The sequence below is a fragment of the Balaenoptera musculus genome, chromosome 3 (genome assembly GCF_009873245.2).
Source record: "Balaenoptera musculus isolate JJ_BM4_2016_0621 chromosome 3, mBalMus1.pri.v3, whole genome shotgun sequence".
Lineage (NCBI taxonomy): Eukaryota > Metazoa > Chordata > Mammalia > Artiodactyla > Balaenopteridae > Balaenoptera > Balaenoptera musculus.
This window is the reverse complement of record NC_045787.1, coordinates 22,071,874-22,143,962: the sequence shown is the minus strand read 5'-3', so window position 1 is coordinate 22,143,962 and position 72,089 is coordinate 22,071,874. Positions and strand designations below refer to the sequence as shown.

General features: G+C 35.5%; 2 pseudogenes; both read left to right on the top strand.

Moving 5' to 3' along the window:
- Positions 1 to 21,998: 21,998 nt before the first annotated feature.
- Positions 21,999 to 40,422, top strand: LOC118892028 (annotated as a pseudogene).
- Positions 40,423 to 44,137: 3,715 nt separating this feature from the next.
- Positions 44,138 to 52,598, top strand: LOC118892027 (annotated as a pseudogene).
- Positions 52,599 to 72,089: the final 19,491 nt, after the last annotated feature.

The window sequence follows — 72,089 nt, the reverse complement described above, 5'->3', positions numbered from 1 at the left end:
AGGGGAAGGGTCTGGATGCATATACTCGGCCCACCCACAGGGCTGTGTTCCCCTCTCCAGTCTGCATCACTATAAGCACTTCTAGTTGATCTTTCAGACCTTTGCTGTGAGAGGCCAATGGGGTTCAAGAAGAAAGAGTCCTCCAGGGCATGCAGACTCCCCCAGTTTCTTCAGTGCAGGGTTGTTTCACATGGCATTCCCAGCCTGCAATTAACCTTCTTCAAGTGTCTGTCCTTCTAGCTAAATTCTTCTTACCAGCGTCCTGCTGTGTCTACCAATTTTGTTTACTTTTGTGTTGTTTTAAGAACGTGTTTTATCTGTATGTAACAGTACTATTGTAACAGGGAAGAGCTAAATTGGACTCCAGGTTAGATCTGTTTCTTTGAGTTTAACCTTTGCTTTTCATTGCTTTTGTTGTTATCTCATACATAATGGCCTGCCTCAAAGAACACTGCCCCTCTGCCTGAATGTTAAGCTAAACTGCCTTTGTTCAGCTCCCTGGGAGCCGATCTGACACTGCCCACTTGTGAATGGCTGCAGATAAGAAATTAACACATCTCCTCCTATTTTGCAGGATAAATGGCCTTTATACTTTACTTCTTCACCTCCTCTCCTTCTCTGTTCTATAAAAGAAACTGGCGTCCAGACCCCGATAAGATGGTTTTTGGGGGACCCTAGTCCGCCATCTTCTCGGTCTGCCGGCTTTCTGAATAAAATCGCTCGTCCTTGCCTCACCACTTCCTGTCCCGATTTATTGGCCTGTCGCGCGGCGAGCAGAGCGAGCTTGGACTCGGTAACACTATCGCATTATTTGGAACATTAGTCATCTCTTAGATGTCATTTTCTAAGAAAGACAACTTCACATCTGACTCTGACAAATTGTAAATTCTTAAGTATGTCTTCACTGCTAGGATTTTCTATTTTCTATTTCTTATTCCACTTTTTAGAATATTTCCCTCATTCACACGTGTGTTACATTGTCCAAGTTTTACACACTTGTGATGTTTCTCTGTTCTTGTTTATCATAATTTTTACTGATATAAAGCAAACCCCTTGATTTTAAAATCATTTTTACCATAAATTCTATTTTGACTGAAATTTATATTGAAAATCTTGTTTTAATCTTGCTTAAAATTTCCAGGTCTATAAATGGAGATACTTTTAAATGTCTTAAATTTTGTTTTTGATTTGTCTACTATAAATAATATAGTGATAGAATTTTAAGTAGTCAGTCTAGGAAAACTTGTCTTTTAATGCAAGTTTTATATCAATTCACAATTATTATGATCCATAATATACTTCATCTTATATCTGGTTTTCATTTAAATTCTTCTGCTTTTTTCGTTGTTTCTGCATTTTCTTGTATTCCAATTTAAAAACTTTTCTAGAAATAGTTTGTGTTTTATATTTATGGTTCTTATTTTTCTCTAATACTTAAAAATGTCTATCCTCTCTTTATAAATGGTACATGTGAAACCGAGCAGGGCCCTTTTGAGGCTCCCGGGCACGGAGGTCTCCTTTTTGTCCCCTATTTCTTGTCTGCAAGACTCCAGCCTCCATGACCTTCCCTGAGTTCCAAAGGGCAGATTAGAACAGTTGCTAATCAAGGGAGGAGCAGCCAGGAAACCACCTGAGGCAAGATTAAAGGGACCACGGAAGCGCCTCAAGATTAGGAGACCAACCACCGAGACCCTGCACACACCCTAATCTTGTCAGCAACCCCACCCTTGGGAAGTATTGCTATACAACTCCTTATCAGGGAGTTTCCCTGGTGGCGCAGTGGTTGAGAATCCGCCTGCCAATGCAGGGAACACGGGTCCGAGCCCTGGTCTGGGGGTTCGAGCCCTGGTCTGGGAAGATCCCACATGCCGCGGAGCAACTAGGTCCGTGAGCCAAAATTACTGAGCCTGTGCGTCTGGAGCCTGTGAGTCTGGAGCCTGTGCTCCACAAGAAGAGAGGCCACGATAGTGAGAGGCCCGCGCAGGGGGGACCAGGACCCTGACCCCCAAGGCTGCACTATTGTTTCTTGACTGCTCCTCCCTTGTCTCTGCACCACCCCCCCCACCTCCTGATTAGCAACTGTTTGAACCTGGCCTTTGGAACTCAGAGAAGGGGAAATAGAAAGGCTTTTGTGCCCAGGAGCCCCATAGGGTCCTGCTGGGTTTCAGTATCTTTTTAAATTCATGAGGAAAGATGTAATAAGTTATATATAAAAAAAAAAACCTCATTGCTTGAAGGAGCTAGAAAATGTTTTACTTCTGTGATTGCATTGAACTTGTATTATTTTGCAATACAAATATTTAGTACTTAAATTGCACTACATTCCAAAGCAGTGTTGTCAAAAAGTATTTATGTTTTAGTCAGTTTTCTCCAGAAAAACAGAGCCTGTAGCAGATATAAAGATATACAGAGAGAATTTTTTTATGAAGGTGACATGTGATTATGGAGGCTGAGAAGTTCCACGATCTGCAGTTGGCTTGCTGAAGGCCCAGAACACTGGTGACGTAGTTCCTCTTCAAACCCAAAGGCTAAGTGGAGGGGAGCCAATGGCGTAGGTCCCAGTCTGAGTCTGAAGGCCTGAGAACCGAAAGCATTGATACCTAAGGGCAGAAGAGGGACCTCCTGGCCCCAACAGAGAGTAAATTCACCCTTCCTCTGCCTTCTTGTTCTATTCAGGCCCTCAGTGGATTGCGTGACGCCCCCCTGCATTGGTGAGGGCCATCTTCTTGACTCAGTCTACTGATTCAGATGCTAATCTCTTTCAGAAACACCCTCACAGACATACCCAGAAATAATGTTTCACCAGATATCTGGGCATCCCTCAGCCCAGTCAGGCAAGTTGACACATAAAATTATCTATCACAATTTAGCATGAGCTGTGTTTTGCTATTTACATATATATGTACATACATATATAGTTTTTTATATATAAATTTATTCAGTTTTACTGAGCTTATCTATGTGATTAATTTTCTTTTTCTGAAAAAAATATGTATGTAGTTTATTTTTTAATTTTTATATTTCTTCAATATATTTTGGTTTTTTATACTTGCATAATTAGTTACAGAGTTGTTTTTACAGTATCTTTTTTTGACCACACTTTCACAAACCGCTATATTGTTTTGGAGAATGGGGTCATCTCTCAATACATGTTTTATTACCTCATCAGATAATAAAGAAAATGTGACTGTTTTAAAGTGTAAATATTCCTTTTCTCTAGAAGTTTGTAGGAATTTATTATTATTTTGTTTGTTCATTAATTTTGTCTGAATGTTTCAGTTGAAAGCACCATCAATCTTAACAGGTTTTTTGGGGGTTTTTTGAATTCAGTGAAATGTTCTACTATTTATTTATCTAAATACCTTTTTCTCTTATATTCTCTCTATCCCTTAGTAGGATATATGTTACTGAGGTTGCATGTGCATTTATTTTAAATTCCCAAGCTCCCTTAAAGAAAAGTTTCATATTCATATTTTGCAGGAATGCTATCTTCTCAAACATTCCTAAACATATTTATTAAGTTATTTGTGTTTATTTTTCCATTAATTTCTTTCCTTAGTAGATAGTTCTTTCATTAGCTCCAGCCAGTGTTCCTCTTCTATGTTCCCCTCAGATATTTGGTCATTATGGATTTTTCTGTGTAAATTTATAACAGTAGTTAGCATTGATCAATATTAGTAGTTTAAGTGGCTTCTTTTTATTCACTCAGCACAACACTAAATATTTTTCTTTTCCAAACAGCAGATGCACTTTTACTTTATGTGATTTCTAGCTGTGGTTGTAATTATGAACTTGAGTCTGGTCTGGTTTTTCTGTTGAACAGGAAGAAATAGACTTTTCTATGGTGATGACCAGAAGTTTTCCTCAGCACACCTCTCAGCTTCTCTTTCCAGCTTTAACACTCTGGGAACCTGCCATACTTGATGTCTTTGGAGAGGTATTCTGGGACAAATCCTCTAGATACAGAAAATGATAAGAGGTAACTGGCACAGAATTAACAGCTTTCATACTTGGCTACAAGACAGTCTTCTCTAGTTTCCCAGATATTTCTTGACCTGATGCATTTAAGGACGTTTGAAATCACACTATTTTGAAGTGTCTTAATTTTGCTTATATTGGGTTGTGGAAGTTTCAGATTAGGTTTATCCTCTCAAGGCAATCTGATCTTATTGGCTCTGTATCCTTCAGAAATAACTGAATAATTTATTCTTACTAGGGACTTCTGTTGGTTTTTCAGGACCTCCAAGTCTTTAACTGTTTATTTACTATATTTTGTGACTATTCTATAATCTCAATGGGATTTTTGAAGGAAGAAGAGATTAAAACATGCCCTTAGTCAGCCATTTTGAACCCCCAAGTCTCGCTTTTTTTTAGGTAATATTATCACAGTGAGGGAACAGAAAAAACAGTTAATAACAATCAGAGTTTAATACAGAGTACGGTTCTCTGAGTTATACATGGAATTATATAAACAGCAGTTGAAATCTAACCCCTATTAGAAGGAAATGCACATTCTTAAATGTGATTATTTTAACTTCATTATGATTAATTTTAATAAAATTACATATAGTTTTCTGGAATCCAGTTTATCATTAATTAAAATGAAAGGTATGATTAATACATCCACATTAAGAGTGTTTTTAAAAATTAAGCAAGAAAAAAATACACTAATAAAGTAAATGTGAATTTTATTAGTAAATAAGGAAAGTTAATTGGTTTGAAATAATTAGAAATAGACATATCCTAGATTTAAATTGGGTGTAGAATAGAAATCCCACAGAGAATGTAACTTTAATTCAAAAGGTAATACGGTGAGTTTTACAAATCATAACTTGAGTGTGAGTGGAAATCACTTCGGTTTCTTTTTAAAATGTGCATTCCTGGTCCTCATTTCCAAATATCCTAATGAGAATCACAAGAAACTAAATTCCTAACAAGAATCCCCAGGTAATTCTAACGAGAGACACTGTTCCAAGAGAGTAGGTACTCATTTTACCACTCAATAAAAGAGCTCAACAGATATAGCTAATCAGATTTGATAATGCTGCAGCAATGCTAACTGTAAGAGTAATAGTAATAATAACAATTACAAGAGCGAACAAATTAATAGCTTTATAGTTGTCAGTCTGCTATGAACTTTCTTTTAATGGTTTCTACTAATGCTTATAAAAATCTGAGTTCCTACAAATTAAGTTCATACTTCTGGTAAAGAATTTAGTCTAAGAAAAGAGAAGCTATTTGTCTGATGTCCCGTAAGTAGCAAGCATCAGCACTCTCTGACAGCGGAGACTTCTCCCATAATCCTCCCTGCTAGACACTTCTATTTAAAATCATAATTTTAATAGTGCAAGTTGAAAACAACATATATTTATATAATTACTATGTACCATGTTAGTGTACCACATGACTAATAGAAAGACACCTTTCTGATATTGATTCTTCCCATACAAGAACAAGTTATTTACTTCCATTAGTCATATCTTTTTTTAAGACTCTCCATAATGCTTCACTGTTTTATCTATTGAATTTCTAAAATTTATTGAATGAGTTATTTCTAAATATGTAAATTTTTGTTCTATTGCAACAGAGTTTTTTTTTTTTTTCCTTTCCATGATGTTTCTTATCAGTTTTTATTAGGAGAAGTAATTTTGGTATATAATTAGATCACCAATTTAACACATTGCTTATTTTAATTTTTTGTTACATTACTAAAATTTTCTAGGTAATGTATCTGTAAATTGCTAAAATTTTACACCACTTATGCCTCTCATATAATCATATGATATTTGAAAAAATGCATATTAATCAAGAACTGTGTCAAGCACTGCGTTGAGTGTTGGAGTGAAAAAAACAAAAAGCAAAACCTTGCCTCATTAAACTTACAATTTACTGGTAATCTCAGGCATTTGCCAAATAACTATACAGAAATATAATTCCAAATTGGATAGGTTCCATTAAGAAAATACAGAAAGGTTTTTTTTCAATAAATTTATTATTTTATTTATTTATTTTTGGCTGCATTGGGTCTTTGTTGCTGCACGCAGGCTTTCTCTAGTTGTGGCGAGTGGGGGCTACTCTTTGTTGCGGTGCGGGGACTTCTCACTGCAGTGGCTTCTCTTGTTGTGGAGCACAGGCTCTAGGCACATGGGCTTCAGTAGTTGTGGCTCGCGGGCTCTAGAACGCAGGCTCAGTAGTTGTGGTCCACAGGTTTATTTGCTCTGCATGTGGGATCTTCCCGAACCAGGGCTTGAACCCGTGTCCCCTGCATTAGCAGGCAGATTCTTAACCACTGCACCACCAGGGAAGCCCAAGAAAATACAGAAAGCTTTTAATGTATGCCACGGGGCATGTGATAAGCAGTTCAGATTTTAGGGAAATGCTGCAGTTAACTAGAAGTGTTATGGAATATTATTTTACATGGGTGGCACTATTTGAAAGCTCCAGACATGAGGGAAAACAGGGCACAATGGAGAGCCTAGGGCCTGGTGACTGGGGCAGAGACTATAAAGGGGGATGAGATAGGAGAGTGTATTATCTACTGCTGTGTAAGAAATTACCCCCTAATTTAATGGCTTCTAACAATAAAAATGTATTTTCTAACAGTTTTTGGGAGTCAGGGATCAGAGTGTGACTTCGTTAAGTGCCTCTGTCTAACATCAATACTGAAATTATAGTCTGTAGGCCACCTGGGGCTCTGGTCACACCTACAGACTCAAAGTGAGGGGGGATAAATCCAGTTACAAGTCCATTCATGTGGTTGTTGACAAGTCTCTGTCCCTCGACACATGAGCCTCCTACAGGGCTGCTCGACAAAGTGGCCTAACGTGGTGATCAAATCCAAGAAAGCATGAGAGAAAGCAGCCAAGATGGAAGCCAGTCTTTTTACAGCTTAATCTTGGAAATGACAACTCACCCCTTCTGCTATTCTATGTTACGGAGGACTCCATAAGTCCAGCCTCCGCCACTCACAGCCCCTCCCTCCCCGGCCCACACCACCACGCACACACATGCACACTCCACCCTTCCGCTCTTCTCCATCTCACTGTCTATTGTTTCTGTTCCCAGGGTGACCATAAACTGTGACTGAACCATAAAAATCGTCACGTATGCACAACCTGACAGTGCTTTGCAAAATGCCCCTGCTGTGCTCCTCCGACTCCGTCTGACGACTTCTTTGTTTGAGCCGTTACAGGACCTCATTTGGCACGTTCCTTTGCACAACCTGAAAGTATGTGGGAGTTAATGTAATGTCCCAAGGGATAAACTTTGAACAGTAGGATTCAGTAATTTGTGGGTAAATTCATTCCTATTTATCCCTTCCAATAGAAGGACCCAAAATGAAGCCAGTGTGGATTTTTGAGAGTAATCATGGTATTCTGCAATCTGTCTTACTTAGTGGTAGGCAGTTCAATAATCTATACTTGTATTGTCTCTCCCTTCCTCCTTGCCACTTTGTCTTTCACTTCTGCTCCCTAGAAATGAACATAACTCCTCTGCCTCAGGCTCAGCTTTCTGGAAAGACTAAGCTACCAGCTTGTACTTAGAATGCTAATCTTCAAGGTGGAATTTCGGAACTGAATTTTACCCTCAACTGAAAGCAATAAGAACACCACGTAGCAGCACAATCACTAAAGATTTTATCTGTCATTTGGATGAGATATAGGTGGAAGGTGAAGAGTTCAGATTTATAATGGCTAAGGCACTTGAGCAGTACGACAGCCAAAAATAATTATAAGGATTGTGAAGTGGGTTGGCTTTTTATAAACTGCTAACCATAAGAATGTACTGTAAACCGTTGTTATTTTTAACCCAAATTTTAGTATAAAAATATGTGACCTTCAAAAATTAGAAGTTTGCATTCCTATATCCCTTACCAAGAGTTTCCAGGTTTCATTATTTGCTATGTATCCTTTATCTCTCACCCTCGGTCTACCTAAACATACACTCACAACAATACACATTTTGGTTACATATTTATCAATTATTTAAAACTAAGTTTCTGATACTTCACACAAATATTTTAGCTTCTATTTCATTTTTTAAAAAAGATATTTTATCTAATTGTAATGTAATTATCACACCCAGAAAATTTAAGCCTGATATACAAAACAGTTCTTTAATATGTATGTTATGTGTTCAATATAACAATTTTCCCCAAATATGCCACCGAATATTTTTCTAGTTGTTTTTATTTCTTAGTTCTGATCCAAGATCTAATAAAGGATCACAGATTGAATTTTTTGGTCATCTAGAATAACCCATATTCCTTTTATTTTTATAACATGGACGTTTTCACAGTTGTGACTGTGAGAATTTTCTTCACTTACTTCCAAATACCAGGAATGATCTTGACTAAGGCTCCAAATCCACCACTCTGAAATCCAACTCTGTGATAATACTGAGGTCACAGGCTGTCCCTAAGGCAGATTCATGGAATAAACGGGACTCCTCTTGGAGCTGATGTTGCCAGTAGCAATGCCTCTTTATTTTCCATTCTTGATATTGAAATTTTTCATTCTTATGGGATGCTCTTCTCCCTTTTTTCTTGGTCACTGTAACTAGAGGTTTGTCAATTTTATTGAACTTTTCAAAGAATATACTTTTATTTGCATTGATTATTTTATTTTTCTATTTTCAATTTCATTAATTTCTTCTCCATTCTTTATTACTTCTTCTTTCTACTTGCTTTGGGTTTAATTTGCTCTATTTTTCTTTAAAAATTTCTTAAGATGAAAAATTAGATTAGTGCTCTGAGTCATTTCTTCTTTCCTAATATAAGTATTCAATACTAAAAATGACCCTGAAAGAACTGCTATAGCTGTATCCCTCATATTTTGATGTGCTAAATTTTTATCTGTATTTCATACAGACTATTTTTTCATTGGTTTTAGACTTCCCCTTTAACCCTGGGTTATTTAGAAATGGGACATTTAATATCTAAATATTTGAGAATTTTTAGATTTATTTCTGTTTGACTTATAGCTAAATTCTATTATTAAAATGTAGCTATGATTTCTACTCTTTTAAATTGTTTGAATTTTTTTTTTTTAAATTTATTGATGGATTGATTGATTTTGGGGTGTGTTGGGTCTTCGTTTCTGTGCAAGGGCTTTCTCTAGTTGCGGCGAGCGGGGGCCACTCTTCATCGCGGTGCACGGGCCTCTCACTGTCGTGGCCTCTCTTGTTGCGGAGCACAGGCTCCAGACACGCAGGCTCAGTAGCTGTGGCTCACGGGCCCAGTTGCTCCACAGCATGTGGGATCCTCCCAGACTAGGGCTCGAACCCGTGTGCCCTGCACTGGCAGGCAGACTCTCAACCACTGTGCCACCAAGGAAGCCCTGTTTGAGATATTTTTAATGGCTTATTATATGGTCTATCTTGTTGAATATTCATATGTCTGAAAATAATGTGTATTCTACTGTTGTTGGGTGAATTGTTCTATAAATGTCAATTAGGACTATTTGGTTGATAGTGTTCAAATCTTCTATACTCTTACTGTCTTTCTGCCTACTTTTTCTATCAATTACTGGGAAAGGATTGTTTGTCTCCCAATTATAATTTTAGAACTCCCTACTTGTTTTACTAACGTCCATTTTTGTCTCATTTATTTTGATGCTCTGTTATCAGTAATATATATATTGATGGTCATTATGTCTTATTGGAGAATTGACCCTTAATGATGATATACTGTCCCATTTTATTCCGGATAGTATTCCTTTTTCTGAAGCTGGTTTTTTCTGATATTAACATAGCTATTCAAGGTTTTGTGGGATATTTTCATGGTATATCTTTCTCCATCTTTTTACTTTTAACTTATCTTTATCAGTATATATTAACTGCATTTCTAATAGACACAGTAGAATTGGATCTTGCTGTTTGATCCAATCTGACAATTGCAGTCTTAAGAAAGTTATATTTAAGCCATTCATAAGTAACGTGATTATGGATGTCATTGGATAAAAACTTTACTAAATTGCTAGCTGTTTTGTATTCATTTAATTTATTATATATTCTTGCTCTGCCTTCTTTGGCATTAAATAAACATTATATAGTATATCATTTTACCTCCACTATTGACTTATTACTTATACATCTCATAAAGTTTATAGTGATTTCCTGCTAATTTAGGATATACATTGTTATATTTTTAATGAATATACCTTTAATTAATCAGGTTTTACCTTCAAATGATTGTTTCACCTGCCATATAAGGTCCTTAAAACTGGCCTTAATATACCCTAAGGCCAGTAGTGTCACTGTTCTTTCTGATTAAAGCTTTTGTCTTGTGGTGGAAATAAAGAGGAAGCATCAGGATGCATATACTTGTCCCAACCACATGTGTTCCCCTCTCCAGTCTGTATCGCCATAGGCACTTCCTAGTTGATTTTTCAGACCGTTTGCTGTGAGAGGCCAATGGGGTTCATGAAGAAAGAGTCCTTCAGGGCATGCAGACTCCTCCGGTTTCTTCAGTGCAGTGCTTCACATGGCATTGCCAGCCTGCAATCATCCTTCTTCAACTATCTGCTCTTCTAGCATCCTACCAATTTTGTTTTGTTTTGTGTTGTTTTAAGAACATGTGTTTTTCTGTATATAGCAGTACTATTGTATTATTTGGAACATGAGTCTTCTCTTAGATGTCACTTTCTAAGAAAGACAACTTCACATATGTCTCTGACAAATTGTAAATTCTTAAGTATGTATTACCTGCTTGAATTATCACATAATAGTAAATGTTACACTGAAAATATTTTATGATGAAAGACCTTTGGAATAAAATACCCTTGGAATATTGTAAACAAAGTTTTAACATATTAAACAGGGAACTTTTTAAACAGAAGTACTTAGTAAGTTTCTCACAACTTGACATAACCTCAAATACATACCTCACTTAGAATGATTGCTTCTATCATAGAATAGTCCTATGCTGAGATCTATTCCATTATTGAAATAGCTGAAAATCAATGTGTTATTGGGAGATATATAGCCAGGTGTATATTCACATTGTCAGTATGCTTTATAATAAATGCTCAAGGACTTAAAATTATTATAGCTAAGTGATTTGCCCTTGAAATTCAGGGATTACTGTTATGTATTTTGATTCTTGCATTTTATATAATAGTAAGTTCATTTGGTTCAGAGCCCTAAATGTTTCCAAATGACTACAATTTTTTCAATGCCAGCAGTTTGGAAAATAATTGCTTTGAATCTCATTTTTGTTTTTTTTTTATTACCCATCATCTACACTATGCCATCCAGACAAGAGAACAGTGAAGTAAAAAAAACATTGTTGATTTTTTGGTTACATTAGAAAGTCTTCCCATTAACGTTTATTGATATGGAGTTTTTTTAAGTGCAAGGACTAAGATCACTGAAAGTATAAAATAACATGCCTTAAATTTTGTTGTTGCTGGTAGATAGGCTCTACTATAGAAACGCTGTTTTAAAGGATAGTCACAAAAAGTCACAAAATCAGATATGTAGATTTTACATGGATTAGAATATATTAGCTCAAATTTAACTTAATCCTAATTTTAGAAAAGCTACAGAACATAACAGAAAGTCAAGTTAAAAGCTTATTATAATTTGTGATAAGACAAAAGATCATATATTCATACCATTCCACACTTCACTATATATAGGGCATGGAATTTCTAACACTCTTGATATCTTTGGTTTAATCCCATAAAGTTAACATTAAAAACTTCAATAATTTTGAGAAAGATTAACAATTTAAACGAATATTACATATGGTTTAGGATTTACTAAATGAAAATTGAAATTCCTTTCTGAAATTTTGTGATTACTGATTTCTTCAATCCACATAAAATTAATTTCAGGGCACCAAGGCACAGTTCAGTCAGATGAGCACAAATTTCCTTATTTTCTCTGTTCAATGGTAGACAAGAAATATTCAAATATAAACCATGCTATCTTCTGTCTAATGATAGTGTGTCAGATACAGTGGTGTTCATCAAACCAATCTATTCAGCCCCACTGTTTTCCTAGTCTTCTTTCATCTAGGGAAAGCAATGTAGCATGGTTCCAACAATGAGATGGAAACAAGTCACTGAGTTGAGTTTTTGGGAATGTTTTGAAGACTGGTGAGGCTCCACAGGCAGGCAGTTATGCTTTTGCCCTTTAGGCACTTTATGTTTTTTCCACCCTTTCTTCTTCTTTATGCTTGGAATAATGGCAGGTTGTTAGAAGATTATCAATCATTCTATGAACGGGAGAATGGAATCCACATGCTAAAAATGACAAAGCAGGAAGACAGAATGTACCTGGGCCTTCAATGGCATTGGTCAGAAGCTGCATGTTTAAGAAAAACTTATAACAGCAACAAAACAACTAAGAGAGAAGAGGAGGAGGAGAGAGGATGAGAGAGAATGAGAGAGAGAGAGAGACTTAGAATGAAGAATGTTCTTTTATGTTTTTCTCCCTTGTTTGTACTCTTTCTTTGAAAAAGAAAACCATCATAGGATAAAGTGCTAAAAAATGTGCACTATTTAGTTAGTTAACTTATTCAATATGCTTTCCAGAAGAAAAAAAAAAATCATTACATGATGTGGTTGACAGAATTGTAAAAATATCTCCCCAAGATGTTTTGTTCCCTAGCTGTTCAGTAAAGCACTGATACAGGTACTGCTGAGAAGAGTCTTTCACTTGGAATTAAGGTTACTAATCAATTGCTTTATATTAGGAAGGTTATCCTGGATTACCTGAGTGGACCTAATGTAATCATATGAGCCCTTAAAAGCTAAAGAGGAAGACAGAATCATCAGTCAAAGAGATGAAGCTTGAGAGATTTGAGGCATGAAAGGGACTTGACCCATTCTTGTTGGTTTGAAGATGGAGGAATGGGGCCAGGAGCCAAGGAAGGCTAGCAGCCTCTAGAAGCCGAGAAAAATCCCTGATGTGTAGCCCACAGGCAATACCAGCAAGAAAACAGGGACCTTAGCCCTACAACCACAAGGAAGTGAATCTTACCAACCACTCACACAAGCCTGGACATGGATTCTCCCTTAAAACATCAAGAAAGGAACACAGCCATGTAGACACCTTGATTTTAGCCTTCTGAGACCCAAGGAAGCTAGACTTCAGACTGTGAAGGCACTGTGAGATAATGCCTGTGTTAAGTTTCTAAATTTGTGTCAATTTGTTATGGCAACATTATGTAACTAATAATCATAGTAATGCAAGAAAACCTGTTTAGGACATTTGCAAAAAATGTCCTGACATATTAACCTTTCAAAAATTACTTTCATCAAATTATAAGGCACAGATCAGAGATCAGAACCCTGAAAAATTACTACTAAGAACTCAGTGTTTCAGTGGAGGCAGGGAAGTAAGGATCATGAGATGCAATCAGGGTAGATAGTGTGTGGCACTGTGGATGGTCCTTTGTGAGTGGGTTTCCCATTGGAAGTTTGAAAAATAAATACCAAAAAACTACACTACTTCATAGTTTTCACTAGTGTCAATTTCTAAAAAAATCTTACATGAATTACTATAATTTCAACAAAACATTGATTTTACTAACATTTTATATTGTTGTAACTCTAAGATTTGAACTATAATGATATGGTTTACTGTAAAATATAGGAAATTTATAATTATGTGTTTTTAAATTTTTTGCATGTAAAAAGTAGGTTGATTGAGACTATGCAATCCCATCTATTCACTCTTTTTGTGATTATACTGAAGTGCCATTCTCTTCAAAAAAGAAAAAAATATAGAGAGCTCAACTGAAACGAAAGGATTATAGTAGTATGAATTACTCATTCATATTAGTGATATATTCAATCAATCCAAAAGTATTAATTGAATAACCATTATATCCAATGATTTTTATACATAAATTTACCTATATTGCCACAACACAATGCATATTTTGAATGCATTTAAATTATTTTAAACATACACAAAATAAGACTGATGAGGATTAAATTTCACCTCGAAGTATCTTATAGGTGATTAAATAGTAGGTGGCACAGAGTACAGTGAATAGTACCAGCTATTATTTCATCACTCACTTATAATAAGAAAACATTGAATAAAGAGTCAGTGTTGTATTTATCTGAGTTTCCCAAGCAAACAACAAAGTACCTAATACATAGGAATATAAAAATGCTGTTGGAGTGAACTGTATGTTAATACTTACACGATTTAAGCAAGAACATGACCAAGGATAAATGTATAACTGAATAGTTATGTTCTGTCGTTTTGATAAAAAATTTCAAAATAACACTAAAAAATCAAAATTAAGTTTTATTCTTAATTATTTGCTATCTTTCATTCTCTAAACAAATATTACATGAGTACTTGCCCTGTAGCAAATATTGTTCAAGACATTTAGGGAATGGAAACAAACAAAGAAAGTCTCTGGCTTTAAGAATTTCCTGGACATGTTAGAATGTTTGCCACATGCAATACCTGAAGATGTTTATTAGAGCTTTATTCAGCATGCAGCAAAGGTCAGAGGAGGAAGTGTTTAACTCAAGGTAAGTTGTTTATCTGCTGGGGGAAAATCAGTGAAATCAGCTGAGAAAAACTGTCATGTGATATTATGGTTTAGTTATTTTGAAACGGGAAATAAAAGAACATTTTATATAGAAATATTAAATTATTTCATGGTGTGCAAATTCAATGTTTTTTGCATTGAGGTTTTTTAAAATGACATGTTAATCATGAACTTAAGAAAAAATATAGGTGAAAAAAGAGAAATGAGTTATATTTTTCAGGATTGAGCTGAGGGGAATATATTCCAGGCAGTGGCAATGGAAGATGCAATTTGCAGGGCCATGAAAACTCATGGAACCTTTGAATGATGACAAGGAGTTCAGAGCTGGAGCAGAGAGGTCTTATAGGCAGACAGGGATGAGTCTGAGAAGCAAGCAGGAGCAAGATGACAAAAGTTCTCAAATATATTGCCAACAAGTACTTTACTTCAAGCTAGGCTCTGGGAACTCAATGACAGATGTGAATTGCAGAGGAATGACCATATTTCCATTTCGGAATAATCACACTGGCAACGATGTGGAGGAGAGTCAGAAGGGATGCCAGAATGTGAGCCCTCAAATGAAGAAATAACGAGCATGAGCCCAATGCCAGCAGAAACAGGGTGGAGGAGAGGGCTTCCAGAAAGATTTAGGACATAGAGTCTGTAAGACTTTCTGATTGATTTGAAATGAAGGGGAGGAACAGCCAAAGGAAGATTCAAGAACCACCCCAATTTACTGGTTATCAAAACTTATCACATATACTTGTGATAACTATAAACTGAGATTTTAAAAAATCTTATTTATACTTGAATTTCAGAGTTAACCTAAACATCTCCTAATAAAACTTGCCTATAAATTATGATTCCTTCTATTTTCTTCCTAATACTCAAAAGTAGTAATTTTACATTTCATGTAATCATGGTATAAGTAGCATGAGAAATACTAATTGCAGAATATTTACTTCAATATGGCTTTTTCTCATATGTTTGAATATTTCAAAACATAGCTTGTGACATTAAAGAAGAAATAAAAAAGATATAGTTAATTCTAAAAGGCACTATGAAATGCAAAAGTGCAACCAATACAATCTAACTATACTTAAAAAAACATTAAAACATTGAGTATTTGTCCACATACATTGCCCACTGATTTGCAGCAGCAGTAATTCATGTAAAAGCTATCATGTAATATACATGAGATTGCTTTTCTACAATCTTGCAGAAAGGATACTTGGAAGTATCCTTTTGCACCAAAACTGGAATCATTTTTCTGATGATAGGGTAAAGTAAGGTGAAGCTTTGCATTTCATGAGTAGTCAGTAAATGTAGGTGGGTGAAATCATTTATTCCTTTCAAAAAGATCACAAAATGTGTTATTCTTGATGATTTCCAACAATATTATAAGTCCTTGAAGTGGCACATATATTTGCAGAAAAAAAATAATATACACATAAGCAAAGCAGGGTGAAAGAAGCAAAAATTAACCCATGATCCCAATAGTGATTATATATATATTTGAAAGAGAGAGAGAGAGAGAATGCTAGCTAGCTGATTAGGTAATGAGACTTCCTGAGCAAAGTCTACCGTTACAGGGATTCTAGGAATCTAGGGGTGGGCAGGAATATACTGATTCTAGTACGTCAAAGTGCTTAGTCACTGGGGAAGCAGTCTGGCATGAACACATTGGCCAATCTTGGGGCAGCTGGAGGCTGTCAACCAGCTATCCTTCCTGCAGAAGTTTTCCTTGAATAGAGATGTAAGCAAGACACCTCCCATCCATCCCTTGCTTCATACAGATTCTCTTCTCTGTGCATGAGGTTTGGAAAACAGCTCCTCCGTTGTTCTTTTTGTTTTTTTTTTTTAAAGCTTTGTATATGCATTTTATCTTTTGAACCAGAATCTTTTTTTTTTAATTAATTTTTTTTTTATTTTTGGCCGTGTCCAGTCTTTGTTGCTGTGCGCGGGCTTTCTCTAGTTGCGGCGAGCAGGGGCTGCTCTTCATTGTGATGTGCGGCCTTCTCATTGCAGTGGCTTCTCTTGTTGTGGAGCACAGTCTCTAGGCACGCAGGCTTCAGTAGTTGTGGCACGCAGGCTCAGTAGCTGTGGCTCACGGGCTCTAGACTGCAGGCTCAGTAGTTGTGGCGCACAGGCTTAGTTGCTCCGTGGTATGTGGGATTCTTCCCGGACTAGGGCTCAAACCCGTGTCCCCTGCATTGGATGGCAGATTCTTAACCGCTGCGCCACCAAGGAAGTCCCTCCTCCATAGTTCTTGTCCGTGTTTCTGAGGGGAAACTTATGGGAGGTTAGTGGGAAGAGGTACAGACACCATTGCTGCAGGTAGGTTCAGGGTACCATTAATACTCATCCTCTCCCTCCTCAAACACCTATACTAATTTCCTCCTACCCTTAACTATTACCACAGGATTTCGTAGCTTACCTGGCTTTATGACCCAGAATTAGCTACATAATTTGCTGTGTTCAGTGCAAAATGAAATGTAGGACTCCTTGTTCAAAAATTACTAAGAATTTCAAAACAGTGACAGCAGAGCAATAAACCAAGCATGAGGTTCTTTTAAGTATGCGGCCCTTCATTTGACCTGTGGGACTGCCCAGGTCAAATGCCCATGAATCTGGCCCTGTTGTGGCCCAAACTTAAATTTCTAAAGGGACCGAGACCTTGGTAATCACCCCTCTGTCTGGCTGGGGTTGCTGCATTCACCCACTCACAGGTACAACTGGGTAAGTTCCAAATTTTTTTTTTTTTTTTTAAAGAAATTCATGTTCTTTTATTTATTTATTTATTTATTTATGACTGTGTTGAGTCTTCGTTTCCGTGCGAGGGCTTTCTCTAGTTGCGGCAAGTGGGGACCACTCTTCATGGCGGTGCGCGGGCCTCCCACCATCGCGGCCTCTCTTGTTGCGGAGCACAGGCTCCAGACGCGCAGGCTCAGTAATTGTGGCTCACGGGCCCAGCTGCTCCGTGGCATGTGGGATCTTCCCAGACCAGGGCTCGAACCCGTATCCCCTGCATTGGCAGGCAGATTCTCAACCACTGCGCCACCAGGGAAGCCCAGTTCCAAATTTTATAATGAGAATGCATAATCATTACTGAGCTGAGCATGAGGAATTGGATGAATATCAAGATTTTAGGTGTGGAAATGTTAAATAGGAGCTTAGAATTCACTAAATTATAAAACTGAAGAATTCTATCTTAAAAAATGTTTCAGTGTTTATGCCAGTTGAATGGTATTCTTTTAACAATGTTACTTTGTTTTCATATGTGATGGGAACCTCCTAATTCCTGAAAAGACCTGTGATTTCTGAAAAAAATAAACAATATCTTGAAGTTTTGTGATTTCACACCTACTTTATAAACTAATTGAGCTGAAGATTGGTGTTTAAAATTCTGTGTTCTCGAGTGGACAGCTTGTGAAAAAAATTGAGGAAAAAATAATACTTACTGGAAAATAAGAAATTTATTTGGTAAAGCATAAAAATATTATATTGGAGAAGTGAATATGGCCTGTGCATTACTTATTAATAATAATAAATATTTACAAAGCACCTTCTAGGCACTAGGAAAAATTCTAATTGCTTTACATGTTTTTTTATTATATGATAAATGCCCCCATTTTATGGATAAGGAAACAGAATGAGTAAATCTAGGTAAAAATTTAAGAGTTATAGTCTTAATCAGTTTTTAAAATTAATTACAAATTAATAAAATTCATGTTCTGGTATAAATTAAATTGTGTTTTGAATCATTTACTCTTAAAAATTTTGTTTTAATTGTACTCAAAGAGAAAAAATATACTCCTGAGTTTGATTAGAGAGAAAAGTGGTCACGTTTCAGGAACTAGGTAATATATGATCTTTATATACAATGCCAGCACCCAGGAAGAGACTGCCTATCATAAGTTGTTTTTCTCAAAATAACAGCTTTATGGAAATATAGTTTTCTTACCATACATTTACCACTTTAAAGTGTGCAATGTTTAGCATTAGTGGTTAAGTGTCCATTGTTTGTATATTCACAGAGTTCTGCAAGCATCACCACTATCTCATTTTGAAATATTTGCATCACCCCAAGAAGAAATCCTTTAGCAGTCTCTCCCCTGTCCTTCCTCTTCTTAACTCCTATTAAACTCATAAGTTTTTCAAAATTGAAAAAAGTCACATTGAATCCTAACCTGAGGGCCCATTTTTTGTTTGTTTGTTGTTTTTAAGCTGTGAAAGACTTATTTGTTTGAAGTTTATGATAATTTTGTTTTTAAGAGATTTACAATGCCAAATTACTGAGGGTTTGATAGTAATGTTAATTTAAATGTGTTACACTAGATATAACAAAATTCAGATTTTTCCTTATGTAGTATGTTTAAGATGGGTTGCTTATATATCTTAACCCCTTAACATGACTCTGCATTGAATATCTATGGTAGCTGCATTTCCGCAAAAACATAAAAACATTCAGAGGCTGTGCCCTCTCTCTCCTTTTCCTGTTGCCTTTCAGATCAGGAGAACATGTCTCTCCAGAAGTCACTGGAATGCCCTACATACATTTATTATTATTGCTATTTCCAGCCCCCAAATTAATATCAAAACTACCATGATAGATTTGTAAAGAAACCATTTAGGACTACTCATGAGAAAGAAAATTATCTTGGATGATGATAGAAAAGAAAAAAAAAATACAGTTAGAATATAGGAAGTCAAATTCAAAGCAACCTTGTAAAATAAATATTCATGTTAGTTTAGCACCCTCTTCTCAATATATTTTAAGATGAGTATTGATTTAGGGCACACTCTATTTCTGTATATTGCTATTTTTGGAAAATAATGATATATTTCATCCTGTATTGTGGAGTGACTGAAATTAAAGGTAACTGTGGGACCAATTCCTCAATTTTATAATGAGTAAGGTTTGCATCTTGATCACTTACTTTATCCATTTCATTGAACAACTAAGAATATTGCATTATTGGGTAAGCAGATTCAAACCTTTCTTGAAGAATAGCAAATCTGTTAAGTCACAATTAGAACCAAATAACTGTGGAGACAGTAACTGAAAATTCCTGACTATTGGTGACTAGAAAGGGGGGCAATTAAGTATATGGAAAGTACATAAATCTTCAAGTTGCTGCTAAAGAAATATATGTTTATTTTCCTCTCCAACTGCTACTATTAGGCTCATTTCAAGCTAGTATTCTTTATATCAAAGTGTTCCTTTGTCACATAAAATTATTTGTTATTTAGAACCTTCTCACAGTTGTTTAATCAAATCCACTGAACATTAACTGAGTTCTAAGTGACCAGCAAAGTGCTGGGTTAGGAATAAAACAAGGATTAAGAAATCTTCTGTATCTTCAAGGAAATTAGAGATAAGTGATGGACATTTACACATGAGCCAATGGGTCTGTGTAATAAAAGATAAATGCTAACAGACAAATAAAAAGCTGTGTTTGGGGAGTTTAAAATGAGTGGATTTATCTCCCCTTTGAGTTTCAAGGAGTGTATGCCTAAACTGTATAGTGAATGTGAACAAAAATTAAGAAACTTAAATATATAAAAGTCAAACTATGAAATATTAGCCCACATGCATATAAGGAAAGTTTTATACAGCAGTGATTCTATAGAAATATATGAGGAAAAGAATAATGAGGTAAGACATGAGGCTAAAGGCTGGGGATAAATCTATCCATTCTCAAAGGGGCTGGAGGAGGGGTGCAAGACTAGGTGCAGACTCCGGAATTAACCTGCTTCCTTGGAAACCTGACTTCATTTAATTACCTGGATGCTTTTGACCAAATTGCTTACTTTTCTCTACCTAAATATCTTAATCTGTAAAATGTGCCTGAGAGGTGATAAAGGCTTAAATGAGATGAGATATGTAAGCACAAGCCCTCTCTAGACCAAAAAGTATAATCTATTATTTCATCAAACCAATTATTCAAAGATAACTTTTATTATTCAATTAATGTTTACTTGTTCATGTGCTTCAATTAATATTTAAAACAAGTGCCTTTTGGCTGGGACTCAAGTGACCATTTTTGCCCTTTGTTATTATCAGTGTTTACCTCTCTATAACATGATAAATTAGACATCCTCTTATGAGTTTCCAACTGAGAATATTTGTATTTAATGAATTTTGTTTCAACACTTACAGACTTGCTACATTATAATATTTCCAATTTATAATTTCTTAGTCACTTGAGGTTTGGTGTTACTCAAATATTCCAAGTGGGGCAGGTAGACCGTTTCTAATCTAAAGAGCTACTTGGAGCAGAAAAGACATTGCGTGGAGATAGAGGCATGAAGAGAATACTGAAAATCCCCACTTTCTCTGTGGTTGATTAACAAGATTTGCTATACCCGTGGTTATCCTTACCATTCAGTCATGCAAGGATGAGTGAGGGGGAGTGCAAATGTAAGTGGCTGCAGTGAACAGAGAGCAGGGAAGGTTCACTGAGGAACTAGAAGGAACTCTCTCACAAAGGCAAGAGTCTTGGGAGCCCAGTGTATCCACAATACAGGAAATTTAAAACACATGCAAAAAATTAATTCACTCACAATACTAGTAAAATAATTAACAGTATCACAAAAGATGGAATGCCCAGCTTTTCCAAGTAAGCTTCAGAATGAATCAGAAACAGAATAAAGGATAGGTCTCAGCTAAGATAGAAAAGGAGGGTCAAGGAAAACTAATGATAATATGCTAGCAAATGGAACCTGTGAACATGTAATAGGAAAGAACAAATCTGACTCCATGTTGGATCTATTTCTTTTACTTTAACCTTTGTGTTCTATTGCTTTTGCTACAAGTAAATACCTAAAAGAATGTTGCTTAGAGCCTGAAATATACATGATAGCCCATTCTCAAGGCTCTGATCTGTAAAGGTATAACACTTTTCCATTCATGTAGAGTTTAAAAAGTTGCAGAGCAGAGAATAATATTTGTCGTATTGGAAGTTTACAGGAACACTGTGACCAGAACTGGGTGGACAGCTGCAAGAACAAAGGATTCAGGCACCAAGAAGTTTGCACAACCACCACACACCCTCCCCTTCTTGAATTATAACTCGAGTAAGATGATTTTTTGGGACACTAGCCCACCATCTTCTCAGTCTGCTGGCTTTTGGAATAAAGTTGCTATTCCTTGCCCCAACACTTGGTCTCTTGATTTATTCACCTGTCCTGCAGCAAATAGTAGGATCTTAGACTCCTACTAAGTAACAAACAGAGCTTTCCACAAGTATGGCCAAGGAGAAGAGAAATTGCCTGATAACTACAGAAAAATATTCATTCAATTTTTTTAAGAAAACCTAGCATGAAAAAGACAGAAAAGAGCCAGATATTAGAGAAAACCTAATTCAAGGTACAGAAGAAATATTTCCGTAGAGACTTAATGATAAAATAAACCCAATAAACAGGGGCTCAAAATTGAAAAGGAAGCCCATGGAGAAAAAAGCAAATCTCACACAAAACTAATAAATGATTAGACATGGCAAGTAAGAGAATAGATGCAGCTGAAATGGAATCGCTGACAAAAAGAAAGGTAAAAACTTACAAAATGATATAATTTGAAGAAATTAGGAAGAGGTAACAGATAATGAGGACAGAAAAAATCATCCAATTGAAAGACAATTGTTATTTCTAGACACCTTAACAGTGAGAAGAAAATGTTTTAAAATAACATTTTTTTTCTGAAAGGAAATTCATAAAAGAAGGAAATAACTGAATTTGAAGCCTACAAGAGCACACTGGGAAATGATACAGATAACTGACACCAAGACATACCCATTTTAAGTTGTAGAAGTTCAAGAATAAAAAATAATTTAAGCAACCAGGCAGAAAAAAGCGATATGATTTCATGAGGTGAAATTCAAACTGGGCACAGATCTCTTGTGAGTGCCATTCAGAGCCAGAAGATAAAGGAGCCATTATCATTTTCTTCAGGTAAATAAAATATGACCCTATATTATACCTAGTTAAGGTGTTGTTCAACTATGAAACCAGAACATATACATTGTCAAACCTGAAAAGCTAAAAAATAAAACCTAACACCCACTGGTCTTTCTTGAAGACAAAATCCAACCAGACAAAAAACTCATAGAGAAGCAAGCAAAGGACTAATGTGATATTTCTTCACAGAAGACAGAAGGATTATGTCTGAAAAGTTCTGAGAGAAAGTGTGAAATAAAAATTTTCTACCCAGCCTTTTTTTTTTTTAAACTGGATAAAAGCAACACTCAAGCACTCACAAACATGCAGAAACTCAGACACCTGCAAATGGCTTTCACAAATATTAAAAACAAAGAGGGAAAAAAACTAGACAATTAAATCCAATGAACTAAGACATAAATGTGAAAAAGTAACTCATGACTGGAGAAGCTTTGACAAAGAAACTGGTGGTCCTGCTGAATTATGATAAGGACCCAACATGTTCACTACAAAGGAAAACTAAGAAATGTAAGACTTCAGTACATTTGAATTGATATTGATATAATAACAGGAAATATCAGAAACATTCTGGCATTTTTTATGTTTATTATAATTGTTAGAATATTTCTAAAACAGCTGTGGATGAAGTGATGTAGATCCTAAAGCAATCTCTATTTGACCTTATATGGTGAAAGGATTTTAGTCTATTTTAAAATATAATTTATATAAAACAACTGTGGAATTTAAGGCTAGAGCAGAAAAATTTAAGTAACAGAAATGATGAAAGTTGGAAGAGAATGGGTGGAAATGTGAGAGGAAAGGTAGGTGATCTAATTCTCTGATCTTTCAAGAAGGATTCAATCCCAATTCAAATTATGCATCTTTTTATATATATATAAAAAGATAATGTTCTGAACTCTTAAATTTTTTTTCATAGTCTACTTTCTTTTAACTTCAAAGTAACATTTAGAAGAAACTTATATCTGAAAAACGTACATTCGTATCTAAAATTCACCATGCCTTTCACTATCATTTCAGCTTCCTTTAGTACTTCAAATCCAAGTATAACTGTATTTTATTAATACAGCATGCATCTTATAGCAACTCGCTAAGAAAGAACAGTTTAAAAAAAGGTATATGTGAATACATTATTGGGGAGGTGATCTCAGGGAACAATGGTGAAAAATAGCAGAAGGAAACAGAACTGAAGGGAGGGCCGAAAGAAAGATATTCCAAATATTTCCATCACTAGGGTCTGCTACTTCCATGATTCCAAGGGACTGAGAAGCAGTGTGAAGTGTATTTCAGGACCAAGGAGCAAAAAGAAAAATCATTGATCCATCAGTTCCCATTGCAAGTTTTTCAAAGATTTACTGCATAATATGTTGCCTATGTGAGGCAGCCAGGTTGTATTTAGAATGATTAAATATCCTGGTATTCCTGGGACTGAGGAGGTCCTGAGAGCCTTTTGGTGCTAAAAATGGGAAAGACTAGGAAATACTGAAATGAGTTGGTCTAGTCACCTTTGGTTATATCTTACCTCATGCCTTAGAGTCAACAGAGAAACCACGTGGTGAGGGGCAAAAGTCAACTGTTGTGATTTGAGGCAAGACTCTTGTATGCTGAAGAACAGTTCCCTTCAGTGGTGGCTGGAATGAAAGTGAGTAAAACAGAGCTCCTACAGTGGTATATAGAAACAGTCCACCATTTGTAACACTAAGATATCTTATTCCTCCAGTAGTTCTAGCTCTCATGTCACAAAATGGGTCCTGCGTTGTTGGGAGAAAAATTTGCCATCACTTCTTCTCTAAGAGAGGGGAAGTACGAGTACCATCCATCATGGAGACCATTTAAAATTAGTATCCATCCACAATCTTTGAATGGACTCAAGGCAAGAGGGTTAGTGAAAAAGCAACAGTCCACACTGTTGTAGGTGGCTCAGGAATCTAGGTGACTTATACATGCAGCTGGTTGGATCCTTTCATAACTGTTTGGCCTAATTCTGAATGTATCATTTTCATTATATAGTCAACTTCTGCTGTGCCCACTTGACTTTATGGCTTAATGATATGATTATGCCCAGTTGATGATGAGTAGCTCTGGTCATAAGATCACCTGAAATCCTAGTCATGTTTAAATAGAACATAGTGGTATGTGAGAAGCTCTTACTCAAACTAAGAGTAATTTACTGCCACAGAAACCAAGACTTTGTCCCCCAACTTCAATTAGGCTCTCTAATTAGGATATGATGTTTTATCATAATATTTCATTCCTCTCAGATTTCCTATCTTTGGTTGTAGGACCAGATGGTTTCACTGGTGAATTCTACCAAATATTATAAGAAGTCATACAATTCCTTCTCAAACTTCTCCAAAACATAGATGAGGAAAGAACACTTTCAAATTCATCTTACAAGGCCATCATTACCTGATACCAAAGCCAGACAAGGATATACAAAAAAATTAAATTACAGGTCAATATCCGTGATGAACATAAATGCAAAATTACCCAATAAAATATTAGTCAATCAAATTCAACAGTACATTAAAAGGATCATACACCATGATCAAGTGGGCTTTGCTTCTGGGATGCAAGGATGGGTCAACACTTGCAAATTAATCAATGTGATTCACCACATTACAAAATAAAGGATAAAATCCTGTGATTATCTTAATAGATGCAGAAAAAGCATTTGACAAATTCAACATCTTTTCATAATAAAAAACTCTTAACAAAGTGGATATAGAAGAAATTTATCTCAACATAATAAAGGCCTTATATAACAAGCCCATAGCTAACATCATAATCAGTGATGAAAAGCTGAAAGCTATTGCTCTAAGATCAGGAACATGACAAGAATGCCTGTTCTCGCTATTATTTAACACAGTACTGGCAGTCCTAGCCAGAGCAATTAGTCAAGAAAAAGAAATAAAAAACATTCAAATCAGAAAATAATAAGTTAAATTGTCTCTGCTTGCAGATGATATGATATAATATTTATAATAGACTTCACCAAAAGACTGTTATAACTAATAAACAGTTTCAGTAAAGTTGCAAGATACAAAATCAATATACAAAGGTCAGTTGTGTTTCTATACACTAATAATACCTATCAGGAAGAGAAATTAAGAAAACAATCTCATTTACAATTGCATCAAAAAGAATAAAATTCTTGGTAATAAGTTTGATCAAGGAGGTGAAGGATTTGTACACTCAAGAATTGTTCCAGATTGAATGTTGAGCGTCTTTTCATGTACCTGTTGGCCATTTGGGTGTCTTCTTAGGAAAATGTCTACTTAGTTCTTCTACCCATTTTTTAGTTGGATTATTTTGTATTGAGTTGTATGAGTTCCTTATATATTTTGGACATTAACCCTTTACTCCATATATGGTTTGCAAAAATTTTCTCCCATTCTGTAGGTAGCCTTTTCATTTTGTTGATTGTTTCTTTAGCTGTGCAGAAGCTTTTTAGTTTGATCTAGTCCCACTTGTTGATTTTTGCTTTTGTTGCTTGTGTTTTTGGTGTCAAATCCAAAAAATCATTGCCAAGATCAATGTTAAGGAGCTTTCCCTATATGTTTTCTTCCAGACGTTTTATAGTATCAGGTCATATCTTTAAGTGTTTAGCCCATTTTGAGTTAATTTTTATGAGGAGTATAAGATAGAGGTACAATTTCATTTTTCTCCATGTGGTTATCCAGTTTTCCAGACACCATTTGTTGAAGAGAGTATTCTTTTCCCATCAAAATAAGGTTATCAAAGAGGTATCAGCACTTCTGTCATTATTGCAACTTTATTCAGAATAACCAAGATATGAAAAAACTGAAGTGTCCATCAATGGATGAATAAATAAGATGTAAAATATATATGTATGTATATGTATAATTATATTATATTATATTATAATTAACATTATAATTATAATATATATATATATATATATATAATTCAGCCATGAGATAAAATGAAATTCTGCCATTTACAACAACATGGATGGGCCCTGTTTTATTATACTAAATGAACTAAGTCAGACAGGGAAAGATTAAATGCTGTATGATATTACTTATTTGTGGATTCTAACAAAGATAAACTTGTAAAAACAGAGAGTAGAATAGTGATTACCAGGGGCTGAAGGTTGGGGGATTGGGGAGATGTTATTTAAGGATACAAACTTACAACTAGTAGATAAATAAGTCCTGGAGTTCTAATGTAGAGCATAGTAATTATAGTCACCAATACTGTACTATGAACTTCAAAGTTACCAAGAGACTAGATCTTAATTGTTCTCATCACAAAAAAAGAAGTGATAATTATATGACACATTAAAGGTGTTAGGTAACACTATGGTGGTAATCATATTGCAATATATAAATGCATCAAATCAACACATTGTACACCTTAAAATTACACAGTGTTATATGTCAATTGTATCTCAATTAAAAAAAGAAAAAAAAGTAATTGGTTGAATAATTTAGTTATCAGAATTGATGTATGTGTAACTTTACCACCTCAACGTGAAACCCTGATTTCTTTCTAGTCTAAGCTTCAGAATTCAGTTTTACAGTTGTAAATTAGAAATGAGGATTTTGAAAAGTCCTACACATAAATCCATGTAGATACATATAGCACATGCACGCACACACACATCATACTTTGTATATTTATTTTGAATAGAAAATGGAATAAGCAGGTGAGTAGTTTCAAAGTTGAAGATTTATTCATTTTTGGAAATTTTTAGGTAATTTTAGTCAGTTTGATATAAATATCAATATACTGTATGTTGGCTGCCATTGGTCTAAAAATCTACCAGATCTTCCAGCTCCATGCTACTAATAATATCTAGTACTGTTGTGAGCTGAATTGTGTCCCCCCAAAAGATATATTGAAGTCCTGAACCCAGGCACCTGTGAATGTGACCTTATTTGGAAACGGGGTCTCTGCGATTTAACCAAGTTAAGGTAAGGTCGCATTGGATTGAGGTGGGCCCTGAGTCCAATGACTAGTGTCCTTATAAGGAGAAAGAGACACAGAGAGGTAGACACGCAGGGTAAAGGGCCATGTGATGGTGGAGACAGAGGTTGGAGGGATGAAACTGTGAGTCAAGGCACGCCAAGTGTTCGCCAGTGATCATCAGAAGTTAGGGAGAGGCAATGAAGGATTCTTCCCGAGAGTCTCCAGAGGGAGCCTGGCACTGCTGACACATCAATTTCAGACTTCTAGCCACCAGAACTGTGAGAAACTAAATTTCTGTTGCTTTAAGTCATATACTTGTAGTATTTTGCTATAGCAGCCCTAGGATATTAATACACATACTATATACATTAGTAGATAGTAGATTGGCCAGTGATATTCCAACTGGGTAAACATTTCTTTGACATGTTCTTACACAGATGGGCATTCACCATACCTTAATGACTTGCAATTTATAATTTTGCTTCTGTGACAGACCCATGATATGAACTTTGGAACAACAACAACAACAACAAAAATTACTGGGTGAAGGAACAGTATTGTTTCTCCTGAGAGACAATTAGAAACTGGTTTCAGACAGGCTGAAAGTGGAGAATGCAAATTTTCTGTTAAAAATCAGTGGAATAAAAGCATTTTATTTCAATCTCATCTTTTCAACCCCTGGCAAATGCCCAAAAGAACAAAAGAATAGTAGAAAATTCAAGCTTTAATATAACAGAAAAAAAAAATTTCAAGATACAAATAGAATTATACTAGCCAAAAAATATGAAATATTAACCTAAACAAGAATGTATGATATTTATTTTCACAAACTTCCTCAGTCTCCAAGATACTTCTACATTTCCAAAAAATTAAGTATCTTATTCTGCATAATCTCTACAAAATGACAGTTAAGACATCAAGAGTTATAGGAAGGCTCTGGGTACTGTGGAATACATCCTGTTGGGACCCAGATATTTGCGACAGAAAAGCAGATACCTGGCAAATAAAAAATAAATAAATAATAAAAATAAATAAAACCATCTGTACACTTTCTTTCCTAGCCTGAAAGTCGCTTCACTGAAAGCTGAATAGAGGAGAGAAGGAAAAGCATTGCCATAGACTAAATGTTAGTGCCCCCATTCATATGTTAAAACTTAATTTACAGTGGGATGTCATTTGGAGGTGGGGCCTTTGGTTGGTGATCAGATCATAAGGGCAGATCCCTCATGAATGAATGACACCAAACCTGCTGGCACCTGATCTTGAATTTCCCAGCCTCCAGAAGTGTGAGAAATAAGTTTCTGTTGTTTATAAGTCACCCAGTCTACGGTAATTTGTTATAGCAGCCTGAATGGGCTAAGACAGGAATAGAGGAGGCAATCCATGATTTTATAAGTTGAGGGGTGCTCTGGACACTCTCGCTTTCAATACGATGGGCAGTCAATATTACACTTTCCTTTCTGCACTTTCTTCTGTACTTCTGAGGGATAAACCTGCAAGCCACATATTTCAGACACCCTAGCTTTCTGAATTTCTCTTGGTTTCTGCCAATTGGAGGCACTAGATAAAATTTAGAAGGAAGAAAGAAGAAACAGAATATTACTTTGCTATTTCAGTTTCTTTCAGCACCTAGGGGCTGTGACAGTAGCAGTACCATAACGACAAAAGAAGGCATCTTGCTCATGTTCTTCTTGGCATGGAACCTCCATTCTAGGAGAAGAGTATGCAGGGGTGGAGGCAAAGAAAGGCAGACCAGCTCTGCAATGTACAAAAATTTATTGAATTAAATGCTCACGAAATGGGTGAATTTTATAATATTTAACCTATATTTTATAAAGCTGTTTTTTTAAAGGTGATTTTAGGCAGCAGTGAATGTCAGCAATTTTGAGAGTAATTTAGCAGCAATGGGAGAGTAGGCTCCTGGTTTTTGCTTAACAGCAAAATACATTTCTAACAGTAGCAGACACAGACAGAGAGCTTACCCCTCATGCTGTCAGCAGCTCTGGAGTGAAAACAGTCACATGAGTTGTAGCCTAAGGCAGTGACAGTTTCTTGATCTATGAAGAACAACCCTCCTCTTCCCTTAACACCTTTAGCCATTCCATCACTGTAGTCACCCGTGATCAGCTATAAATTTCCCCATCCTTAAATACCGAATGGTTTTCACATCCACCAAATGTATGCTGAATACCAAAGAAGATTTTTCTGTCACCCAAGCAATTTGTTCAGGAAAAGTTTGGAGTCAACACCTCTGAATCCACGCCCCAGATAGTCCCAGTTACCACAGTTGCCAACATCTCTGGCAAGCAGCAAAAATAATTCAAAGATGGATCATACTTGGGAAGAAAATGATATGTGCTCTATGCGCAAAACATTTTTCTTTAAATCAGTAAATGGCCATTTCCGATGAAAAGATGGTTACAGTAAAACAAAGGAATGAAAGAAGTGCTTCTCATTATTCTCACAGCATTTATAGATAATATCATCTTTATAAGTAATAAGCGAAATTTGAATAATGAGAAAAAAGTATTCCAAAGAGACTTTATAGGATGTTCAAAGAATATGGAATTGAGTTGCAAAATGTCACAATATGACAAAAAATGAAAAGCCAGTGTAGAGAAAAAATGCCCGATATAGGTGGAAAAAGTTAGATGTTTATAAGTAGTTATGAGGGTGACTCAGAGAGAAAGAAAGAGAGGGAGGGAGGGAGGTGGAGTGAGGAGAGAGAAGGGGAATGTAAACATGATCACGGAAGGAACACTAGACTTTGAAAAGGTATATCTAACATGCATTATTGATATTTTTAAGAAGAACTAAGCAAATGAAAATATAGAAAGAGTCTAAAGTATAATTTTTTCAACATTTTTCTGAAATAAAGACAAGTTGATGTGTTGACTGAAGGGGCTCATAGATTTCCAAGAAATAATGAAACCTAACATTCATACCTACCATTCCAAATCAAAGCATATTCTGGTAAGGATGTTAAAATTCAGGTACAAAGAAAGAATCCTAGGAGTAGGAGGGGAAAAACTCATGCCCCCTGCTAGTGTGAAATATCAAGATGGATTCGACATCTTCACAGTAATATTCATGCAAGGAGACAGTTTGATCAGTATCTAAAACATACTGAGAGGAAGAATATGTGATGCAAGAATTTTATAATCAGCCAAGTAATCCTTTGATTTTAAAGAAAACTTTTGAGTAAAAAGGAAAAGCGTGCACGAAGTTATGCCATTTATGAATAACAAGGTCTGAAACTCCTAGGGGACAAGGCTAGGCAGTGATAAAGAAAGAAAAGGGGGGAAATGGAGCTGAAATCAACAGATTAGGTGATGAGAACTAAAGGATATTTTTTAAATTGACAGAGTAGACACCCACCCCGACTCCTGCCCAAATATGTTAAGATTAATTTTTATTTAATGAAAGTGACAGAAACGTGAGGTGGTCACATGATCAGAGCAAAGGTAGCGGGAATATTCAGCCAGCCTCCTTTGGGTTGCAGAGTCTGTTAATTTTGACTCTGTTCCCATGTGAGGACTCTTGTCAATACGCAAAGCTCATTTTTTCTAAGCTCAAAGCTTTTTCATAATCAAGTCACCTAACACCATTCAGAAAGAACTTTAAGCAGCATCTATGTCCTTCCTGTGAAATATTTATGAGCAACTTGGATTCTGACTTTCCTGTCAAACCCACCAAAACCTAGTCTACATTCTCTTTTAAGGACATGATGGATGTTGGAAATGGAAATCCTGTTTATCCCCAGCTCACATCCATCTTTCTATTTTTTTCTATTTCTATAGATAATAGATAGAGAATAGAGATATAGTTAATTTCTCACCGAGCTTATTAAAAAATCTATTTTCTTACAAGATGTTACTTATATTATTTCATTTGATTTACCCAATACTGTTAATAGTTGGCATCATAATTCCCATTTTACAGCATAGAAATTTCAATTCCATTAGGTTAAATCAATTTGTTCTAAATTACACAGAAATTCAGTTTTGTGTCTGGTATTAGAAGAATCTCTTTGTACTTCCCCACCACCCCTTACTGTAGTTGTAAAATGCACCTATTGGCAATCACATATGATAAATTATCATATCATTCCAGAGAATAAATTACAAGTGTTAAACTTAAAAATAATGGCTTGTTAGTTCCCTATCCCCACATCTTTAATGACAGAAATCACAGATCTTGTTCATGAGGATCACAGTTTTTGAAGTAAAATACAAGATTTTTATTTCTATTGCTATGACGGTATTATTATAGTAATACCAAAACAAGAAAAAGACAATACACAAAAAGAAAACTACAGACCAATTTCCATCATAAAATAAATGTAGAAATCCTTAGCAAAATATTAATAAATAGAATTAGCAATATATAAAAATAATTATACACCAATACCAATTGATATTCATTCTCAGCATGTAAAGCCAGTTCAATATTCAAGAATTATCAATGTAATTTACCCAATCCTAAAGAAAAAAAAATTTCATGGTCATATAATTCAATGCAGAAAAAGGGTTTGACAAATTTCACAACCATTCATGTTGTAAAAACAACAAACAAAAAGCTCTCAGAAAAATAGGAATAGAGAGTAACTTCTTCCACTTGATAAACAGCATCTATGGAAATCAAAAACAAAAGAAAACCAAAACCCAAAATCCCAAAGTTAACGTTATACTTAATGATGAAAGACTGAATTATTTCCCTCCTCAAGATCAGGAACAAGGCAAGGATGTTAACTCTCACTTCACTCATTTAACATAGTATGAGATGTTCTAGCAAGTTCAGTAAGGCAAGAAAAATAATTAAAAGACAGATATGTAGGTAAGAAAGAAGTAAAATTGTCTCTATTTGCAGATGATATGATTATATACAAACTGAAGTCTAGGAATACACATATACTCAAAAAAATACCCTTCTAGAATTAATAAGTTAAACAAAGATACAGGATATAAAACAAACATAAAATATTAATTGTAAACCTATTTGCTAGGAATTAACATATGGGCAGTGAGATTTTTATAATCACTCAAAAAATGAAATATAGAAATATATCCAAATAATCAAATATTTACAAGACTTGTCATCAAAAAACTATAAAATACTAATGAAGAAAATCAAAGAGGTTCTAAATAAATGGAAGACATTCAGTGTTTATAGATTGGAAGCTTCAGCTTGGTAACTGTTAGTTTTGCAAGGGCTATCATAACAAAATATCAAAGACTGGGTAGGATAAATAAAATAAAGATATTTTCTCACAATCCTGGAAGCTTAAAGTCCATGAGCAAGATGTCAGCAGGGTTTTATTTTGCCTAAGGCTTCTCTTCTTTGCTCCTAAATGGCCATCTCTTCTCTGTACCTTCACACAGTCTTCCTCTATGTGTGTCTGTGTCCTAATTGCAAATCAGGCTGGATTAGAGCCCTTCCTAATTACCTCATTTTAATTTAAATACCTCTTTAAAGACCATATCTCCAAATATAGTCACATTCTCATATTGTTAAGTCTGGGGGGTTAAGACTTCTACACATAAATTTTGGGGACAGTCAATTTAGGTCATAATAGTAAGGATTTCAATTATGCCAAAATTGATATTTAATTTTAAAACAATTCTCATCAAGACATCAGCAAGAATTTTTGTATAGACCAGATTATTTAAAAATATATATGGAAAAGAGCAAAGGAACTAAAAGAACTAAAAGAATTTGGAAAATGAAGAATATAGCAGAAGGAGCCAGTCTACCCAATTTTAAGCCTTATCTTTTTTTCTTTATCTTTTTTTTTATTACTGCTTTATCTTATTTTTTTTAATTTTTGGGGTATAGTCGCTTTACAATGTTTTGTTAGTTTCTACTGTACAGCAAAGTGAATCAGCTATACGTATACATATATCCTCTCTTTTTTGGATTTCTTTCCCATTTAGGTCACCACAGAGCACTGAGTAGAGTTCCCTGTGCTACACAGTAGGTTCTCATTAGTTATCTATTTTATACGTAGTATCAGTAGTATATATATGTCAATTCCAATCTCCCAATTCATCTTTATACTATCTTTAGTAATCAAGACTGTGTGGTGTGAGTGGAGGAATAGATACATAGGCCAATAGAAGAGAACAGAAAATTCAGAAATAAACTCACAGATATGCCCAAATGATTTTTGACAAAAGTGAAAGGAAAAATTCAATGGAGAAAAGATAGCCTTCTAAACCAATGGTACTAGAGCAATCTGATACGTTAAAAAAAATTGAGCCTTGACTTAAGTCACACATCTTACATAAAAATTAATATTCTGGTTGTGATATTGTACTATAATCTAAGATGTCGCCATTGAGAGAAACTAGGAAATGAGTACATGAGATCCCTCTGCATTATTTCTTATTACTGCTAATGAACCTACAATTACATCAAAATGAAACTTTTTTTAAAATTTAAATACAACATTTAAATCCTAAATAAGATCAATAGTCTGAATGTTGATTCATAGTAAAGTCTTTGTCAGTTTGGTGCTTGTGCTACCAAGAGTGAGGCAGACTGCTATGATCAGGTGAAAAAAAGAGATTACTGTGTGTAGCCTCTCATCCTATAATACCCCACTTGAGTACAGACCTAACTAGAAGACAGTCCTATTTACCAATCAGGTGGGGGAACACGTATATATATGTATATATTTCCTTCTTAGGAGATTAAAGAAACTCCTAAGCTATAAAATCAACACTATAGTGCTTAAGACTCAGAAATGTTACTTGCTAATTTCATAGTTTATGAAGATCTTTCATTATGAGCTTAAGGGAAGAAAAGGAACTAATATGTAAATTAAGCAAAACAAAGTTATAATAAAAGAAAGACAAAGAGAAAACCCAACAGAGAAGGTAATAAAATTCCAGTGGAGATCATTACAGGTACTTTTAAGAAATAAAGGTAGTAGAACATAATGATAAGCATGATTTAGAACTGAAAAATGTTGAGAATAAAAGCAGTACATGCAATTTTTAAATGGCCAATATAACCTCCAAAATTGACAGAAACTGAGGATGGAAATTATTTTCCAAATATAATTTTAAATGATTTTTTACCAACTGAGGAAAATTTTTCAGCCTAACATTCTCCCGCAAGGGGCATTTGGATTTGAACTCCTAAAGATGGGAAGATAATTGGTATTTTATTGCTCAATATGTTTGCAACCATAATGATGAAAATATTGTTTATTGACTTTCAATTTTGAGTCAATCTTCAGGCCATGGAAAGAAGATGCTATGTTTAAGGATGGAATGAAAATCCAAGAGCTATGATAAAAGTGTAACTTACACAAAGTAGATTGTGAAGAAAATTGGATAGAGAAGCAAGAGCATTAAAATTGTCATATAAAGTATGAAAACTGAATTAAAGGACTATAGGAAAATGATTGAGTTTAATTACATTGTTTATACTAAAGATAATTGACAGAAAAACCAAAACAATAACATAATTGACTAAAACAGTTGGAGAAGAGGACCTGAGTGAGTTAAATATTTATATTTGATACTGGGGGAATAATAAATGTTATCTGATATTAATAAATTCAGAAAGTATCTTATATATTGTTTGAGAAGGGAAATAACCAAAATATAAACAATTTTGAAGAACTTATCTGGAGGGTAGACTTAGAAGTAAAGAAGTGGTCTGACTCTGTTGATATTTAATATAAAACATTCTTTAACATGTGATTTTTTTTAATGAGCATATATTACTTGATAAAAACAAATATTTTAAAACTACAACCCTACTTACTTATAAGTGATAGTGATTTATATGATAGGAAGGTACTTATTGTTGAATTGATATGAAAAAAATTTAGAGTAGAAACAATTATCAAACTGGAATCATGCATATAAACATTTTTTCTAGCATTTTTTATGTGTTAAAATATGTTATTTTTCTTTGCTTTATACTGTTGAATTTGAAATATCACCCACCCAAGGCTCTTTGTTTCTCCCTAGTTACTTGGCTAGCGGCTGCTTCTATTTGCAAGCACATATCATGTGAATTACAAGGAAGTAAAATAATTGGCCTTCAACTAGACTAAATTTTCACCAAGTGGATTATTGTGCCCTGATAATGCCCACAGTCTAAATGACCACACTCAAAACTCAAATGTGTTCTTAATTTAATTAATTATAATTTCCAAGTTAGGAAAATTGTGTTTTGTATAAAATATTATTTCATTAAATTAGCCACAGTAAAAAAATAAGAATCACCTTTCATTGGGAATATACAAGAGTAAGTTTCAAATAATTTTATCATGGAAAGTATTATAATAATCATTTCTAATATTCACAGTTAAGAATCTTAAAATCCTTCTGGCTTTACTTTCAAGAAAAGTCATCAGCAACATTTAAAAATGTATGCTTATGAAATAAATCATCCAATTACTCTATTTCTATGTTTAAATTCCCCAGTTCTTCTGGCAATAGAATATAAGTCACTGAAGTTTTGTTTCCAGTGGAAAGTGGCTGGTACCTCCAATCCTACCCCAGAAACCCACAATTATATAATCTGCAATAATTATCCAAGTATTTTTAGATCACCTCCATGGCTTTAATATTTACTTGCCATGTTACTTATTTTCACAGCTAGGCATCACATCACCCATCTTTACAAATAAATTTATTACAAATTAAAGGATATAATCTTTCTTCTCTGACTAGTTTTCTACAATTTCTTTTTCCCAGTAACAAGTATAATTAAAAATAATAATTGATCATTTGTTTTAACTTGTCAGTAGAACTTACCATTTCCTGGTAAGGACATCTTTCTTAAAATTGGATGATTTTTTAAATGTGTCAAAATGATCAAGATAATAAAGGTCTTGAAATATTTGCCTTTTTGAATTTAGAAATGTAAGCTATGACAGAATACAATTTCTTTCTGTAAAACACATACAAAAAGAATAGCACCTTTCAAATAGTTAACTGTTATTTCACAAGGATCATAAAAATTAAATAATTAGATGAGGAACTCTATTCCATTATTCAACAGGACAATTAGTTCTATCAACATTTACAAGTTTTAAATATAGATTTATAATGCAAATATATTTATAATGTACTTTTATTTTTTATAGTGTATTTCTTAAATCTTCAATTAAAATCAGTAATCAAAAGAATTTAACATTAATGATAATAAAGCACTTATTATAATGTTTCTTTTATTCTTCAGTTATACTATTTCAATACTTTAAATACATGTTCAATTTTATTGCCATATTTATGAATTAAAAATCTTAGTTTTGCTTAATTTCCTCCATTAGCAAGAAAAAAAAATTGAATGATACATTTCCATTTATTTATAACTTGAATTCCTTATAAATAATTTTATTTATCAAATATGAATATCTACAATTATAAATATAAGGTTTCAAAAAATGAGAAAAGTGAAGATACAGTTCATGAATTTGTGCTAATGACAGTTAATTATGCTTAAAATTTATTGTCAATTTGAACAAAAAACTGTCACAAAAACAAAGTAGGATATTATATAATAATAAAAGGTCAAATCACCAGGAAGATATAACAATTACAAATATATATGCATGCAACTTCAGAGCACCTAAATATATAAAACAAACACTGACAGAATTGACTAGAAAAATAGACAGAAGTGCAATAATAGTAGACGATTTCAACATCCCACTTTTAAGAATGGAGAGACAGTTACTTTATAGGGAACGATTTTTGAGTTTTTCTTCTCTCCTTCCCTTATTTATTTTTGCAAATATAAAAAAAAAGCACAAACTGTGAAATAATAAAGAAAGAAAAGAAACAGAGATGAAAGAGAGAGAAAGGGGTGGAAGGAAGGATGGAAAGAAGGAAGGAAGGAAGGGAGGGTTTCTTACACAAAAGGTGACATACTATACACAGTTTTCTGCAACTTCCTTTTATCACTTAACAATTTATACTCCAAAATATACAATATATAATCCCTTTAATCCATTTTGTAGAGATCTTCCCAACTGCTTTGCACAAGTACATAGTAATCCACTGTGTAGATATATTGCAGTTTATACAACTGTTGGATTTTGATGTTAGAAGTTTGGATTTTGGGGGTGATTTCAATTTTGTTACTAGTACCGATAATGTTACATTGAAGAACATTTGACACATGTCATTTCAAACTAATGTCAGTGTACTTTTTGGGTCTTTGGAACAGATTCCTGGAAGAGGGATTGATAGGTCAAAGGCCAAATACAGCTATGATTTTGTTAGATATTGATAAAATCCTCTCCATAGATGTTGTCCCATTTTACATTTTGAAAAACAAAATATTAGACTGCTTCTTTCCTCCTTAGCCTCACCAACAGAGTGTTATCAAACTTTTCACATATTTCAAATCTTAGAGGTGACTAATGGTTTTGGTTTTAATTAGCATTTTTCTCATTATAAAGATTATAATACAATATGAAATATATTTTCTAACAAACATTGTTCCATTGAAAATATGAAATCTACATTTGGATCTGAGTAGCCCAGGGAAGTATGCTGGGTTAATGACATAAGTGGCTATTTAGTTGTAATTAAGTAGTTTAATCTGAAACCATCCGTTTTACTCAGGACTGCAGTTTAAAGAGATAGGAGAAAGAAAGGCAGAACAGAAGAAAGGGAAGGAAGAAAGGAAGGAAGGAAGGAAGGGAGGGAGGAAAGGAAGGAGGGAGGGAGGGAGGGAGGGGTGAATTAAGCTAGGTCTGAATTAAGACCAAAAAATATATGAATAAATGGGAAAGAACTGCTTAAATCAATGTAATTACCCTTGTTTGCTTGAAATCTGTGTTATAGTTTGAAGTCTGTGCCATACTTACCTTGTTAAAAAAAAACACTAAATTTACCTATTTTGCTCATATTCATGTTTCTTATAAACTCTGACCAGAAATTACAAATTTTAAAGTTTTACCGCATTTCAGCAGTAAACTACGTGCATAACCTCAGAAATGGATTGATGTCTCTTGTTAATACATACTTTGTTCATCATATGCTGGATAGGAGCTACATATTAGTATATATCCTCAAAATTTTTATTGCATTTAACACACCAGAAGGGATATTATACAACTAATAAGAAGTGAAGTCCATGTTAAGTTATTTGATCAAATATGTTTCATGCAACTGCCTAAGAACATCAAAACAATTAGTCAGACCCAAAATTCAATCTGAGCTAGCATTCATATTCAAAGATTTGAATTCAAAGGTAAGTTCAGGGACCAAATATCATATTTTGATTTGTTTTGAAGTGGCCATCTGCCCATATCAAAAAGCTACTGCAACAGTTTGGCAGGCAGTTTAAAGAACCAAAATAACTACTCTGTGCAGGTCAGATTCACAGGCATTCGGTTGTTGACTTGGAAAGCACAAAAAGTAATAATCACAGCATGTGGTACTTTACCGAGTAGCCAGCCAAAAGTGTCTGTCTAAATAGTCAAAAATTTCAGCTGTCATAAGAATCCTTTGAGGAAACGTTATAAATACCTATCAAATTTCAAATATCAGTGGCCAACATTTTTAAAAACGGCATACAGATCTAATAAAATGTTATAGAAAAGTTATAATAATCCTGAGGTACCCATAATTTATATCCTGACACACTTAAAATGTTCCTTTTGTTTAAAAATGGGCTTCAAAGATATCAATAGTTTTATTTGTATATTTTATAAATATTTGTGTGCTAGTCAATAGTCTGATTTTTAATGGTTTAAAGCAAATCCAATGCCACAAAGACCTACTTTAGTCATGCCTTGCAGGAGTTCAAGGGGAATATCCTCTATCTTCACCCCTCTGCCCCTCCCCTACCTTCAAGTCTCCTTCTCACAGGTCTCTGCCTGGGAACTGCGGACCTTTGCTGCTCCTTTTCTTGGAAGAGTGGCTGTTGAAAGGAGTTAAATATGGCTCTTGGGTAAGTAAGTCTGGGTTGGAGGGCCATGAAGTGTCAGCAAGACGGCAAGCTCCCTTGGTGTCCAGAACTTGTAGAATAGCCTGCAATAGAGTGGACCACCAGCTGAGCTCCTTGGAGTGAGAGCTACAGGCTGGCCGGGAGAAGGGTGACCCCAGTGTCAACCAAGAAAAGTTAGACGTGGCTGCACTTCAGAGAGCTCACCAACCAGGTGGTGGTCACCAATAACAGCAGGAGGATGTTCCCAGTGCTGAAGTTGAGTACGTCTGGCCTGGACCTGAACACCATGTGTTGTTTCATCTTGGACTTTGTGATGGAGAGCAACCACTTCTGGAAGTGTGTGAACAGAGAGTGGGTGCCTGCGGGGTCAGCCCAAGCCATATGTGCATATTGAACTCCTTACATAAATAAAAACTCTAAATTCATGTAGTACGAGTTGAGGGTCTACAGGGGATGACTACCAGCCACGGCATTCTCAAGACCCAATGTATATCTGTCAAGGTTTACCAGAAAGAGATTACAGCTCTTAAAACTAAATACAACTGATTTGCAAGGACTTGCTGCGATGCAAAAAGAAGCAGGGATCACAAAGATAAGATGGAAGAGTCCAGAGACAAACAGCAACCTGGGTATTACTAATGGAAGTAGCTTATCCCTGGAATCAGTTCCTTCTATCTGCTGTCAACCCCCATCCTCAGTTTGGAGGTCCTGTCTCACTTTTCTCTACCCATGGCTGTGAAAAATGCTCTATGCTGAGGAACCACAGTTCACCCTTCCCTGTCCCTGTCCCTGTCCTCAAAGCTGTGCCTAGGCCCCCTTCCCACTTGGACAAGCTCATACTTAGCCCATACACTCATTGGAAAAATTCTCCAACCTATTCTGACAATTCATTTTCAAGTTGTCCATGATCTGATCCCATGAACTTAGCCCAGCCTCAGCATGTGTGTACATACTATCATGTTACTCTTGAGCACAACAGGGCTGCATCAGTACCCCAACCTGTGGTCAGCTAGCAGGGCACCTTCACACCAGGGTCTCAGACAGAATAGCTGCCTAACGGGATGGGAGTCCAGTTCTTCCCAGTGAACATTATCTTACCCAAATAATCTCAGGTCCCTTCTCCTCAGGATTCTCACTCTATAAGAACCATGTCATGGCCACAGATATTCCTGACAGCCAATATCACACCTTGGCCTCATAACCTCATGGATATCCCTGTCACCACCTTCCATGTAAACCAAAGCCTTTCCTTAAAATATACACTATTTTTTTTTATGTCTACCAGTGTTGATTTGATCTAGGTACAAAATGACAGTCTCATAGGTCAAGAAAGAAAAAAAATCTTATTAACTTCACTTTAAAATATGAAAAAGAATATATGTTCTGCTGTTCATCAAAAAAATAAACCCACCCATCATCTGCAACACAAGTGTAGTCCTGTGTTGTGTTTATATGCTACAGATGAATTTAAGTATGGAAACAAAACTCAGTTGGACTATTAAATCACCATTACTTGATCATAATAAAATTTTCTTTGCTAAGATCCAGAAACTTATATTTTTGTGTCTCATACAGCATATAGAGGATTTGACACACTAGAATTAATAAACTCAACTCGTCTTATTTAGTGAAATAAAAAGCATACTTTCAATTGCATTCCTTGTTGCTTCAGAGTAGTTTTCAGGTCCCTTTTGTGACAGCTATCATACTTATAGTTGAGCTGTTAAGGACAAAATAATAAATTCATAGTTGAGGACAACAGACTTTAACTGAAATGGAAATTTCACTGTTCTGCCCAGTAGAATGTGTTTATTTTGAGCATATGTAATTGCCTCTTGTATTGTTAAACCTACAACGGCAATATTTTTCTTCTGAAAAAAATAGCCAAAGACAATCAGCAAAACATTTTCTGCAAAATAAAGGCAATATGCGAAAAAAAAAAGAAACAACAACAATGAAAAACTAAATACAGTTCTAAAAAGATTTAGTGAGAGGATTCAGTACTTGAAATTAGTAACTTAAACATAATCCACTACAATTTTCAAAAGTTACATAGCTCAGCCCTCACTCCAGGAAAAAATAAATTTTAGGATGGAGAACTCTTATTACATATGTATATTTTTTAAAAACCTAATAAATGATTTAAATGACTTTTCTTTATTAAGTATCTCCTCAAGTCTGCCTCTTAAAGACAGATTAAAATGCAGTAATTTTTTTCTTAATTTTTTTAAATTAATAGACTATTTTTAGAGACTATTTTTAGGCTAATGAAAAAAGTAAATGTAAAATACAGATTTACCAATTGCGCCCTTGATTGTGTTTAGCATTTTTTGTCTGGACTATAAAAGTCTCTGACTTAGTAAACTTCCCTTTTTAATCCACCCACTTTTAAGACTGTAAAAGTAACCTTTTTAAAATGAAAATCTTATCTCCTGTCATATCTGTGTGGTAAACTAGAGTTGAAATATTGAAAAATATACCAATCCATTAGTGAACATCCCTGACTCTACCACTTAGGTAAAGACTTCACTGTGGTTACTGTTCTCACATGCAATGGGAATCACCTGAGAGCCTGTTCAACCCTGGGTTGCTGATTCAGGTTTTGAAACAACGGGTCTGGGTAGGTCTGGAGAATCTGCATTGCTAACAAGTTCCCAATTGATGCTGATACTCCTGGTCCCAGAGCCAAAGTGTGAGAACTACTGCCTTATAATTTTCCTATTTCTGATAAGTCTGCTCTTCTTCCCTCTGTGTTTTGTTTTTTTAATTGCTGCATTAAAAAAATTCTGATATTTAATGACAATAAAATTACAGTTTATTTAGCTCCCAAATCTGAATTCCTTTATGTCTCTTCTAAAAGGAAACTTTTTCTTCTCTACTTCCTCAGCCAGTATATTTCTATCAACTTTGTGTCTATAATATCTTTTATTATCTTGTCCACTGTTCTTCCACTCCTGTTCTCTTTCTATTGTAAGTTTGTATCATTTTAGTACTGAATATCATTGTATTGGGATGTCTGAAAAAAAAGATAAAACAAACGTGTTAGGATCATCACTTTGGGTAAACATATCTTTATGATTTTATCATATCTAAATCTATAAATATAACTGTAGCATAAAAAAAGAGAAAAACATGAGGATGGATAACAAAAAATCTTCATATTTATATTTAGGAACTGGTTATAAGAGAAAAGTGACCAACAGGAACAATCAGATAGAGAAAATTTGGAGTTTGTATTGGCATTAAAATCAAGAGAAGAGAGAAAGGAGTAATAACAAAAGAAGAATAGAAAAGTGATGAGCTGGTGAGTATCTTCATGTATTATTTTGTCAAGAAGCTATAATTTTAAAACAAAATTTTGTTAGGCTACATGTCAGGTCCCTTAGGAAATATTTTCCTCTCTTCATGTAATACAAGGAGTAGAATTATCTGGAGAAACTCAAGGAGCTCACTCTTGGAGAAAGGGGCAGTGAGTCCACTGGGACGAGGGCCTCCCATTCCCTTGCTCAGCTCTTCCTGTGGGAAGTGTGGCTTTATTTCGTGACAAGAATATCTATAAAAATCCTTTGGACCCCAAAATATCTCTGGATGCTGGGAAACTCATTTGTCCAAATAACTCTTGTAAGTGGTTGGCACCTAGACTTCTTGACACCAAGCAGTCTGTTTATCCCAAAGTGACAAACTTTCAAGTTTGAACTATAAAAAGAAAGAGTAACTAGGGGTGGGTCTTTCCAATTAAAATCAGACTGACCATATGGCCCACCAGCTTTACCATACATCTCTCCCTGTGGTAGTGGGGGAAGGAAGACCTGTGCATCGTTTTTTTTTTTTTTTTAATTGTGATAAAATATATATAACACCAGAACTTTTCCATCTTCCCCAATTGAAACTCCGTAACATTAGATATAACTCACCAGTCCCCCTCCCTGTTTCCTCTGACAAGCTCCATTTCACTTTCTGCCTCTATGAATTTGACTACTGTAGATACTTCATATAAGTGGGATAATACAATAATTATCTTTTTGTAACTGGCTTATTTCACTGAGCATAACGTTTTCAAGGTGCATCCATGTTGTGACATGAGTCAGAATTTCATTCTTTTTTTAAGATTGAATAATATTTCATTGTATATATGCCTTGTTTATTCATTTATCTGTTGATGGACACATAGGTTGATTCCACCATTTGGCTATTGTGAATGATGCTGCTATGAATATAGGTGTACTGATATCTTTTTGAATGCCAGCTTTCAAATCTTTGGGGTATATGCTCAAATGTGAAATTGCTGTAACATATAATAATTCTATGTTTACAATTTTGAGGAACAGTTATACAGTTTTCCACAGCAGCTGCACCATTTTATGTTCTCACCAGCAACACACAAGGGTTAAAATTTCTACACATCCTCACCAACTCTTGTTATCTTCTGTTTTTGTTTCTGTGTTTTTGTGTTTTGCTTGTTTTGTTTTGTTTTTTATTATAGCCATCCTAAATGGTACAGAATGGTATCTCACAGTGGTATTGATTTAGCCTCCTTTACCTTGGCAGTTGTTTCTTTATGTAAGTTTTCATTTCTTCAGTAAAGCTTATTTCTTAACCCATGTTATCTAACGTTGAGAAATTTATCCCAAAGCTGGTGCATGACAGGTAGCAACAAAAGTGAGTGCTGCTTTTTATTACAGGTGGAGACCTAGAAAGACCCACTTTCCACACAATAGCTGTGACAAAGGGACCTACCTATAGGTCACATCAGAACTATCTAGTAAGAAAATGAAAGACTTTTTGACTTTTAAGAACCAACTTTTAGAGGGGACCCTCAAGATGGTGGAGGAGTAAGATGTGGAGATCACCTTCCTTTCCACAAATACATCAGAAATACATCTACATGTGGAACAACTCTTACAGAACACCTACTGAATGCTGGCAGAAGATCTCAGACTTTCCAAAAGGCAAGAAACACTCCACGTACCTGGGTAGGACAAAAGAAAAAAGAAAAAAATGGAGACAAAAGAATAGGGATGGGACTTGCACCTCTGGGAGGGAACTGTGAAGGAGGAAAATTTTACAGACTCTAGGGAGTCCCTTCACTGGTGGAGACGGGGCGGGGTGGGCAGGAAGGAAGCTTAGGAGCCATGGAGGAGAGCGCAGCAACAGAGGTGCAGAGGGCAAATCAGAGAGATTTCCACACAGAGGATTGGTGCCAACCAGCACTCACCAGCCTGAGATGCTTGTCTGCTCACCCACTGGGGTGGGTGGAGGCTGGGAGCTGAGGATCAGGCTTTGGAGTTCAGATCCCAGGGAGAGGACTGGGGTTGGCTGCGTGAACACAGCCTGAAGGGGACTAGTGTGCCACAAATAGCTGGGAGGGAGTCAGGGGAAAAGTCTGAACCTTCTGAAGAGGCAAGAGACCATTGTTTTGGGGTGTGCGAGGAGAGGGGATTCCTTCCCCATGTACACACAGAAGGCAGAGAACCACCTGAGCAAGCTCTAGAGATGAGCATGAGCCTTGGCTATCAGCTCGGACCCCAGAAATGGGCATGAAACGTTAACGCTGCTGCCTCTGCCACCAAGAATCCTGTGTGCAAGCAGTTCACTACCCACACACCCCCACCGCCCCGGGAACTTGTGCAGCACACCACTGCCAGGGTCCCGAGGTCCAGGGACAAATTCTCCGGGAGAAAACACGGAGAGCCTCAGGCTGTTGCAATGTCATGCTGGCCTCTGCCGCCGCAGGCTCGCACCGCATTCCAATTATGACTACCGTACCCCTCCCTCTCCTAGGCCTGAGAGAGCAAGAGAGCCCTAATCAGCTGATGCTTTAACCCCTTCCTGTCTAGGGGGGGAAAAGTCACCTGAGGGCGAACTACACACAGAGGCAGGGCCAAAACCAAACCTGAACCCCAGGAGCTGTGCGAACAAAGAAGAGAAAGGGAAATTTCTCTGTGCAGCCTCAGGAGCAGTGGATTAAATCCACATAATCAACTTGATGAATGCTGCATCTGTGGAATACCTAAATAGACAAGAAATGTTCCCAAAATTGAGGTAGTGGACTTTGGGAGCAAGTGTAGACTAGGGGATTGCTGTCTGTGACTGACTTGTTTCTGATTTTTATGTCTATCTTAGTTTAGTTTTTAGTGTTTGTTAACATTGGTGGATTTGTTTGTTGGTTTGCTTGCTCTCTTCTTTTTTTTTGTTTTTTATATTTTTATTTTGATTTTTTAACATTTTTATATTTTATTATTATTTTTTTTTCTTCCTTTTCTTCTGAGCCGTGTGGCTGACAGGGTCTTGGTGTTCCGGCCGGGTGTCAGGCCTGAGCCTCCTAGGTGGGAGAGCAAAGTTCAGGACATCGGATGACCAGAGACCTCCGGGCCCCACATAATATCAGTCAGTGAGAGCTCTCCCAGAGATTTCCATCTCAACACTAAGACCCAGCTCCACCCTATGGCCAGCAAGCTCCAGTGCTGGATGCCCCATGCCAAACAACTAGCAAGACAGGAACACAACCCCACCCATTAGCAGACAGGCTGCCTGAAAATCATACTAAGTTCACAGACACCCCCCAAAAATCCACTGGACATGGCCCTGCCCACCAGAAAGACAAGATCCAGCTCCACCCACCAAAACACAGGCACCAGTCCCCTCCACTAGGAAGCCTACACAAGCCACTGAACTAACTGCACCCACAGGGAGCAGACACCAAAATCAGTGGGAACTATGAACCTGCAGCCTGCAAAAAGGAGACCCCAAACACAGTAAGTTAAACAAAATGAGAAGACAGAGAAACATGCAGCAGATGAAGGAGCAAGGTAAAAACACACCAGACCAAACAAATGAAGAGAAATGAACAGTCTACCTGAAAAAAATGCAGAATAATGATAGTAAAGATGATCTAAAATCTTGGAAATAGAATGGAGAAAATACAAGAAACATTTAACAAGGACCTAGAAGAACTAAAGAGCAATCAAACAATGATGAACAATACAATAAATGAAATTAAAAATTCTCTAGAAGGAATCAATAGCAGAAAAACTGAGGCAGAAGAACGGATAAGTGACCTGGAGAATAAAATAAGGGAAATAACTGCCACAGAGCAGAATAAAGAAATAAGAATGAAAAGAATTGAAGATAGGCTCAGAGACTTCTGGGACAATATTAAACACACCAACATTCGAATTATGGGGTCCCAGAAGAGGAAGAGAAAAAGAAAGGGGCTGAGAAAATATTTGAAGAGATTAGACTGGAAAACTTCTCTAACATGAGAAAGGAAACAGTCAAACAAGTCCAGGAAGCACAGAGAGTACCATACAGGATAAATCGAGGGAGAAATAAGCCAAAACTCATATTAATCAAACTTTCAAAAATTAAATACAAAGAAAAAATATTAAAAGCAGCAAGGGAAAAGCAATAAATAACATACAAGGTAATTCCCAAAAGGTTAACAGCTGATCTTTCAGTAGAAACTCTGCAAGACAGAAGTGAGTACCAGGACATATTTAAAGTGATGAAAGGGAAAAACCTACAACAAAGATTACTCCACCCACCAAAGATCTTATTCAGATTCAGTAGAGAAATTAAAAGCTTTACAGACAAGCAAAAGCTAAGAGAATTCAGCACCACCAAAACAGCTTTACAACAAGTGCTAAAGGAACTTCTCTAGGTAGGAAACACTAGAGAAGGAGAAGACTTACAAAAACAAGTCCCAAAAAATTAAGAAAATGGTAATAGGAATATACATATTGATACTTACCTTAAATGTAAATGGATTAAATGCTCCAACCAAAAGACAGAGACTGGCTGAATGGATACAAAAACAAGACCTATATATATATATGTTGTCTACAAGAGACCCACTTCAGATATAGTGACACATACAGACTAAAAGTGAGGGGATGGAAAAAGATTTTCCATGCAAATGGAAATCAAAAGAAAGCTGGAGTAGCAATTCTTATATCAGAAAAACTGACTTTAAAATAAAGGCTATTACAAGAGACAAAGAAGGACACTACATAATGATCAAAGGATCAATCCAAGAAGAAGATATAAAAATGGTAAATATTTATGCACACAATATAGGAGCACCTCAATACATAAGGCAAATGCTAATAGCCATAAAAGAGGAAATCAACAATAACACAATAATAGTAGGGGACTTTAACATCCCACTTTCACCAAAGGACAGATCATCCAAAATGAAAATAAATATGGAAACACAAGCTTTAAATGACACATTAGGCAAGATGGACTTAATTGATATTTATAGGACATTCCAACCAAAAACAACAGAATACACACTCTTCTCAAATGCTCATGGAACATTCTCCAGGATAGATCATATCTTGGGTCACAAATTAAGCCTTGGTAAATTTAAGGAAATTGCAATTGTATCAAGTATCTTTTCCGACCACTATGCTATGAGGCTAGATTATCAATTACAGGAAACACACTGTGAAAAATACAAACACATGGAGGCTAAACAACATGCTACTAAATAACCAAGAGATCACTGAAAAATCGAAGAGGAAATCAAAACATACCTAGAAACAAATGACAATGAAAACACAATGACCCAAAGCCAATGGGATGCAGCAAAAGCAGTTCTAAGAGGGAAGTTTATAGCAATACAATCCTACCTCAAGAAACAAGAAAAATCTCAAACAACCTAACCTTACACCTAAAGCCATTAGAGAAAGAAGAACAAAAAAATTCCAAAGTTAGCAAAAGGAAAGAAATCATAAAGATCAGATCAGAAATAAATGTAAAAGAAATGAAGGGAACAATAGCAAAGATAAATAAAACTAAAAGCTTGTTCTTTGAGAAGATAAACAAAATTGATAAACCATTAGCCAGACTCATCAAGAAAAAAGGGAGAAGACTCAAATCAATAGAATTAGAAATGAAAAAGAAGAAGTAACAAATGACACTGCAGAAATACAAAGGATCATGAGAGATTACTACCAGCAACTATATGCCAATAAAATGGACAACCTGGAAGAAATGGACAAATTCTTAGAAAAGCACAACCTTCCAAGACTGAACCAGGAAGAAATAGAAAATATGAAGAGACCAATCACAAGCACTGAAATGGAAACTGTGATTAAAAATCTTCCAACAAACAAAAACCCAGGACCAGATGGCTTCACAGGTGAATTCTATCAAACATTTAGAGAAGAGCTAACACCTCTTCTTCTCAAACTCTTCCAAAACATAGCAGAGGGAGGAACACTCCCAAACTCATTCTACAAGACCACCATCACCCAGAGAAAGATGTGCCCAAAAAAGAAAACTACAGACCAATATCACTGATGCACATAGATGCAAAAATCCTCAACAAAATACTAGCAAACAGAATCCAACAGCACATTAAAAGGATCATACACCATGATCAAGAGGGGTTTATCCCAGGAATGCAAGGATTCTTCACTATATGCAAATCAATCAATGTGATACACCATATTAACAAATTGAAGAATAAAAACCATATGATAATCTCAATAGATGCGGAAAAAGCTTTGAACAATATTCAACACCCATTTATGATAGAAACTCTCAATAAAGTAGGCATAGAGGGAACCTACCTCAACATAATAAAGGCCGTATTTGACAAACCCACAGTCTACATTGTTCCCAATGGTGAAAAACAGAAACCATTTCCCTTAGATCTGGAACAAAACAAGGTTGCCCACTCTCACCACTTTTTTTCAAGATAGTTTTGGAAGTATTAGCCACAGCAATCAGAGAAGAAAAAGAAATAAAAGGAATCCAAATTGTAAAAGAAGAAGTAAAACTGTCACTGTTTGCAGATGACATAATACTATATATAGAGAATCCTAAAAATGCTACTGGAAAACTACTAGAGCTAATCAATGAATTTGATAAAGTAGCAGGATACATAATTAATGCACATAAATCTCTTGCATTCCTATACACTAATGACAAAAAATCTGAAAGAGAAATTAAGGAAATACTCCCATTTATCATTTCAACATAAAGAATAAAATACCTAGGAATAAACCTACCTTAGGAGACAAAAGACCTGTATGGAGAAAACTATAAGACATTGATGAAAGAAATTAAAGATGATACAAACACATGAGAGATATACCATGTTCTTCAATTGGAAGAATCAACATTGTGAAAATAACTATACTACCCAAAGCAATCTACAGAGTCAATGCAATCCCTATCAAACTACCAATGGCATATTTCACAGAATTAGAACAAAAAATTTCACAATTTGTATGGAAACACAAAAGACCCCGAATAGCCAAAGCAATCTTGAGAAAAAAAAATGGAGTTGGAGGAATTAGGCTCCCTGACTTCAAACTATACCACAAAGCTGCAGTAATCAAGACAGTAAGGTACTGGCACAAAAACAAATATAGATCAATGGTACAGGATAGAATGACCAGAGATAAATCCATGCACATATGGGCACCTGTTTTATGACAAAGGAGGCAAGAACATACAATGGAGAAAAGACAGCTGCTTCAATAAGTGGTGCTGGGAAAACTGGACAACTACATGTAAAAGAATGAAATTAGAACACTGTCTAACACCATACACAAAAATAAACTCCAAATGGATAAAAGACTTAAATGTAAGACCAGACACTGGTCTTTTGGAGGAAAACACAGGAAAAACACTCTTTGACATAAACCACAGGAAGAACTTTTTTGACCCATTTCTTAGAGTAACAGAAATAAAAACAAAAATAAACAAATGGGACTTAATTAAACTTAAAACTTTTGCACAGCAAAGGAAACCATAAACAAGACAAAAAGACAACCCTCAGAATGGGAGAAAATATTTGCAAATAGAACAACAGACAAAGGATTAATCTCCAAAATATACAAATAGCTCATGTAGCTCAATATCAAAAAAACAAACAATCCAGTTAAAAAATGGGCAGAAGTCCTAAATAGACATTTCACCAAGGAAGACATACAGTTGGCCAAGAGGCACATGAAAAGGTGCTCAACATCACTAATTATTAGAGAAATGCAAATCAAAACTACAATGAGGTATCACCTCACACCAGTCAGAATGGCCATTATCAAAAAAGCTAGAAACAATAAATGCTGGAAAGGGTGTGGTGAAAAGGGAACCCTCCTGCACTGTTGGTGGGAATGTAAATTGATCCAACCACTATGGAAAATAGTATGGAAGTTCCTTAAAGAACTAAAAATAGAACTACCATATGACCTAGCAGTTCCACTACTGGGCATATACCCTGAGAGAACCATAATTCAAAAAGAGACATGCACCCCAATGTTCATTGCAGCACTATTTACAATAGCCAGAACATGGAACCAACCTAAGTGTCCGTTGACAGAGTAATGGATAAAGAAGATGTGGCACATATATACAATGGAATATTACTCAGCCATAAAAAGAAACGAAATTGAGTTATTTGTAGTGAGGTGGGTGGACCTAGAGTCTGTCATACAGAGTGAAGTATGTCACCGTATGCTAAGGCATATATATGGAATCTAAAAAAAAAAAAAATGGTACTGATGAACCTAGTTGCAGGGCAGGAATAAAGAGGTAGACATAGAAAATGGACTTGATGACATGGGGTGGGAGGGGGAAGCTGGGGCAAAGTGAGAGTAGCATTGATGTATATACACTACCGAATGTAAAATAGTTGGCTGGTGGGAAGCAGCAGCATAGCACAGGGAGATCGGCTAGGTGCTTTGTGATGACTTAGAGGGGTGGGATAGGGAGGATGGAGGGAGGCTCAAGAGGGAGGGGATATGGGGACATGTGTATGCATATGGCTGATTGTGCAACAATCTGTTGTTGTGCAACAGGAACTAACATGGTATTGTGAAGCAATTATACTCCAATAAAGATGTACTAACAAAAAAAGGTATCAATAGGAAAAAAAACCAAAACTCAAGCATAAGGACAGTTCGAAAAACTGTAGTATTTAGAAAAGCTGAAGATACACTGTTCCAAAGATAATCAGCTCCACTCCTACATATATACCTAAACCCAACAAGAGTGCATTCATAAGTTCACTGAAAGGCATGCACTAGAATATTCATTATAGCATTATTTGTAAGCCCAAACTGGAAGCTACCCACATAAATGTCCACTCATAGGAGAAGCCATAAGAATTGTGGAATATTCACAAAATGGGAATTGATCATCTATAACGTACATAATGCATAATTTATTAATACTAAGTACAAAAAAAGACAGGACTAATCTCTGGTTTTAGAAGTCATGAGAGCAGTTAACTGGAACAGTTTTTACTGAGATGAGAATGTGCTAGGTTATTGGTATTCTGTTTTTGATCTGAGTCTGACTAAGCAGGTATCTTCTGACATGTGAAATCAATCCATTGAGGTGAACTCTTTTGATGTGGTCACTAGTCTTTACCGATACTATGCTCAATAAACACTTAAAAGTACATAGAAATTAAAAATATCATTCCCATGATATTTTTATTTATTTCTTCATTAAAATAAGTAGAAACACATTTTAATCATGACATACTTTGCAAAACAAAAGAAAAAAAAGACCCCTAACTTTCAAAGACTTTTATGATCACTCAAGAAAGCAAAATTACAGAGACAAAGAAGCATCAGGAAATCAGTAAGGAAAAATAAATGATAAATTAAAAAAAAATGATTTAAACATCAGGAAGTGTTATTTATACTGGTTCTGTGGGCTCCATGACTATGAATTCTTCTGTGAAGTGGATGAAGACTCCATCCAGGACAAATTTAATCTCAGTCAACTCAATGAGCAGGTGCCTCACTGTAGACAAGCTCTAGACATGATCTTGGCCCTGGAGCCTGATGAAGAGCTGGAAGACAACCCCAACCAGAGAACCCTGATTAAGCAGTCAGCCAAGATGCTGTATGGGTTCACCCAGACCACCTATGTCCTCACAAACCATGGCACCACCCAGATGTTGGAAAAGTACTAGCAGGGAGAGTTTGGCTACTGCCACATGTGCGCTGTGAGAACAAGCCAATGCTTTCCAATAGCCTTTCTGACACCCCAGGTGAGGCCCTGGTGAAGCTCTACTGCCCCAAGTTCATGGACGTTTCCACACCTAAGACACCATTGAGGAAGCACCACACGGAAGGCCCCTACTTGGGTACCAGTTTCCCTCACAATGCTCTTCACGGTGCACACTGAATGCCGGCCCAAGCAGCCCACTAACCAGTTTATGTCCAAAGTCTACAGTTGCAAGATTCATCCACTGTCCTACCAGGTGCAGTTCCAAGCTGCCAGCAACTTTGAGTCTGTCAAGACCGTTCAGTGATTCCCAACCCCACCTGTCACTCAGTCTTTGACAGTTCCGGTCCTCCCCTGCCACCTTTAAGGAAACCTCTATGGTTTATATTTTAAATTAAAAGAGTCATTATTGTGGTGTGAATATGAAATAAAGTAGAAAAAAGGCAAAAATAAGCATTTACTCAAAATTTATATAAAATCTTGTCGTATCTCTTCAGGAAAAATATTTTAGGGCTTGATGGCTCCTAATATAAACATTGTAAAATCATAAGGCATTTTTAAAATAATTCAGTGCTAATTTATTTAATTACTAAATAAAATTGATTATTTATATTAAGATACATTAGCATCATTGATTAATGTATGAGAAGAATACTGAATAGTACCATAATAATGAAGAAATTTTTTTAAAAATCTACAAAAACTACCATGTTGAAAGGTACAAGAATCACAGGTCTTTAGAAAGGAAGTTTTCATATACCTAAAATCAACTAATTCTCATATTATTTAAATAGTTCTGAACTATAAGTTGAAATGGACTTTGCTGTGTCAAACCACAGACTGACTTGCATTATTTAAAAAAAAGCAAATCTCAAATATCACTAGTAAATAGCAATTAAATCTTAAGAGAGAATATATTTTTATACTTGATAAAATCAATTCAATGTTTAATAAAATTCAAAGAAAGCATAAGTACCAACAGACATATCTAAACATGACAAGAATGTGTATCTCAATCTTCCTATATTTCAAAATATTCTGGAAATTAATTTAATAGATTTATGATTATAAATGTGAAAGGAAGCTAAAATTTAGGTATTTGATCTAGCAACTACTATAATGTACTATAAAACCTTTTATTTTTGCCTTGGAATAGAGAGTCAAGTCAAAAATAATGAATAATCCAATGAAACCAGAGTGTATACAAAATTTATGAACATCAGTGGGGAGAGATTGGATGACACATTAAATTGAGAATTGGCTAATTATGTCAAGTTAGGTTGATATAAAACATCTCTTAGTTGGAGAACTGAAATTCCAATCCCATCTCAGTGGAAAAAATCAAGATGCCTATTTGGAGAGTGTTCTTAGCCATCAAAATCTAGCTAGGCTAATTCAATGATTAATGATATCACCACACTTCTATGTGAGTGACAACAAATATAGACATTGTAATATTCATATTCTTCACAGTATATTGTTTGCTAAGCACTGCATGTTGTTCTAGTGTTTTTTTTTTTTCATATTATAAGTGTTAGTTTTTGTTAACTTGATCTTTCTACACCTATCTATCCTTGAGGTGCTTGGATTTATCCTATAGATAATATGTTGGAATCATGTTAGCCACCTCAGGGTCAGATATTATGAAACATTTTTGTAATCCACAGTGGAGACTTTGTAACAAGCTATAGGAGTGGGGAGTAGCAATTTATTTAAGTATAAGGTATAAATGGGGCAGCAAAATAATAACACTAAAATTCAAACAAGGCCCTTTCAAATAAGCATATTGGTTGAAAATCTTTAATCTAAGATGCAAGTAGACAGATGAGTAAGGACAAGGAGCAGAAAACTATGGTGTCTTGGAAAACCATATACATGCGAAAATTGAATACTGTCAGCACCAAGTTCTTTCATGTAGTCTTGAATTCAACTGTAATTGAAGCACAGATCATAAATCAGAAAGGTTTTTCAATCTGACGCCCTTAGAGGAAAAAAGTGACAAATGTGATTTTCAGATTGCAAAGCATCAGTTTATCATTGCACTTTGTTGTGAAGAGGTAGAACAAAGTTGGAGAATATTTATATACCACTTATCCTAATGACACATGGAATAAGAAACTTGAGCTCATCATTCTGAAACTTAATATCTCTTTTGTTTACTAAAAAAAGCAAAAACAAAACTGTGATAATCAGATATTTTTCACTTATATCTGGGGATGGTTATATTAAGCATGGTGTTTGTAATAAGAAGCTGCTGTTGCTTAAATGGATATTGCAACATATTTTTCTTGTCCACTCAAATTTATAATCTATGTTAGACACAGAAAATTTAGCTTACCAACTTACTCTAATTATCCATACGTATACCCCAGTTACCATGTTTTAATTAATGCGAACATTATATAAATTATATAAATCATCTTGAATTAGGAAAAACTTTTTAAACTATCTTTCTAACATATTGTTAAGATAAAATTAAAATTTTATTTACAGTCAATTCACTTAAAAACATTTTATCTGAAGATTTTGGGTGGAAAGAAAAAGCATTTACCATTACCTGTACCCTCAGAAGGATTGACTAAGTCTCTTAGTATCAAATAACATATACATAAAGTATGAGATAACTTGTTTCTTAATCATATGCATTAGGAAGTATATACTGCCTTGCTAAATAAGGGTTTGAAAACTCTTATTCTGATGCTTTCTAGTTTCATAATCTTGAGAAAAGATACCTAATCTGTATTAAACACAATTTATTAATCTGTGATGTTGACAAACATTGAGTGACTCCTCATAGATTAATTGAAGAGATTAAATAACATAAGCCACATAAAGCATACTACTCCACATAGAAAATGATCAAAGTGTATTGACTACTATTGATATTAATTTAATGTAAGTAAGTGTATTTGGTAGTTCCACCCAAACAATCTCTCTCTATAGTGCTCCTGGCTTCTGGGATATTATGAGAGCTATTTTCACTAAAGATGGGAGATGATTCCACTTCAAATACAGCATATTTCATTCAAATATATCTTCGATCCTGTTTCTATTTAGCGTCCTTTGAAGTACAAATAAATTTCCAAAGGGAGCCAACCCTCTTTTGCTGAATGTTGTAAACAGATTATTTTTTCTTATTTATTTTTTTTCTGTAAACAGGTTTTAATCTCAGTACCTGCCAGGACAACACAGCTCTTCTCTTCAGCACACCATGTATTTGTCACTCTACTCAGTGTATCCAGTTTTCTGTGCACTGTAGATCAGTAGCTGTATCTCCATCTCCAGGCATATTTATTTTGTATCACCAAATGATCCTAAGTATACATTGATTGTTTCCTGAATTTTGTATTTCAAAGGCACTAGTTATTGATTGGACAGCTCCAGAAACCTAGATTTGTGCCCTTGTCTCCAATTCCCATTCAGCGACAGCTAGAGCAGTGGCCTATATGCCATTCTTTTCAAAAGCCTAATTGCTTCAGGTGACTATCCCTACTATTTTCTGAAACCTCTGAGACTGAATTCAGAGAGTTGAATTCCGTTCTTTTTTGACATGTTCTGACTACATTCATAGAAGGAAACTTGTACACATTTTCAATTTTAAAAATTACCTCAAATAGTAAGACTTTAACTCCCCCTGGATGCCATGCCTCACAATCATGGTTGTTTCTTTGGGACATCAGTCTGGGCAGGAATCTCCTCCTCCTTCTTTGTCAGGAGGTGAAGTCATATCTTTGTGCTTGCGTGTGTTCAGTTTCTCCACACTAAGTTTGGAAAGGCTGTTTTGATTATTTTACAATCCTGACATTCAATTGTGAGCATGACTAACTTATTGCAACCAAAACTATTAAGGATCCAGGAATAAATCATCATCTTTCTGTTCTCAGAAGGACAAAGAGTGCCACACTCGAAAGGAAAATTGTTTTTAGTAGACCTATTCAAGTTTTCTGAAAGGATGCAATTAAAATGTAGACTACAAACACGTATTGTACATATTATACTGCATTGTGTAAGGAAACAAAAACACAGGTAAATAAAAGTAAAATTTCCTTCAGAATTTTGCAATTCACTAAAATAGCACTATAAAATTTCTTTGTAGAAGAAGATAATAGGTCTGTTGTTGGTTTCAAAACAGTTCTAGTAGGGTTAAAGTATCTTGAACTGTCACCAAATGCGGCATCCATCTTATCTATTAATGGTCTTGGGAAGACCGTTTTCAGAATGCAAAAGTTTAAAACTGAAATTCACTTCATGGGGTTAGAGCTTTTAATGGACTGACTGTCACTGATAAGGAAATGATGGAGAGTACAATGTTTCTGCAATCTCATTAGCTGGATGTGTTGTGTGAAGTTGAATTTCCCGATCTCCAGAATACGAACATATACTACTAGTGAGGAGAGAAGAAAAGCAATTCAAAGTTCTATATTTAACTTTTATTCTTTTGAACACAGCATTAAAATAACAATTTCCATGGCATTGTATTTTCCTTATTTCTTTAGTGGGCAATAAAAATAAATCTCATATTATTTTAGCACAATATCATCCTTCCAAAGGAAATCTATTTTGAAATGACATCTCATGTGGTCAGAGAACTTCCCTTAGTTCATATAAAGTTGGCAACTACACTGTTTTCTTCATTAGAAAGAGACAAGATAATATATTCAATCATCAGTGTCACAGGGCATGCTTCACAAGTATTTGCTTAAAACTTTTAATGCTGTGCAAGTGTGACATTTAAGAAATATTTATTTGGAGGAAACCAAATAAATTTGTTGACTCATTCATAATGCCCATGGAATATGATTTTCTATTGATCATTTATATTAAAATGTCAATGTGTAAAACTAGATCTCAAAATTCAGGAATATCTGTATATGAATGCAAACTATGTCAATCACGTAGAATTGGTTGACAGGTACACAGATGTTTGGCATACTGCAGCTTAACTGACAAAATTTCCCTATAAAAATAATGGTTTTCTCTTGTTAATGTAGCCTTTTCTTTCCAATTTAATGGAGAAAGTCTATGAATTAAGGCATTCAAATTTTTTTAATATTTATAATTGCAACTTAAATATATTTAGATAGAAATATATAATGAAAGCAAAACAAACAAGCAAACACAATTTTAGTCCCAGTTCTGCCACTTTCTTATTTATTTATTTATTTATTTATCCCAGGCAAATCACTCAATCTCTCTGAGTTCCCATGTGTTGATACTTTTGTGTCTAGTAACTAGATAATTGTCAAAGACACTTATAATTTTATGATAACTTTAAAAAGACCAGAAAGGGGGTAGAGTAATCTCAAAACTACATTAAATATGTGCAGCAGTGAATAAGAATTCTATTTTCCTCTATGAAGATGGTTGCTACAAATGTGCAATGTTTCAGTTGGGAGAAAAATGTGTCTTCTGACATCTGCAGCAGTATTTCCATGTAAACCAGGAAAAAAGAATGACTTCAAAGGACATAATGATAACTAAGATGTATGGAACACTTTCTATCACTGATAGCTTTAAAGATTTCCTTACAAATTCCTCATAGTAAGCCTCTGAAGTTGATCCCAAAATGACCGTTATTTTCTAGATGAGGAACCTGGGACTCAAGAAATTTGGGTAAGACACACAAGGTGAAGTAGCTAGTAACATCAGAACTGGATTCAGAATATGAGAATCTGGCTATAGAGGTGATATAATTTAACCATGCTTACAGCAACAATTTTGAAAAACCGTGAGAATCTGTTCAGAGATTTGGAAGAGATATGGAAAGAGACCATCTATTTTAGGCAAAAAATGTATTGAAAGCAATATCCCTTTGTTTCAAAAAATACCTGTATTGCTGTAATTCAAAAATAACCTTTTAAATACTCTTCCCCTTTATCAACTGAGAAACAATTATTTGATTATTGGGAAATATATAAACAATCATATTAGCCAAATGATTAGAGTTGCTTGGTCTTCAACCAATGGCTTTTGGAAGGAAACAAATTTTTCTCTTGATGCTCCTCAAGGAAAAATTGGCATAAGAAATAATTGTCACTTAAATATTTTCTAAATGCGTTTAAGGACTTTGATTAAAATTGGGGAGGGGCAAGACCAAGGTCAAGTACATAACGCTTTTTCCGTTCATTTAATAAGAAGGAACTTCTTGACTTATTTGATTCAGCTCACAAGGACTTGTTTTTGTTAACACCAACACTCAAAAATTCAGAGAGCTCACATTAAAATATGAATTTCTTTCTTTTCCACAAACACTGGAATATCTGCCAAACCTGGTTCTGAATTCCAACGTGGCAATGATCCACGGTTGCTGGGTAGCAGCTGCCACCTTTAGGCGGGCCATGCACTTTTTGCAATGTTTCCAACCACCCGGGGCCTGCTTCACTCAATTACATTTCCAATCTGGCATTAAAAAAAAAGAATTTTGAATGCTTTACAATCTCCTCCTTAATGCCACCATTTAATACTTTTTTTTTCCTTCTCAATACTCATTAGGGTCTTGTGAAATGCCCTGAGTCCAAAGCAATGAATAATTTTTGTTACCAGTGGAAAGGAGGGATTAATTTGATTAATTTCCTCTGAATGCTTTGAAGTAAAGCATCAAAGAATCACTGTTTACCTCTTGAAATGCTCAGATTTGATTCTATAGTAAAGAAAATGTGATTCATCTTTCATCCAAAGGGCAGCTGGAGAGCATTGGAACTTTGTGCTTAAACAAAGACATATCGTAGTCCATTTTATTCTTTTCTTAAAAGGTATGTATTTAGCATTAATATTATTTACCCCCTGGCATGTATCAGTAAAAATAGTTTCCCTTTAATATGATTTTTAAGTGTAGATTTATAATTAAAATACATTTGCACTGTAAAAGAAGCTTTCATCCAAGGAAAATAAAATTTGAAACTATTTTAACATACTCAAATTTGTGCTTCAGAAAAACTTCCTGAATTATTGCATTACAATTAGTTGATATGAAATCATCTAGTCCTTGCTGTTCTGAAAAGAACCTTGCATAGTAGCCCTATAATTGTATGTGCATTATCTGAGTGAATTGAGAACAGTAAAAATAATAAACTATATTAAGTTTATGAAATTACAATTTGTATCATTTAGGGCATAATTTTGATTTTTCAGAATATAATTAGTATTTTGACTCTTTATATAGCTAAAAACTGAAAATGAGATAGAGTCGTGCCGCCTTTACAATCCTTAGTATCTCTCTGTCTTTGTCTCTGTCTCTGTCTCTCTTGCTCTCACAAGCACAGAAAAAACACACACACACACACACAACTGCAATACCTTTTCTACTCAAAGTCTGAAAGATTATACTTACATGATGTTTTCAAACAACAACAAAAAATAAAAATTAATGCTAAGGCATACTCTCTTAGAGATAGTCTGTGGTATACTCACATATACTGATGGTTAAAATGGAAAACATTTTTAAATGATACACAAGACAGCAATTTTCTATGAGCTTTGATAATGCATGCCTTTTGCCTCTCAGTTCAACTTTTTAGACACTATATTGAAGAATCTTAAAAACAGTTCAGATCACCTTTATGCATAAAACTGTTCATCATAGTTCTACAAAATGAAAACCTGGAAACAGAATTTCAAAACTAGGAATTAGTAATTTTTATTTCACAAAGTATATTATTCTAATGCTATTAAAGTATTATATAAGGAGTGTGTAAAAAAACAAAGTCCATCAAATGTATTTCCTTTAATGTTAAATGACCCAAAAGTGCCAGACATTTCAAAATCCAGTTGTGTTTGTGTATTGGTATGTGTGAAAACTGACAAGTAGAATATAATATTTATATTAAAAATCAAGTAAAAAAAAAAAAAAATCAAGTAGCCGAACATAGCCAAGACTACCCTATTAAATAGAAAAAAATGGAATGACTTACATTATTGAATATAAACACATATTGTGTTATCATCCTCTAAAATACAATTTTTGTACAATCTATACAATCTATATGTAGGATATATATACTCTATAAAAGTTACTTTTAAACACTTTTGAGAGCTGTGGTTTTCCCTATTTTATCCTATTCTGATTCCATTTTTTTCCAGTATTGACCTCGTATTCCATCTGTAACCAGAAATAAAATTTTAAATAATAAAGTTGGAGTGAGCCTCAGTGCATCCTGCAGGCAGTTTCCCAGCAAGTACTGTGGGACCTCAGTTAAGCAACATCCCAATGGGTGTTCCAGCCACTTCCCTGCGAGTTCAGGACCCACCCCGCCCACCCCAAATGTAGCTCCCCGTGAGTTTCCGCTGCATATAGGAGGCGGTTCCCTGCTTGCTGGCATCCTCCTGTGGAACTTCAGTGAACTTCTCCGCTATCTGCTGGGCTACAGCCATGCGCCACCAGGGGGGTCTGAGCCTCAGTTTGGGGCGGGGGGTGGCGTTTTGGGGGTGGGAGTGAGGGAGGAACTTTTGCACTGATATCACCCCTAAGAGTAGTGGCTGCTTTCTCTTTAGGTATTACTGCATTCTTTACTCCATTCACCTGTTAGTAGGTATGAATTCTTTTGATAAACTGCACCCCACGTACCACATGGTTTATCTCCTGACTGAACCGTGACAGAAAAATCAGCATTATTTACAGAAGAAGACAGATTGAAAGAATCCAACTGGTAAAATGTAAGGGTAATATTTAGGTCAAATGTGAGACACAGGGTAACATGAAAAAACTGTAGATGAAACCTTCCTCATTTGAGAAGAAAAGAGTGAGAAAAATGTGACTTTGAATCTAACGACTAAGCTTCTGAAGAGGAAGAAAAAAGAAATTATCTTACTGAGCTAATTATACAAATCATTGCAACAGTTAGGTATAAAGGTAGTTTTTTTTGTTTTTTCTTTTTTTTTGGAATATAGTTGATTTACAATGTTGTGTCAGTTTAGTTTCAGGTATACAGCAAAGTGATTCATTTATACATATACACATATCTATTATTTTTCAGATTCTTTTCCCATATAGCTTATTACAGAATATTGAGTAGAGTTCCCTGTGCAATACAGTAGGTCCTTGCTGATTATCCATTTTATATATAGTAGTGTGTATATGTTAATCCCTACCTTAAAGGCAGTTTTTGAAATCTACTTTTTTTTTTTAAATGTTTTTCTTTTTTAACATCTTTACTGGAGTATAATTGTTTACAGTGTTGTGTTAGTTTCTGCTGTATAACAAAGTGAATCAGCTATATACATACGTATATCCCCATATCCCCTCCCTCTTGCGTCTCCCTCCCACCCTCCTTATCCCACTCCTCTAGGTGCTCGCAAAGCACCAAGCTTATCTGCCTGTGCCATGCAGCTGCTTCCCACTAGCTATCTATTTTACATTTGGTAGTGTATATATGTCAGTGCTACTCTCTCACTTCGTCCCAGTTTACCCTTCCCCCACGCCATGTCCTCAAGACCATTCTCTACGTCTGTGTCTTGATTCCTGGCCTGCCCTTAGGTTCATAAGAACCATCTTTTTTTTTTTTTTTTTAGATTCCATATATATGTGTTGGCATATGGTCTTTGTTTTTCTCTTTCTGACTTACTTCACTCTCTATGACAGACTCTAGGGCCATCCACCTCACTACAAATAACTCAATTTTGTTTCTTTTTATGGCTGAGTAATATACCATTGTATATATGTGCCACATCTTCTTTATCTATTCATTTGTCAATGGACACTTAGGTTGCTTCCATGTCCTGGCTATTGTAAATAGTGCTGCAATGAACATTGTGGTACATGACCCTTTTTGAATTATGGTTTTCTCAGGGTATATGCCCAGTAGTGGTATTGCTGGGTCATATGATAATTCTACTTTTAGCTTTTTAAGGAACCTCCACAGTGTTCTCCATAGTGGCTGTATCAATTTACATTCCCACCAACAGTGCAAGAGGGTTCCCTTTTCTCCACAACCTCTCCAGCATTTATTTGTTTGTAGATATTTTGAAGATGGCCATTCTGACCAGTGTGAGGTGATACTGCATGGTAGTTTTGACTTGCATTTCTCTAATGATTAGTGATGTTGAGCATCCTTTCATGTGTTTGTTGGCAACCTGTATAACTTCTTTGGAGAAATGTCTATTTAGGTCTTCTGCCCATTTTTGGATTGGGCTGTTTGTTTTTTTGATATTCAGCTGCATGTGTTGCTTGTCTATTTTGGAGATTAATCGTTTGTCAGTTGCTTCATTGGCATCTATTTTCTCCCATTCTGAGGGTTGTCTTTTGGTCTTGTTTATGGTTTCCTTTGCTGTGCAAAACCGTTTAAGTTTCATTAGGTCCCATTTGTTTATTTTTGTTTTTATTTCCATTTCTCTAGGGGGTGGGTCAAAAAGGATCTTGCTGTGATTTATGTCATAGAGTGTTCTGCCTATGTTTTCCTTTAAGAGTTTTATAGTGTCTGGCCTTACATTTAGGTCTTTAATCCATTTTGAGTTTATTCTGTGTATGGTTTTAAGGAATGTTCTAATTTCATTCTTTTACATGTAGCTGTCCAGTTTTCTCAGCACCACTTATTGAAGAGGCTCTCTTTTCTCCATTGTATATCCTTCCCTCCTTTATCAAAGATAAGGTGACCATAGGTGCATGGGTTTGCCTCTGGTTTTTCTATCCTTTTCCATTGATCTATATTTCTTTTTTTGTGCCAGTACCATACTGTCTTGATTACTGCAGCTTTGCAGTATAGTCTGAAGTCAGAAAGCCTGATTCCTCCAGCTCCGTTTATCTTTCTCAAGATTGCTTTTGCTATTCGGGGTCTTTTGTGTTTCTATACAAATTGTGAAATTTATTGTTCTAGTTCTGTGAAGAATGCCATTGGTAGTTTCATAGGGATTGCATTGAATCTATAGATTGCTTTGGATAGTATAGTCATTTTCACAATGTTGATTCTTCCAATCCAAGAACATGGTATATCCCTCCATCTGTTTGTATCATCTTTAATTTCTTTCATCAATGTCTTATAGTTTTCTGCATACAGGTCCTTTGTCTCCTTAGGTAGCTTTATTCCTAGGTATTTTATTCTTTTTGTTGCAGTGGTAAATGGGAGTGTTTCCTTAATTTCTCTTTCAGATTTTTCATCATTAGTGTATAGGAATGCAAGAGATTTCTGTGCATTAATTTTGTATACTGCTACTCTACCAAATTCATTGATTAGCTCTAGTAGTTTTCTGGTAGCATCTTTAGGATTCTCTATGCATAGTATCATGTCATCTGCAAACAGTCACAGTTTTACTTCTTCTTCTACAATTTGGATTCCTTTTATTTCTTTTTTTTCTCTGATTGCTGTGGCTAAAACTTTTAAAACTATGTTGAATAATAGTGGTGAGAGTGGGCAACCTTGTCTTGTTCCTCTTCTTAGTGGAAATGGTTTAAGTTTTTCACCATTGAGAATGATGTTGGCTCTGGGTTTTTCATATTTGGCCTTTATTATTTTGAGGTAGGTTCCCTCTATGTCTACTTTATGGAGAGTTTTTATCATAAATGGGTGTTGAATTTTGTCAAAAGCTTTTTTTGCATCTATTGAGATGGTCATATGGTTTTTATTATTCAATTTGTTAACATGGTGTATCACATTGATTGATTTGCGTATATTGAATCCTTGCATTCCTGGGATAAATTCCACGTGATCATGGTGTATTATCCTTTTAATGTGCTGTTGGATTCGGTTTGCTAGTATTTTGTTGAAGATTTTTGCATCTATGTTCATCAGAGATATTGGACTGTAGTTTTTTTTTTTTTGTAACATCTTTGTCTGGTTTTGGTATCAGGGTAATGGTGGCCTCATAGAATCAGTTTGGGAGTGTTATTGCCTCTGCTATATTTTGGAAGAGTTTGAGAAGGATAGGTGTTAGCTCTTCTCTAATTGTTTGATAGAATTCATCTCTGAAGCCATCTGGTACTGGGATTTTGTTTGTTGGAAGATTTTTAATCACAGTTTCAATTTCAGTGTTTGTGATTTGTCTGTTTATATTTTCTATTTCTTCCTGATTCAGTCTCAGAAGGTTGTGCTTTTTTAAGTATTTGTCCACTTCTTCCAGGTTGTCCATTTTATTTGTATATCGTTGCTTGTAGTAATCTCTCATGATCCTTTGTATTTCTGCAGTGTCAGTTGTTACTTCTCCTTTTTCATTTCTAATTCTGTTGATTTGAGTCTTCTCCCTTTTTTTTCTTGATGAGTCTAGCTAGTGGTTTGTCAAATTTGTTTATCTTCTCAAAGAACCAGCTTTTAGTTTTATTGATCTTTGCTCTTGTTTCCTTCATTTCTTTTTCATTTATTTCTGATCTGATCTTTATGATTTCTTTTTTTTCTGCTAACTTTGGGTTTTTTTGTGTGTGTGTTCTTCTTTCTCTAATTGCTTTAGGTGTAAGGTAAGGTTGTTTACTTGAGATTTTTCTTGTTTCCTGAGGTAGGACTGTATTGCTATAAACTTTCCTCTTAGAACTGCTTTTGCTGCATCCCATAGGTTTTGGGTCGTCGTGTTTTCATTGTCATTTGTTTTTAGGTATTTTTTGATTTCCTCTTTGATATCTTCAGTGATCCCTTGGTTATTTAGTAGCGTATTGTTTAGCCTCCATATGCTTGTATTTTTTACAGTTTTTCTCCTGTAATTGATATCTTATAGCGTTGTGGTAGGAAAAGATACTTGATATGATTTCAATTTTCTTAAATTTAGCAACACTTGATTTGTCACTCAAGATATGGTCTATCCTGGAGAATTTCCATGAGCACTTGAGAAGAAAGTGTGTTCTGTTGTTTTGGGATGGAATGTCCTATAAATATCAACTAAGTCCATCTTGTCTAATGTGTCATTTAAAGCTTGTGTTTCCTTATTTATTTTCATTTTGGATGACCTGTCCATTGGTGAAAGTGGGGTGTTAAAGCCCCCAACTATTTTTGTGTTACTGTCAATGTTCCCTTTTATGGCTGTTAGCATTTGCCTTATGTATTGAGGTGCTCCTATTTTGGGGGCATAAATATTTACAATTATTTTATTTTCTTCTTGGATTGATCCCTTGATCATTATGTAGTGTCCTTCTTTGTCTCTTGTAATAGTCTTTATTTCAAAGTCTATTTTGTGTGATATCAGAATTGCTACTCCAGCTTTCTTTTGAATTCCATTTGCATGGAATATCTTTTTCCATCCCCTCACTTTCAGTCTGTATGTTTCCCTAGGTCTGACGTGGGTCTCTTGTAGATAGCATATGTACAGCCCTAGTTTTTGTATCCCTTCAGCCAGTCTAGGTCTTTAGGTTGGAGCATTTAATCCATTTATTTAAGATAATTGTCAATATGTATGTTCCTATTACCCTTTTCTTAATTGTTTTGGTTTTGTATTTGTGGGTCTTTTGCTTTTCTAGTGTTTCCTGCCTAGAGAAGTTCCTTTAGCATTTGTTGTAAAGCTGGTTTGGTGTTGCTGAATTCTATTAACTTTTGCTTATCTGTAAAGATTTTTATTTCTCCATAGAATCTGAATGAGATCCTTGCTGCATAGAGTAATCTTGGTTGTAGGTTTTTCCCTCTCATCACTTTAAATATGTCCTGCCACACCCTTCTGGCTTGCAGAGTTTCTGCTGAAAAATCAGCTGTTAACCTTATGGGGATTCCCTTATATGTTATTTGTTGCTTTTCCCTTGCTGCTTGTAATATTTTTTCTTTGTATTTAATTTTTGATAGTTTGATTAATATATGTCTCGCTGTGTTTCTCTTTGGGTTTATCCTGTATGGGACTCTGTGCTTCCTGGATTTGATTGACTATTTCCTTTCTCATGTTAGGGAAGTTTCGACTATAATCTCTTCAAACATTTTCTCAGACCCTTTCTTTTTCTCTTCTTCTTCTGGGACGCCTATAATTCGGTCTGTTTAATGTTGTCCCAGAGGTCTCTGAGACTGTCCTCAATTCTTTTCATTCTTTTTTCTTTATTCTGCCCTGTGGCAGTTATTTTCACCATTTTATCTTCCAGCTCACTTATCCATTCTTCTGCCTCAGTTATTCTGTTATTGATTCCTTCTAGAGTATTTGTAATTTCAGTAATTGTGTTGTTCATCAGTGTTTGTTTGCTCTTTAGTTCTTCTAGATCCTTGCTATATGTTTCTTGTATTTTCTCCATTCTGTTTCCCAGATTTTGGATCATCTTTACTATCATTACTCTGAATTATTTTCAGGTAGGTTGCCTATTTCATCTTCATTTATTTGGTCTTGTAGGTTTTTACCTTGCTCCTTTGTCTGTAACATATTTTTTTGTCGTTTCTTTTGTGTGTGTGTGTGTGTGTGTGTGGTTTTGTATTCCTGTCTTACAGGTTGTTTGTCCTGAGTCGTCCAGCACTGGAGTTTGCAGGCACTTGGATAGAGCTGGGTCTTGGTGCTGAGATGAGGACTTCTGGGAGGCCTCACTCCGATTGATATTCCCTGGGCTCTGAGGTTGTCTGTTAGTCCAGCGGTTTGGACTCGGAGCTCCCACCACTGGAGCTCGGGCCTGACCTCCAGCCTGGGAACCAAGATCCCCCAAGCTTTGTGGCACAGTAAAAAAAAAAGGAAGAAAGAAAGAAAAAAAGGAGCAGTACAATATAAAAGAATAAAAAACAAAATAAAATTAGAAAGATAAAAAATATATTAGGATAAATAAAACTATAATTGAAACAATTGCAACAAGGTAAAATAGATACACAACAGAAAAAGGAAAAAAAAAATTGGGGGGGAACAAGCCAAAAGGAGAGATCACTAACAAAGTATAAAGAATAAAATAAAATTAGAAAAATAAAAGGTTTATTACAAAAAATAAAAATATAAAAGAATCAACAATAATGAATCAACAAGGTAAAACATGACCCCAATCTAACGGAGCAAAAAGGAAAAGAAAAAAAATAAAAGAAAAACAGCCCTGGCTATGTGGGTGGAGTTTGGGGGGGAACTCTAGGAGGGGGTGGTGTTTAGGGTGGGGGGGGGACATTTGAGTGTGGGACGGGACCTAGGTGGGGTGATGTCCAAGCATGGGGCAGGGCCTAGGTGGGTGGGGGGGTGACTTGCAAGTGTGGGGCGGGGCCTCTGCTTAGGACCTGAGCAGAAGGGGAGAGGCAGCATGTGGAAAGGAGGGCCTCTGGATTGTGGGCTTCCGGAGCTTGGAGGTAGGCCCCTGAATGAGGGTGTGTGGGTGGGGTTTAGGCCCAGCTCATTGGAGGAGGTCTCTGAGTGTAGAGGTATGGCCCTGGGTAGGGGTGTATGGGCAGGGCTTGGGCTCTGCGCCGCAGGAGGGAGGCTCCGAAGACAAAGGATTAGGCCTGGGAGCCCAACAGGCCTCCTGGTGCTTAAGTGTACAGGGAAAGCACCAGCTGAGTTCCCTTCCCTTCCTTCGTGCCCCTTCCCCATTGTCTCCCCCAGGGTCTCCCCCCATTGCTGCTGGACCCTTAACTGTGAGTGGGTCCCGCTGGGTGTAGGAACTCCTCCCCTCCCCCAGCCGCCCCTCAGGGGTGCCAGTCCCAGAGGTCCGGCCTTTACTTTTGCTCCCCCTTCCCTCCTTCCCACTCCCTCAGGACCTGCGTGACTGGAGGGGCCCAGGCGGTGGGCAGGGGAAACCTGGCCATGCTCTCTTTTGATCTTCTTCCCTCCCAATGGTCCTCCAATGTCCCCCTTCGGGCATGGGATCCCTTCCCCTCCCCCAGCCACCCCTCAGGGGCGCCAGCCCTGACTCGCCTCCACTTCTCCTCCTCCCTCACTCCCCCCATGCCTCACATCCTACCCGGTCACTGGGGGTTCCTCCCATCCCCTTAGGAGTCCGTGGCCCCCACTGGTGCCTGGTAGGTGCCCTAGTTGTGAGGAGACGCGAATTTTGTGTCCTCCTAGTACACTATCTTGACTCTGCCCTTCTCTCATATCTACTTGATCAATCTGTCCTGCATGAAAAAAAATCACAACTCCATAAAAATCAAACTAACAGAAGAAGAAATTTATTAATATTGAATTAGAATAAAATGGCTGAAACACCAGCTCCAGTTCCAGGTGTCAGGGATCACCAAGGCACGTGATGCTCTGGTGGGGAGACCACGTGTGCATTTACTTGACAACCAACAGCTTTCAAGATCTTTCTGAACATCCCTTCTGCACCGCTCACCCCTAAGTCTACCAAACAACCAATTCCACTGCCCTGCATGGGGCCAAAACTGTCTCTTCACACATTACATTTTAAGGCACAAAGTATTCATCATAAACTGGAAGCCACTTTAAGAAATCTATCAAAAGATGGATTTTATGGTTGAAAATATGTCTGTGAATTTATATCAGGTCTCCAAAGTAATCAAAAAGAAAGAGGAGGTCAAGTGAGTTCTCAAAGAAACAATTTTTCTTGTCATTCAAATTTTCAAAATTCATGTGTGTGTTCTTCTGAGCCAGTAAAATAAGTAAAATGAATTCTCCTGTTTCATTTGTGATATCTCTTCCTCAAATTTTGACATAATGAATTAATTTAATTCATCCTCAAGGCAATTTCAAGGTTTTCACTGTAAATTTCTTAAAGCAGAACTCAAATGTAAAAATTTCATGGATTTCTATAAAACAAGGACTTTTTTGGATCAAAATACTCCTAGAGCTATATACTAGTACAAAGCATTACACATTATTTTTTATATACACCTTCTATACAGTGTCACTAAAGAACTTTGAAATCGTGGTTTCCATATTTCCCATTTTATTTAATTTTTCCACACAGTTTCACATTTGATTTTTTCCTGAGTGTGAATTTTACATAAATTTTATTGAAAAATTATTTAAAAAGGAATTTAGAAAGAGTTCATTCATGCATCTCCCACTCCCAATTGTACAAGAAAAAATTTTTTTCTTTTCATTTGATTCTAAGAAATGGAATAATAATTTTAAACTTTTCCTTTCAAATCCAGTCGTTGTGCAAATTCAAGCTCAATATATTTACAACATGAAGCAAGATATGAACTAACTTCACATTTTCAAAACAGATACTCTTTTCTGCATGGTTTTTTTCTCTGTAAGGATTTAGAGTTAGTACCCATGATCATTAAAAATATATATATATGAAACTCAGCGTTCTTATTTAAAAAAAGTGTTCATACAAAAACCTGCCACTCAACTAGATGACAGTTTTATAAGTCGCTTCTTTTTTTTTTGACAACCTATTTATCCTACTATATAAAATCCTTGAATGAAGGTTTGCCGTAAATGATAGTGTATTTCACAGGTCATGTAATTTGCAATTTGTCATTCTTCATTTTGCAGGAAATGGTTCATGATGTAAACAACACATGAGCAATATATTAACATGTTTTGCTGTCTTTCAGTGTGAATAGATTTTTCTCTTAATTTTGATGACAGTCAAGGCAAACTATACATTGTTCTGGTCAACTATGGGTTGTAAAAAAAGAAGATATGTATTAAATTGTATATGTTGTTACGCTGTGGTATCTCTAATTGTTGTGCCTTGCTTGTTTGGTAGAGGTAGATTCTAAACTTCTAGAAAGAAACATACTTTTGATTATTCATTTATTCATTCATTTAAATACTCATCAATTCTGTCAAAGTGCTTATATTAAATGCTTAATAAATTCAAGAAAGAAATGATTTAGGTAACAGATGATGAAAACTGTGGAATAGTTTCCACTTTTGTGAAACTCATGGAAAAGCAGGAGAAGCAAACAAGCAGTCATGTGAATGTGAGCTTTATTTTGTATGTGTGCCGTCAGGATGGCCTGCTTGCCAGACACTCCTCTATTACCCTGTTTGTGGTGCTGACAGAGGAGGAGTCCCATGCCCATTATATATTTCTCACCTTAGTGCCTCATATGAAGTAGAGAGGGCAGCTCCTTCTTTGCGGGCTATGGTCAGACATGTGACTCAAGCTTAACCAATTGCACATTCACCCTTTCTATGTGGCTTTTCAAAGTGGGACATTTGGCTCAAGAATTGGGAGAGTTTTGTTTTGTTGTGTCATTACTATCATGACAGCAGTACTTGCCCTGGTAGCTCTAGCATGGCAGCTGTGATCTTAGCAGAGGGACTGCTGGTGACATTGAATAGTATAAAGCTGTTGTGTGTTCTTACCCTTAATTTCTGCTTTCCAGCATCCATGGACATGTGCCTTGTTATAATTCCAGTATTGCTGTCTCTCATTGATTCTGTGAGGCTTTAATTTATATCTACTCCTAATGTACCTCCCTCTCCCACCTGCCAAAACACAAACAAACAAACAAACAAACACAACTAGGGTCAGAAAGAACAGCTCAAATGTCCTTCACAGCTTAAAATAAAACTTATTGAACAATAGTTTATGTCCCCAAAGAGTGAAATTAAGATAAAAAGAACAATTTCTGTCCATGTGGGTACAGCATAACAGTCCAATGCACTTTGATTTCATATTTTTTTTTTTACCTATTTTGTCTTTCATTAAAACATGTAAAACACTCAGAGTAGGGCTTGGTGAGTAGTAATCATATGTCAGTATGAGTTATTTTATTATACAAAGGGGTGGAGCATAGAGGTTAAGAGCCCAGGTTATGGTTCTACACTGACTTTATTCATAAACTAGCTCTTCCATTTAAACATCTGTGTGACCTTGGGCAATTTACTTAACATCTCTGTGCCTGAGTTTCTTCATAGGTGAAATGAGGCTCATAATAGTATCATTCAAGACTGAGATTGATAATTCCAACAATATTTATAGAAAAGCCTTGTCATATAATAAGCTCTCATGGAGTGTTATCTATTTCTAGCTTCATCTAATTTCATATCCATTTTTCCAATAAATGCATTGAAATTTAATAATTATGTTATATATATATATATATATATATATATATATATATATATACTCTCTTCTTAATAATGAAAGGATTTATAGCTTTTCATGTTCTCTTTGAGTAAAGGTTTAGTATATTTTATATACTTTGTTATGTTTGGTTCTGCAAGTCCTTAATTTCTAAATAGGCATTGTAATTTTGCTTTCTTTCAGAGTAATTAGAGCTATTTAGATGAGTTCTATATTATAATTTCCTACTTGTTATTGTGTTATTAAGCTTATTAATTTCTCAAGTTATTGCACAGAGGCCAGAAACTGTGGTTTTTTTCTATTTTTAATAACTGATTAAAGTTTATTTATTGCTTTGAGAACATAAATTTTGAACGTTTTTCAGATATTTGGGAGCTCTTTGCATGTCTATTTAGTCTAATTTTAAATTTCAGTATAAACCTATTAACTCAGACTTGTACTTATATTCTTCAACATCTATATCATTTTTAAAATTTTCCATGGACTTGCTTAAAGTCATTTTGAGAGATGAGTCAAAGATTTCCTACATTATAAGACCAATATTAATCATCTTCTCATTATTCTAAAAGTGTTTGCTATTCATATTATTATATATTCTTTGTGGATCATGAATTTATCCATTTTAATATTGATATTGCCCATCCTCCTTTTTTTTGGTTATTGATGGTATTTATTTGTTTGCTTTTATCAAGTAAAGAAGGGTCTCTTCACCATTTACCAGTCAAAATCTCTTCAGCACAGACAAGCTGTACTGGAAAGGAATAAAACCCAAGGTCATAGGCTTATTCCAAGTTTCAGAGAATAGTCATGTTCTCTCCAAGTATTCTTTTCTTTAATTGAAGTATGTTTGATTTACAATATTGTGTTAGTTTCAGGTGTACAGCAAAGTGATTCGGTTATACATTTGTATGAGTAAATTAATATATATTCTTTTTTCTCAGTTCTTTTCCATTATAGGTTATTATATGATACTGAATATATTTCCCTGTGCTAGGCAGTAAA